General features: G+C 36.6%; 5 protein-coding genes across 6 annotated transcripts; 3 read left to right on the forward strand and 2 right to left on the reverse strand.

Annotated features, from left to right (window-relative positions):
• The first annotated feature begins 16,080 nt into the window (after positions 1-16,080).
• LOC110890398 lies at positions 16,081-17,266 on the forward strand. The gene is made up of 2 exons (XM_022137995.2): positions 16,081-16,803; positions 16,893-17,266. Exons 1-2 carry the CDS (start codon positions 16,186-16,188, stop codon positions 16,944-16,946), a joined length of 672 nt encoding a protein of 223 aa, XP_021993687.1. The 5' UTR covers positions 16,081-16,185; the 3' UTR covers positions 16,947-17,266.
• Positions 17,267-28,799: 11,533 nt separating this feature from the next.
• On the forward strand, positions 28,800-45,948 carry LOC110888545 (nudix hydrolase 15, mitochondrial). The gene is made up of 5 exons (XM_022136067.2): positions 28,800-29,271; positions 44,689-44,831; positions 45,149-45,268; positions 45,354-45,674; positions 45,752-45,948. Exons 1-4 carry the CDS (start codon positions 28,950-28,952, stop codon positions 45,576-45,578), a joined length of 810 nt encoding a protein of 269 aa, XP_021991759.2. The 5' UTR covers positions 28,800-28,949; the 3' UTR covers positions 45,579-45,674; positions 45,752-45,948.
• On the reverse strand, positions 37,660-39,613 carry LOC118483770. The gene is made up of 4 exons (XM_035979338.1): positions 39,609-39,613; positions 38,613-39,549; positions 38,240-38,530; positions 37,660-38,165 (listed from the first exon to the last, which is right to left on the reverse strand). Exons 1-4 carry the CDS (start codon positions 39,611-39,613, stop codon positions 37,752-37,754), a joined length of 1,647 nt encoding a protein of 548 aa, XP_035835231.1. The 3' UTR covers positions 37,660-37,751.
• LOC118483677 lies at positions 39,719-40,911 on the reverse strand. 2 transcript variants are annotated; one of them, XM_035979168.1, is made up of 4 exons: positions 40,611-40,911; positions 40,374-40,529; positions 40,110-40,241; positions 39,719-40,031 (listed from the first exon to the last, which is right to left on the reverse strand). In XM_035979168.1, exons 1-4 carry the CDS (start codon positions 40,801-40,803, stop codon positions 39,751-39,753), a joined length of 762 nt encoding a protein of 253 aa, XP_035835061.1. In that variant the 5' UTR covers positions 40,804-40,911; the 3' UTR covers positions 39,719-39,750. The 2 variants fall into 2 exon arrangements, with proteins under 2 accessions (XP_035835061.1, XP_035835060.1); XM_035979167.1 differs by having other exon boundaries at positions 39,719-40,241.
• Positions 45,949-60,127: 14,179 nt separating the features above from the next.
• Positions 60,128-61,450, forward strand: LOC110887178 (feruloyl CoA ortho-hydroxylase F6H1-3). The gene is made up of 2 exons (XM_022134984.2): positions 60,128-60,628; positions 60,773-61,450. Exons 1-2 carry the CDS (start codon positions 60,129-60,131, stop codon positions 61,344-61,346), a joined length of 1,074 nt encoding a protein of 357 aa, XP_021990676.1. The 5' UTR covers position 60,128; the 3' UTR covers positions 61,347-61,450.
• The last annotated feature ends 10,639 nt before the right edge of the window (positions 61,451-72,089 follow it).

Raw genomic sequence — 72,089 nt, forward strand, 5'->3', positions numbered from 1 at the left:
CCCGAATAGTTCACGAGGCAGACTTGGGTGATTCCTGTCCGATCCGGAGAACCAAGTATTGGCAAGTTCCCAATGTTTGACTCGTTATCAAAATAACTCGATAAAACGACAAATCATCAAAAACAACCAAGTGTAAGACGAAAGGAATGACCAGGACGGAAAGCCGTCCGATCGGATAACCATCCGATCGGATCGTCAACCGGACAGTTTGCCACCCGATCGGCTTGCATCATGGGAACCACACTTGATCACTTTTCGAAGTTTGAGTATTGAACGTTAACCGTTACCGCATGTTATACGTGACTTAATGAATGCTTGTTTGTTATGTTTACACATGGAATGCTATCTACCTGCCTTAACGACGATAGTATTATAGTTTGGACTCAGCACCCGCTCATGTGGGGGTTGTTAAGGACAATTACTTGCATGGATTACAGTGGTGATCATGTATTGCGAACTGCCTTAGGCAGTCAACCCGCAGTCATTGGTATCGATAGATCCGTGTCGATAATTAACATGCTTCGTTTTCCTCTGTGTACGTGCTGGTTATGCGTAAACTATTTCGAACTCTATATGCTATTATCTAACTTGTATGCTCACCTTTACACTATGTGTATTGACTTTTATTTTAACGTATGTGACAGGTAATTATGATGCTTATCTGCTAGGAAAGCGATGCTAGAATAAGCTTCTAGAGCCCAACAAATAGTTGTCTATAGATCTGAAAACAGGAGTCTCTAGAAGCAGATAAACAATTGGGCAATTTTGTAAAATCTGAGTTGTCGGAATATAACTATTTGCCTGGATTTTGTCTGTAATAATTTGTTTACCTTTTAAGGCATTGTATGGGACATGTTGATTTAAATTAATTGGTAATGATAATTGTTATGGAAACTTCTGGACAATCTGTTTCGCTCAGTGTCGCGCCCCGATGATTCCGCCATCGGTTGGGGTGTGACAGGGGCGGAATGGATGCATGATCTTACAAACTCTTCATACAAAATCTAATAAACAATCATTTTTAACATTGCCCTAAATGAGGTGAAATAAAATAATTTGACAAATACTAAAACTATTAACTTCAATCGATCATCAATGGCTACAACTATTAACTTCAATCGATCATCAATATGAAAATCAGAAGTATAACACATAGAACAAATACCCAAGAACCGAACATTTATATATGACTGATCAAACGTCAAACATACAATCATTGTATAACGATAGAACGTTCGATTGATGCATATAGATTACCTGTGTATTGACTTGGCAAAGACCTTGAAGAAACCTGTCTCTTCGTTCTCGCAATTTTGGCACGGAAGACTTAAATGTGTCGATTGAATGTTTGTTTAGGTCTATATTTCAAACACAGGTTCTAATGGGCTTCAACCCACAAGCCCATTGACGGCTTCTAATGAGATTCAACCCACAAGCCCATTCTGAAATTGGAATATTTACACTGAATAGGCCTTTTATTGAATTATACAATAACAATGGACCTTTACTGAATTTTACACTAACAATGTGTCAAAAAAAAAAAAATAAGGTTATATATAAGAAGTTATTAGAGAACATAAAATTAGGTCATGCTTTCATTTTAGACAAAATATTATCAATTACTTACCTTATTTTCTATATCAAACATGTACACTGAAACAATAAACATTTAACATTGTTTTATAAAGATATGTAAAACAATTCATAAAGATATGTAAAACAATTCTTTGTAACTAAACACAAAGAATTTAAATAATATATTAAATATGTTTTTTAGTATTTGATTCCGATCGCTATTAGAACAAACCCGTGTATTCACACGGGTGTACACCTAGTATTTTTTTATAAAAAGTAAGGAAGAGGTTTATAAGAATGAGAGAAAAATATATAAAAATGGGGTTGAGGTGGGGTTTATATGGGTAAAAATGGATTTAAAAATTTTGATTTTTTTTTATTACCGTTGTCTAACGGTCAATTCTCAAAACCTTCAATTTATTTGGCGTTTTCATTGCCATGCCCACACAAAAAAACATAAAAAAACTCCCCATTGGGCGGGTGGTCCGGCGTTTTGAACCAAAAAAAAAAAAAAAACGCCCAAACAACCCACTATGGGTGGTCTAATAGATTTTTTTATCTCAGCATAATCATTGTAGGAACACTTGATTTGTCCCACCATATTCATAGATAACCCTATGTCCCTATTCATTAGGCCGTTTAACACATTCTTTTCCTATTTCTCACCATATTATGGCCCAACTTCTTTGATATTGTAGCTGAAGTCTCACCATATTCATGAACAATGTACAACTTGTCGGCTATGCTAGTCTTATAGTTTACTTTTTTTTAAGGGCAAACTATCATACTCCTAAATACTTTTGTGCATGAACTTTTCAGGAATTGAACTCTCCACCTCTTAGATAGAGGGGAGACACCTTACCACCACACCATATCTTTGGGACTCTTCACATACCTTGTGATCACAATGCATTCGACCTAGCACAATCTTTAATGTCATGTTATTAACAAGTTTGACTACATAAACTACCACATTAACAAGAAACACAGCAAATTCATAAATTGTGTGCAATTGTCTTGAAAAATATCAAACCAGGAACACTTGCATATTTAAAAAAACGAAGTTGTAATGGATATCGCCTTTTGAAAATTCCATGTGCATAATTTGCCCAATTATACTTTGCAATGTCACTATCCTTACCATAAACGTTTTGCACACATTTTTTTTACATAATATTTATAACTATACTTTACTAGAATTAAAGGAACTTAAAAACTAATTTTTAACGCCTAATAGTTCCAACTCGAGCCGACCCGTTTGAATGCCAGTTTCTTTTGAATATATTTTCACCTCTTGAAGTACTTGAGTTTCAAGAAACACTATTTTTTTCAAAAGACAAACTAACCTACTCCTAAATACTTATATACCCACACTTTGCAAGATTTGAACCCTTCACCTCTAGATTAGATGAAAGACACCTTACCACCATACCATTTGTCGTCTTCCTATCTCTTCTCACCATTTTTCCTGCATATTTCTCTTATTAAATACACCTCTTTTTTAATAACAATATATTTCTAAAAGAAATCTTTCTATATCTTTTTATACTAATAAATAAAAATCTTTTTTTTGACACATGCCAATTTCTGGTGTCTCCTTATTTTTTTTCCTATTAAAAAATAGTTTAACTAGATATAATTTAAATAAGGATAACATTTTTTTTATCAAATATTGAATTAATAATCTCCTTATCTTAATAACAAATAAAAAAGCAAATTAAAATTTTAATAAGTAAATAGTACATCAAATTTATCATTTAAATACATATCTTGACGACCGTACGTGTTAATCGATTATATTATATTTATTTATCCCATGCAATATACGGGGTATTTTAAAAATATAACTACATCGTTTATTATATAAAATTAAATTTATACAACCTGTGTATAACACGGGGTTATAAAACTAAAACACTTTTATTGTAAATTATCTCTTATTAAAAAAAAAACTATGAAATCTAATTATATAAGTTTTGTTTTTAATCAAATAGTTAATGAGAATAAAAGTACATTAGACAGTAGTTGTATTTTCGAGACTTAATTTATATATATTATCATTATCAATTATCAATTTATAACATAACCGAACAACAGTGTTTTAACGGTAACGGCGTTTATTTATATATTATCAACATCAACAGCCTCATACCCAGTCAGTCTTTCCCCCTTTTCCCACTTCACCGATCACCCGAGCTACTTCCGGTGACCACTCCGCCTTCCGGCCAAACGATCAGGCAAGCACACCGCACTCAGAACCCCTCCTTGTACACACCTAACCCACAACCTCAACTCTAATTTCACCGATCTTCGTACACTCACGTCCAGCAATTTTAGAGAGAGAGAGAGACTGAAGTTAGAGAGAGAGAGACAGCAGGAGCAAGTGACGATTACGGCGGTGCCGCGGGCGGTCGCGGCAGGGGAGCTCCGGCAGAGGGCCAATGTACCGATACGTTCACCCCGTTCTCAAATCTGAAAGCTTGATTATCAAATTGTTTTTCTTTTAACGGGCTGAGGTAATGGTGGTGGGCTGACGAAGATGGCGACGGTGGAGTATCAACGGCAGCAGCCGACGGCTCCAGGACCGGCCAGCGGCTGTGTTGATGATTATTGTTTTTGCTGAGTCAAATACGAGCTAGCAGGGATCAACACGAGTACCACTTCGTTCGATTTGGGTAAGTTGTTGGTGCATATTAGTTTTGTGGGTGCAATACCACATATATAAATACACAATGTTGCTGTAAGTTCATGTTTATATAAGAAACAGTTAAAAAAATGGGTGCAGAATACTTCTTTTTGTTATTGCCATACACCTTTGTTTGTTTGTGCTTAAAGTGGAAATGATGTGTTCAATGGGTCATATCAGGTTAAAGGTCGAGCATGCTCGCAGGAGTTAAGTCAAATGAATATGGTGATTATGCCATCTGAGATGGCGGAACTGGGCGGCATCCTGGCATCAGGCTGATGTGGCAAGACAGATAGCAATTGAGGTGGAAAGCATGGCTGGTTCTGCTATCTGAGAAGATAGATTCGAGTGACGTGGCTCATGGCTTCACACGTATACCTTATTTGTTGACATGGGATGAACACGTGGGATCCGATATCTGAGAGAGTAGAACCGAGCCGTCTGCAAATTGAAGGTGCACAGTGCTGTGTGGACGTGCCTAGGAGAGCTGCAATGGTTTGAGATGGCTAGAACCCGTTTAACTTTTTTTTTCATATATTTGTTATACAAATAAGAATAAGTTGACACTCTCTATATCTCTATTTGCTAGACATTAGCCTCAACCATATCTAACTACTATATCTGTTGATGCATTGAGAATAACCTTTATTTATATCAATGTTTTAAACCTTGGATTTGAATTACACCGTTTTCAGCCATATTAATTGTGACTTGTCAGGTGACTACTCAAAACTTGTACCACGTATAGGGTTAATCTTGACGGTATTTTATTGGGTACAAGAAATGGAGCTTCATATTTGGATGAACGGGTCAAACGGGAGTTCGGGTTAATTTAATCACGTTTATTTTTATGTTTGAATAGGTGTCAAGGTAGTGGGTAATATCAACGATTGTGTTTACTAAATTGTACGAGATAGCGGCTACTAAATTGTAGATGTTGCGATAATACATTTAGATGCATATTGAAACGGGGAAATATCAAAGCAAATCAAGGTTGCAACGCTAAGTAATCCGGGCTGCAAAGTCTGGTAATGGTCAAAAAGGTTTCCTCGACCTGAGATTGCGTATCCAATGTGTCCTCCAAGTGTGACATCATTTGTTAATTTGAGTGTGTGCAGGTGAATCATACAGGCAAAGTTTATCGGTACTAGAACAATGCGAACTGAATCAGCATGATGGAAATTCCAAAGGATTGGTTCTTCTTGCAATTTTAACGATATGAGATTTGAGGTATGTACCGGGATTTCGGCATATGCATATAGGTTATATTTACAAACCCTTGGTTTTCATGTTCCTTTATCAACTGTTGTTTAAACAAAATTGATTTTAGCTTTTGTTCATATAGCTTTAATATAAAAAATCCAATATTTGCTTGATATGGTTTTGACTCTCTTATGGAGTATCATATAATAATTGAGTTTTTGGATAAAAAGAAAGGATTTTTAGATTTTTTTCATACTAAACACGTAGATTTTTAGCAGCAATACACTTTATTGATTAATCCAATTAAATTTACACAGTTATTATCATGTATGCATGTGTTGCTTAATATATACATCTATTTGTTGAGGTAGGTGCATTAATCCAAAAGATGAGTATCATATATCTATCTTTAATATTCAAGGTAACCAGCCAACTAGCCAAGTGAAAAGGGTTTCCAAGTCAAGCCGAATCCCCATCTCAAGTAGCAGGTTCCTTTAACCAGCCACATCTTCGGCCAATCTCAGCGGGTCGTACAAACCCCGCCCCGCAACGCGGGGGGTTAAACACTAGTTGTTATTAATTTTTATATATTTTGACTTTTTTTTAATTCATTAGTATTTGTAATTCATTTTTCCATCTATAAAATATTTATGTTGTAAAACAATGGTCTATTGAGATATCAACATGCAATACAAAGAACTCTATATATAGTGTTTTTACATTAATACAAAGGACATGAAGAGATGGTGGTTATATATGTGGAGAGTCACCACATTATGGTGCATTCCTAACACCCCCTCCTGACTATCCAGATGATGAAATATAATAGTCTACTATTCTTTTAATACGCTAGGTGATGCTGCCTTGTTAAAAACTTTGCTAGGAAAACCCAGTGGGATAAAACCATAGCTAAGGAAAAAAGAGTGCAGCGCGTATTTTCTCCCCCTGATACTTTTGGATCAGATATGTTGTCTCATTAAAAATCTTACTAATAAAACCCAATGGGAAAAACTTAGTGAAGGGAAAAAGAGTGCAACATTTGAGACTAGAACTGTAATCTTACCAATATATCTAGCAAGAACGTAATATCAGATATCGTCTTGTTTGCAAGATACGTCAATGCTCTGATCGCAATTAAGTATGGTACTTCTTGACTAAGTAGTTCAACATCCCTTTCTTGGGGTTGATAAGAATATTTTTTTCTATGTCAAGCGATCAGATAATCGTTCATGTACTCAACGAATGAGCTTTTTCTATATAACATCTTCTAGATGTAGTCAGATTGATGAACAAAAATAGTACATATATACTCGAACTACAGGTCGAGAATAACTACACTTTGTATAGGTCATTCAAAATTTTCCTCTTTAGTTTGAGAGTTCCCTCTCGATGATGTTTACATTATCACTGTAAGAGTGAAATCTTGTTAAATAGATGTAGCTCATTTTATCAAAATTATACCTCTGTTTTTAGAGTATAGTCGACTGTACCACATACGAGTAGTTTGCTTTAAGATTCATATATACAACACCTATGGGGTTATTGTTTCATAATGCTTTGAGCATTTTTAATCCTTCAGGGGGTTTTCATACATATGTCATTTGCAATTGTCTCGTACATGTATACGGTGATGACATCCATAAGTTGTTTTATCTGAAGTCATTCTGAGATTGTGAGGCCGCTTAAACATTTAAAGATTATCGCATCCACTACAGGGGTATACGTTTCCTCGTAATCAACTGCTGGGATTTGGGAAAAATCTTTATGTTAAAATGCGTGCCTTTACATCGCAAAAACTTATTATTTACGTTTCCTTTTATTTAAAGACACCCATTTATAACCTACTGGTTTGACGTCTATGGGTGTTCGAACTGCTAGTTCGAAAACGTTTAGTTTGTCGAGCAAATTTAGTTCAACCTTAAGTCATGTAGCCATTTTGGCTATTTGTGTGCGTACACTCTTGCACACTTTCTATATACGTAATCTTTTTTTTTTCATCGATTACATCTATTGCTATAGCATAATCAAATATATCATTTTACATGTGTTTCATTACGGTTCCATATTGTACTTATTTTGTACATAATTTATCGCGATCTCATATTTGTTTGGTACTAGAGTTTCTTTTAGAACTCCATTAGCCTCTTTTGGGGTTTTGACAACAACCTTCTTTAAGGTTTAGTATGCAACCACTTCTGGGGTTTTGTATGTAACCACTTATGGTGTTTTATGTGCCACATCTTTTGGGGTTACGCCAACTACGTTACTCTGCTCTTTTTGTGTTTTGTGGGTTTTATCTTTTTGGAACCGATTTATCTCTCACAATTTATTAATATGATAATCATCTTGTGAGTACTTCCATTCGAGAAGATAAGTTTAAGCTGGTATATGTGACTTTGTCACCTTATTTGTGTTAGTGAATGCATCTTGTATTTCATTTGTTATTATTTGCAAATACACGCTCTTTCTTTTGGACTTCAAATTTGCATTGACCACTTCAGGGGTCGATATATAATATGATGCATTTTTTATGTTACCAGTTTTTCATTTTCTTGTCTCCCCCTAAGACTGGGAATACGATGTACATATCTCATTTTATATGTTATGGTGGTGCTATTGGTACATAGGCTGCACAACAATATATATATATATATATATATATATATATATATATATATATATATAAATGGAAACTTGGTTCTCTTCAGGAGACCAGTTGTAATGGGGAGTATTTGTGATAAGCAGTTGGTTTTGAATTGATATAATCAATCGACGAATTCCGTCTCGACTACGTATGCCTCTCACTATATTTCACATTGTGCCCAACAATGGTCCCTACAATTGGGTTGTCAAAGAACCGTGTTAAACCATGTAAAAAAAAAAACAATGTTCCATAGTGTTGGGCATATGCTACATACGGGTAGCTAAAAACTCACATGTAACCATGTATGAATGCCACAATACACACAACTGTACATTTCAATGGTCCCATATAAGAGGGATTGTTTGTAGGAGTTTATTGTTTGGAAGGGCATAAAAATTTATTTGCCACAAAAAAAAAAAAAAAAAAAAAAGAAACTAACTAGACATATGATAAGGCATTTTGGGAGCAATGTTTTTAGATTACTTAGAGGTGCTAAGGTACCGGTTAGCATGTTTGATTGTTTAGCATATCATGATGCTATCTTGATGACCTATTTGGTCATGCCATGTGGTGAACGTATAAATATTCTAGTAACTTTTGGTTACTCACCATATTTGATTTAATGGAATATTGTGGATAATTAGTATCATTTCTAGTAACTTCTAATATAGTCTTCTTAGCCATATTTACTATATGATATATTTTAGATATTTAGTACATTTTCTTCTACACCATTCCAAGGTGATGGCTTTTCATTCGAACATAGTGGAAACTTAATAAATTTCTTCGGTATACATTAGAATATGATGCATTATGAATTACAAAATTCGATATCTGCGGGTAAACTATTGATGCTCTTCTGGAGCATTTAATATGCTATTAACACGTGAAATAGTATCAATAGCGTCTCTACCACATGAAATATTATAGTTTTAGTCTTTGTTTAGAGGGAAAACATGTACTATTCATAAGGTTTTCCATAACTAGGCTATATGTTAGCCAAAAACGCCAAGTGCGATGAACTAAAGTTTGGGTTGAACTTGAAAAATCATTATTAAAACAAACGGGACTTTGTATACATTTGGGAGAACTTCGGGTTCTCAACATTGATTTAGGATTCATGTGAAATTCAGTATAAATGAGCATCAACACTAACTCAAATGAATTATTATCTATCAATTTAAGTAACTAACATCAGAGTAGTTTAGTTATGAACAAGAGAACAAACATAAGAAAAAGATTTCCCTCATCATTTACCATGATCATGACCTTTATAACGATCATTATATCATCACGTTCACTTTTAGGGAATGGATTATAACCACACAACTTTCATAGTGCTATCATTACAATTGCTTTTGTTATGTACGTGATCTTGACCTTTCACTAATCTATCATTGCATTTACCTTAAGGAATGGCTTAGAGCCACACAACCATCATTCTTGTTGTTTCAAACCTTATATATATATATATATTACTACTTTATAAGCATATTTGAGGTTTGATAAATGGAAATTGTTTTATTTAACCAATATAAATAATCTTTTCATCACATAACCTCAACTAGCCCCATCAAAAAAGACACATAGCCTACTAAGTATGCAAGAGTCATGGGTGGTGAAAAGTCTAACATAATTAGAGACTTAATTTTGTCATAAAATCTCTAATCAATTGTCATAAAAGACATCAATACACCACATGAAAAGTACTTAATTTTGCCATAAAATTTATAATCAATTGTCATAAAAGACATCAATACACCACATGAAAAGTACTTAATTTTGCCATAAAATCTCTAAGACTAAAGGGTATGGTTTGGCCCATCCCCACGGGGATGAGCCTCCACGTAGGCGGCTCGTGGGGGATGGGCCAAATTGATAATTGAAGGGGATGGAGGATGGGGCCCCACCTTATTATTTTATAATTTCCTAAGCTTTAATTTAATAAGTTAATAAAAACTTTATAAAAATTAAAAAATACAACATAAAACAACATAAATAATTTCATTTCATAACATAAAAAAAAAATTACATTTCCTAAAAAAAAATTACATTTCCTAAAAAAAAAAAAATTACATTTCCTAAAAAATTACATTTCGGGTTGGGATTGTTCGGGTTGGGATTGTTCGGGTTGGGATCGTTTGGGTTGAATGGATTCATGATGGTAAAAAAAAATGAGAGTGTTTTTTTAAAAACATGGATGATAGAAGGAGAAGATTAGGAGAAATGGATGTGAAATGGTATAAAAATGGATGTGAAATGGATATATATTTAAAGTGGAAAATATTTTTTTTTATTTATTCTATCCGTTAAACAACGGATATATATTTCAAATGTGGGGCGGCAACTTCGGCGAGGGCTTGCTGGTTTAGCCGGGGTGGGATGGAGGGGGGCGGTGTGGGGGACCGGCGCCGGTCCTTGCCGGGCCTAGCCGGCCCCCATACCTTCCTGTCTAATCAATTGTCAAAAAAGACATTAATACACCACATGAAAAGTACTTAATTTTGCCATAAAATCTCTAATCAATTGTCATAAAAGACATCAATACACCTCATGAAAAGTACTTAAATTTGCCATAAAATCTCTAATCAATTGTCATAAAAGACATCAATACACCTAATGAAAAGTACTTAATTTTGCCATAAAAGAATGTTAACTGCCACTTTAAATGATTTCTTTGTAGCTTTTTATGGCTAATTTAAATGATTTCTTTATAGCTTTTTATGGCTAATTTAAATGATTTCTTTATAGCTCTTTATAGCTAATTTAAAAATTGAATTATAGTAATTAGTTACCATCCCATTTCTTCTTAACCCCCTTTCAATTTCTTTGGTGGTTTTAGAAAGAAATCGGCCAAACACAAAAGCATAATTCTAGATCATGTATATCAAATTATCAATTCCAACGAGATTTCAACCGGTGAAGTATATGGCCGATTAAATACATAGAAAATCAAGTTTCTTCGGCAAAAATTAATTAGATATATGCAAATTAACTTGTTTTCAAGTAAAGTTTATTAGGCTCATCATCTTAAATACAATTTCTTAGTTGAAATCAAAATGTCAAAATAATTCTTAATACAAAAAAATAATTTATGTGTATGTTGATGATCATATTTAGGCCTGTAAACGAACACGAACATAGGCATTTTCATGTTCGTTCATTTAACTTTAACCGAACACGAACATGAACATGAACATATAATCGAACACATTTTTTTGTTCGTGTTCGTTCATTAAGAAATCGGGTATGTTCGTGTTCGTTTATGTTTGTTCGTTTAAAGCCTAAATGAACAGTTCACGAACATAAACGAACACAAATGAACATAAACAAAAAAAATTAAATGAACATATTTGAATAACATAAACTAACATGATTGAACAAACATAAACGAACGTAATTGAACAAATATAAACAAACACAATTTAACATTAGTGAACTCAAACAAACAATTCTAATATATTAGTTTTTTATATCCGAAAACACATCTAAATTAAGGCTTGTAGATACTTAAATTAAGTAGTTTTTTTTATATAAATATTAAGTAAGTGATTAATTATGATCTAAGAAAAATTTTAAAATTTCATTTTTTATTACTAGAAAACTCAATTACTAATTAGTTATATTTATATAAGTAGTTAGAAAACCTAATATTTATATGAACATAACTATTTATGCATTTACTAAAATTTAAACAAATATAAACGGACGTAAATAAACGAACATAAATGAACGAACATAAACGAACGTTCATGAACATAAATGAACGGACACAAGGAGTGTTCATGTTCGTTTATTTAATTAAACGAACACATTTTTTTGTTCGTGTTCGTTCGTTTATTAATATAAACGAACTTCCCGCCGAACAAGTTCACGAACAGTTCATGAACTTTCGGTTCGTTTACAGGCCTAATCATATTGACCCGTTACTAGCAAATGTAAAATACTATATATAACATTTAAACTTTCATACATTTATAATGGATGAATAATAGATTATGACTAGTTAACCTAGGCAAGATTTTCATTGAGCCCATATAAGAACAGCCAAAAGAAAAAATATACGTAAAAAAATAATGAAGTCACGAGTCATGATGACTTAATGATGATATTGGGGGAAATCTGAAATACTACAAATCTAAAATGTAGTAAATGGCATGAAAGAGTCCGATTTTATAAAGTAGAAGTCACATTTTTTATTTGATGCAAATAAAGAACGTAAGCAATTGCATGAAAAAAAAATAATCTTTAAAAGCTGTAAACGTTGTTATTTATTTATTTTTTGAAAACAAATCAAATATAATTTATTTTTCAGTCATTTTCTCCTCAGTTACTTTCATGCCATCAAAATATTCACAAAACTAAATCCAAATTTTCTAGTTATGATTATATACAAAAACAATAAAATGAGGACAAAACATGGAGCCATGAAGTCCAAGGTGAAAGGCTGCAGGTCAATTGTTTCTACTCTTAATTTCACTTTTCATGGATACGATAATATTATTCAAAATGTCTAAAATAATAAAACAATTATTAAGTAGAAATATGAGCTTTGTGTATTGTTACCTGAATGGATGAAAGAAAAACCATGTAACGCCCGGCTCTTTTGTACTTTCCATTTATAGAAGGTTTTGTTCGTATTTCTATTTTTGGAAACTTTGTATTCTTGTAATCGTTCCCTTCTTTGTAATCATTGTCAAACCGAGACTTGGATCATTAATGAAGCTTATATTTTGTTACATTTATGTTATACGCATTCTATATATGCTCGTATGTTCGACTTCGTGAATCAATCACTGTTTAAACGTGATTCTTGGAAACTATGTGTGAAACTTGCAATTAATCTAAACTTATGCATTGAACGTATTTTGAACGAGAACGACACTTGATTTGATACTTATACGATTGATTATACTTAGTTTATACTCCTCATACTAAATCATAACCTAATCCATGCTTTTGTGACAAGAATGACCCTTAAAACACCTTAAAAGCATCAATTACACAACTTCAGGGGCCAAATTGTAAAAAAATGAAACTTACCCATAACCACAAATGGCTCACGGCCCGCGTGAACTTAGCCTGAAACCTCAGGCGGGCCGCGTGGAGATGCCAGATCGGGAAAAAACACAACAGCTGATTATCTACGCGAATTAGCACGAAATCCTAAGTTCTAACACTCCCCAATCACCATTAAGCCACCTCTAAACACCTCCAATCATACTCAAACTCTTCCACTATAAATATACACCTTCTCCAAGCATTTCTACACTTTCAACACTCACAAATCACTCCAAATTCACTCTCAAATCAGTTGTAAATCTGCATTTTCGGACAGATTCATACTCTTGCACAAAAGTGAGTATAACTTGCTCATTTCTTAACGAAATCACTCGATTCTTCTTCCTACTTGCTTGGATAATCATGGGGTTTGATTCCTTGACTTCTCCTTGGAGAAATCAGACCTGGAATTGCTCCGAAATTGTCCACAAACTTTCTGTTTTGTTTCAAGTTCTTCAAAAGTTTGTTTAAACTCATCCAACTTGTGTCTAACACATCTCAAGCCTATGTCCTAATGCTTACAACCTCTCTTATGGTTGGTTAAGCTTAAAAACAAGGTTGAGACACTATAAATCAGAGGTTAAAACCTCAAATACTTTCTGTTTTATTAGGGTATTTCACCCACAAGTCATGTTCAAGCTTGGTTCTTGATGAGAAGTGATTATGGAACAACTTGGGTTGTTCCAACATAAAATCCTCACATGATTTGATGATTTCCCTTTAGTTAGGTTGTTTGTATTATTGTACTAATCCTAGTTCGTGACCCTCCTTGGTTGTCTTTACATCAAGTGAAGTGGTGAACATTCAAGGGGTCCCTAAATGGAAGCATGTTCTTCCTACCCCATACATGACATTCATGAATGACCCGAGGTGCCTAAACGAAGATCTAAATCTTCTACCTCCTACTTGAAATATTGAACTTAATAATATGTAATACTTAAATATATGTACACACACATTCGAACCTTTAATATTAAACTTGTGTTTATATGTTGAGGTAGTAGAATGACATCTAAGACTTAACACTCCAAGTATGATTCTAATGGGCTTACTACCCATGAAATACAATATAACCCTAGTGGTTACGTAGTGTCATATAAGAGTATAAGTCAAGGATGATTATTTTGATATCCTACTTTATGCTATGTTAAACTCCAAATTATAATCTTCCGTTATACGCCAAACTCACACACCTACGTTTCCTCGTGTAGAAGGACAAGGTGCTCCAAACTAATTCATCCACCAAACTTGCTCTCGGAACTTCAAGTCAAGACTTGTAAACCGTGAGTATACTCGAACCCATTTTACTTTTAAACACCTTGGGTGCAACATGTATTCTATATTAAACGCCCGTGACACTTGAAACTTATTTGAAACATGCTCTATCCTTTTAAACATGAAACATGAAACTTGTGAAACTTGAGACTATTTTGTGCTATGTGAACGTTTAATCCTTGTGTGTAGTTCCGCCTTAACAATGGTAGCGCTATAGGGGTAATGCACCTCCCCGTTAGTCTTTGGGGTATTGTTAGGAGGAGACATATTAACCTCCCATGAAACTTTGGGTTAGGTACTTTAACGCATTGGAAACTTGGGCTATCACTTGGACTGCGTAAACTAGCATAGTTGAAACTATTTTAATATGTTCATGTTGGATACGAGTTTTTATTCTATATGCTATGTAAACAAACTTGTATACTCGCTCTTTGCTTTTGCATTGAAACTCTATTTTAATACATGTTGCAGGTCGATTATTGAAGTATGGATGATTGATGAAACAAGTTAGGGTGGCTAGATACACACCTAAATTTATCTATCTTTTGTTGTTATGATTTTTGTTGAAACAATGTTGTTATCTCCTTTTTAATTTGTATGACATTTAGTATTGCAATGAAATTCGAATTAAATTAAATATTGTCACATAGTGTTATGACGTCTCTAGCAATCTATACACACTTCGTCTCATCCCGATGTTTCCGCCATCGGTTGGGGTGTGACAAACCAAATCATGGATATGAAGATTCAAATCATGGATATGAAGATCTTGCAGCAATTCGTGCTGATAACGTGTTGTATAACAATGGTCTATTAGCAATCCATATACAACCAACTATACTAAACATGAGAGAACAATACTATAGAGAATAAGTGAATAGGAATTCTTTTTCATTGAGATATCAACATGCAATACAAAGAACTCTATATATAGTGTTCTTACATTAATACGAAGGACATGAAGAGATGGTGGTTACATATGTAGAGAGTCACCACATTATGGTGCATTCATAACAATTTAAACATTTTTTAGACGACTACTTTCTTGTATTAAGCTATCGCACTCTTCAAATTGGAGAGCCCCGCTGCCCCGTTTCGGTCAGACTATGTTGTCTTAATCAGGCCCACGCTGGCTTCAGAGTTTGGCTTGGGCATTCCCCGGGAAACCATACCGCCGACTGCCACTTGACAGTCGTTGTGCCACCACAAGAGCAGAACTATCTGGCGTAATACACGGTGAGACGAAAACTCGAGTGGGCTCAGGATAGAGCCTGACACCTTTGCATGGAGGCTAGGCTCTGTCCATCGTTGCCTAATCCACCAAAGTAACATAAGTGAGGATTTAACTTAGATCTCAATTAAAGAACCCAAATCTCTCTATCACTATCACTATCACTATCACTAATACTATGCCACAAATGTTGGATTCAAACCTAGTTTACTTAATTATTCACTCCCACTTTAAACTAATAATTTAAAGTACTCATTAAAATACATAAAGGAGTCAAGTTGTAATCATCTAAATTATAATTATCACTTTTCAAACACCCCACATTACATCTTATCTTTTCATGTCATGCGGGCTTTTTAACATTGTACCAACTCAGTTTCCGACAATCATTTCGACAAATTAACAAACACCCATGATGCATGTTCACTTCAACATGCATGTTTCCATCATCACACACACATACTATGTGAAACCAAACCCATTTAACAACCACTTCAACCCATACCACACATGCAATGTTCCAACAAAAACATGCATTTGCCTATGAGAATGAGGAAGAATGCCAACAAAGAACATCCAGTTGACCTCACAGGGCGTCGGGTCCTTCGATCACTAGGCGGAAAAGACAAGCACAGCAAGATCTGCACGTCGAAAGGGTCAAGAGACCGACGCATTCGGCTATCAGCCAACACTGCGATTCAGTTCTACGACGTGCAGGACCGGTTGGGCTTTGATCGACCCAGTAACGCCATTGATTGGCTCATGAAGGAAGCGAAAGCCGCCATTGATGTGTTGAATGGTGATCAGTATCATCATTTTCATGACTTGCTCGTTCCGGATACAACGAACTCTATTTTCAACGTCTCAGCGGCATTTCATCGAACACCTGGTGTCCCGGTCCAGCAGAACTTGAACCAGGATCAAATTTATGGGTTTAATAAGTCCCAATTTGTGGGTAATCCGATTCATTGGAACCCTGATTATAATGAATCAGAAGGGTTTGAATTTGTTAACAGGGAACCCCTTCAGTCCAGTTTTCACACTCAAGTTGCTGATGATGTTAACAATAATGAAAGTTATGGGTTATTGGGTGTTTCTTTTGACCCAGAAATTCAAGTTCAAGAAGCGGTAATGATTAATTAACTGTTTGATAGATTGTTATAAACTTGTTTATCAAGATTAAGGTGGTTTATTTTTTTATTATTATTTTTTTTCAGGAGGTTGAATTGAAAGAAGATGACCGGAGATATGATCAAGGTTATATGTTCTAAGGATTAGTAGGTTTTTAAAACTAATTGTTGTTGATGGCGTTGATGGAAGAAGTTATTTAGATGCTAATAAATTAATATTATATATTTGAGTATGTTTACATATTAGTTTGTATCAAGTTTGGTATTTTTGTGTTTACAATGGTTTGGGTAAAACCCCACATCGTTTAGTGGTGACGGTTTTAGTTCGTGATGGACATTGGTGTAAGATTTAGGAGTAAATTTAGTGTGTGTGAGTTTGTTGTTCTAAAAAATGTATGTACGGTTGACGTTGGTTTGAGGTTTGAAATTATTTGAGTCCATCGTTTGGGTTCGAAATCTAATTTTGTTTCAATGGATGGTTAGATGGTTCGTAACTAGATTCTCTAAAACGGTCTACATACTCTCCTCACTGCCTGACCGAGTAACTGGGGATAATTGTCGTGCACGAAGAAGAAAAAAATCATGATTGAGCCAAGCTCCCACGAGTGGATAAATGAAACAATTGTATAATCAAGCTTATCATGTAGGTAATTAATACTAAACAAAATGTAATCAAATAAGTCTGATCATATAAATTTATATACTATTAATTTGAAACATTTGTATGCATATTTGGTTTAAGTTAAGCTTAAGTGGTTGTACCTTAATCAAATATTTGTTGTAAGTTGTGTTTAAGTGTTTGGCTGTAAGTTGTGCTTAAGTGGTTGTACCTTAATCAAATATTGATTGTAAGTTGTGCTTAAGTGTTTGGTTGTAAGTTGTGCTTAAGTGGTTGTACCTTAATCAAATATTGGTTGTAAGTTGTGCTTAAGTGGTTGTACCTTAATCAAATAATGGTTTTATTACCTTACCAAATTCAATCTGTTTTGTATGCATGTATGGTTGTAAATTGTGCTTAAGTGGTTGTACCCTAATCAAATAATGGTTTCATTATCTTATCATATTCAATCGGTTTGATCCATTCAAAGTTGTGCTGTTTTATTTGTAAATTATTATTATTTATATAAATCTAATTAATTTAGCCAAAATCTTGTATAAATATAATTTGCAACATATTGATGCAATTGTTGTTGTAATATGATTTATATAGTGGTAATGATATATATTATATATAGATTACGATGAACCTGTCAAACAGAAAAAAATAGACGCGGGTTCATCGTTACGCGTGAGTCCTAGATCAACTTAGTTATTTTATTCTATGTTTTACGTTTCGGTTTAATTTCTTTGCATTAACACCGCAACTTCAGTGTCGGTGGTTGCTGGCAGTAGCATGACATTAGTGCTCGCCCCCGGCGCAACGCGGGGGTGCTTAATACTAATTAATACCAATTGAGCACAAAACAATTGTCCCCTTTAACACAAAAAAAAAAAAAAAAACCCAATATATAAACATGCTACATTTTTTTGAACGTCAAACTAACACACTCCTAAATAATTCTATTAACCACTTATACATGCACCTTGTAAAATTTGAACCTTCCACTACTTGAATAGAGAATAAACACCTTACTACCAAACCACTAAGTCATGAGTTATAAACAAGGTACATAATTAGCTACCTATGTACCAGATTTGAGATGTTGTGTGCCATAAATTACAAAATAGAGACTTTGTTGTCTAATCACACTGACTCGAATGATTTCACCATATATTTAGGCCCATTCTATACACACCCCCCCTCCTTTCTGATTACATCCCCCCTTGTGAGAGGAAAACTGTCGGTCCCACGCAGGTCCCACCTATAAGTATGTGAGAGGAGGGGGGTGAAAAAAGTAAATAGGGGGGTGTAGAAAGTAGCACCCTATATTTAATGATGCACTTCTTGAACCACACATATGAGGCTTGCTTAGATATGAAAAATAAGTGAAGTCACGTACAATTACTTTATATCACAATCATAGGTCGCATATAATTTTAATTCTATCACACAAAAAGGAACATGCAATAATAATGAGTGTAATTATGATAAGGACTATTGCTAACAAAATAATTCGAAAGATAAGTCTAAGCGATCAACATAATCATTATAAATGTTAACATTACATTTATTTTAATACTCATTGCAAGTTTTCTCAAAATACTAATCCAAACTTAGATATATAATGTATACTAGATTAGAACCCCGTGTATTACACGGGTCGAATAAATGTAATTTTATATATCAAATAATAAAAAATATATCTGTGAAAATCTCATTTATTACACGAGTTGAATAAATGTAATTTTATATACAAAACAATAAAACAATATATATTTAGAAATCTCGTTTATTACATGGGTTGAATAAATGTAAATTTATATATTAAATAATAAAAAAGTTATATCTTTAAAAACCCCGTGTATTGTACGGGTTGAGTAAATTTAGTTTTATATACTAAATAATGAAAAACGTTACATTTTTAAGAGCCTCATATGTTATACGGGTTAAGCACATGTAATTTTATATACTAGACAATAAAAAGTTATATCTTTATAAACCCTATGTATCATATCGATTGAATAAATTTAATTTCATATATTACGTAATAAAAAAGTTATATTTTTAAAAACCTGTGTATTACACGAGTTGCATAAATGTAATTTTGTATAGTAAAAAATAAAAATGTTATATCTTTAAAAAAACCTTGTTTATTATACGGGTTGAATAAATCTAATAAAAATTTGTATCTTAAAAAAAACTAACAGATATACCCGACATACAATGGATGGGGTGATTGCGGTGATGGTTCTTATAAATGTCACGTAAATATAGTGATTACCGTAATTGAGTTTAGAGTTGAACACGGAAATAAAAGTATAAAACCAATAAATATGGATTAATATTTTTGTTTAACGTACATCTTTTGTTAATTTTAGGGTAAATAATTTTGAAATCTGATAAATATTTTAAAATATTATATTATCTCTCATACGAATTGTTTAAATTTATATTAATTTAATTTTATAGTTATTTTTAATTGATTTGAACGTGATGCCTCATAGATATATGTGATCCTTTTGTTTCAGCTAAAAACCACTATTAAGATGGGTTCCCTAAAAGATTAAGATGGGTTCCCTAAAAGCTATATTGAGTTTATTAATCATAAAATAAAATATATTTTATTTAACATAAATAGTCTATCTATACTATATAATAAAAGAAACCATTTTTAGGACACTTGTCATCATATTAGACCATCTCTTATAGATAATTATAATTATAATTTAATCTTTTCTAATTAATTATAGATAACTCCTACTAAATATTATTTATTTAATATCTTATATTATAGATAATCCTGCTATTAAATATTATTAGTTTAATATCTTATGGATAATTATTAGAGTTAATTGCCAAAATCGTCCCTGAGGTTTGGGCGTGTTTGTCATTTTCGTCCAAAATGACTTTTTTGTACCAAATAGCCCCCCACGTTTGTAACTTTTTGCCATTTTCATCCAAATGCCTAACTGGGTTAGAAACAATCGTTTGATAAGGTTTTTGGTTTTTTTTTTTTTTTTTTTTTTTTTGAAATTTCACAAGTACATGACCTAAAATGTAATTTCTTTTTAAACCTAAAACCATCACCCTCTGCTTTCTCCATCTGCAATCTTCAAAACAAACCATCAACTACCACTCATACCGTTACCTCCACCGTGTAATGCTCATAAATAGATATAAATTAAGATGTATCGACCAGTACCCATCACATATGCCCTTCAACGAAACCTTTTATGTATCGACCTATATGTAATGAAATAAATTAAACTGAACATATTAGCTGAACTCATAGTACAGTTGGGTAGATCATAAACAAAAAAAAAAGCTAAATGGGTTTAAACTGTCATCACACTGCAGCTAAATGAAGTGGTTACCGGTCTTAGCCTTTCACGTTTTTGGGATACACGCATACCTCAGACAAAAAATAAACAAGGAAATTCGAAGTAACTAACAGAAACCATGAATCAAATGGAAATTCCAATAAAGTTACCCAGGACATGATTATATTCGGTTTCATAAATTTGTAAAATTAGCACATGATGATATTCTGTTTACAAAATATAAGGGAGACGGATAAGAGGAAACAGAGGAAGTAAACATGAAACTAAGAACACTTGGAAGGTGATGTTCACATGTTTCTTATCAATAAGCAAAAAGGATAAATATGTTAAAAAAATGCATATGACTGTAATACTCCAGAGCATATAAGTATAATTCGTCAAAACGGAAGTTAAAGATACCATAATAGGCCTATATATAATTCTACAATTTGTTTTACATGTAAATCTTTACTTTTATAAAGTTAGAGTTTAAAAAGAAATTACATTTTAGGTCCTGTACTTGTGAAATTTCAAAAAAATAAAAAAAAACTTATCAAACGGTTGTTTCTAACCCAGTTAGGCATTTGGATGAAAATGACAAAAAAGTTACAAACGTGGGGGGGCTATTTGATACAAAAGAATCATTTTGGACGAAAATGACAAACATGCCCAAACCTCATGGACGATTTTGGCAATTAACTCTAATTATTATTTAGTTTAATCTCCTTCTCATTTATAATCTTATTTATTTGAATTAACTATATTTGAACGTTTTGTTTAGTTTAGTATCAAATAGATATTACGAAACTTTTTTTTTATTTAGTACAGATATAAAATTAGATTTATTATATATATAACTTTTTATTATTAGATATATAAAATTAGATTTATTCAATTCGTACAATACACGTGGTTTTTTAAGGATATATATTTTTTATTATTTAGTACAGAAAATTACATTTATTCAAACCGTGTAATGCGTATATTTTTAAATACGTAATTTTTTTTATTATTTGGTATATAAAATTACATTTATTCAACTCGTGTTATAAATGAGGTTTTTTAAAGATGTATTAAAACACTATAAATAAGCAACCTTTTTATGCATGTATGTCTTGTACCTAATGCTTTGGGAGATTTTCAAAAAAAATTTGATATTTTTACTTTTCACCCAAAAGTATTTGCTAAATTACTTTTAACCCAAAACTATTTGTTTTTTTACTTTTAACCCAAAACTTTTTATTTTTTACTATCTATCCTCACAACTTTTTTTACTTTCAACTTTAGTCCTTTATAGTTTTCATTTTTCGCTTTATGTTTTGTTTTAAATTTTGGGGGTTAACACATCGCAACGTTCGTGTGTGGTGTAACGTTTTTATGTTTCGTTCTAAACTTTGCGAATTAACACGACGCAACGTGCGTGTGGGGTTCAACGTTTTTACATCGTCTATTATTTCCCCGTTTGACAAGTTCGACATAAAGTGCGGGTCCTAGATCGACTTAGTTATTAATTTCCATGTTTAGCGTTTCGGTCTAATTTCTTCACATAAACACGCCGTAACTTCAGTGTTGCTGGTCGCTGCGGTAATGTGGCATTGATGCTATTTGGAACAGTTTTACGCCCCTGGGGGTTTTTCAAAGACAAAATGGTTATGCATATGGTTGTTGTAACCTTGGCTTTGGGGGTTTTTCAAAAAAAAAAAATTGATCGTTTACTTTTCACCAAAAAGTATTTCATAAATTACTTTTAACCCAAAACTATTTGTTTTTTTTACTTTTAACCCAAAACTTTTTATCTTTTTCAATCTATCCTCATAACTCGCTTTTTGTACTTTCAACTTTGGTCATTTATAGTTTTCGTTTTCTGCAATTTTTTCGCTTTATGCTTCGTTCTAAATTTTGTGACTTAACACATCGTAACATGCGTCTTTGGTTTAACGTTTTTACGTTTCCTTCTAAATTTTGCGAGTTAACACGACGCAACGTGCGTGTGTGGGAGAACGTTTTTACATCGTCTATTTTGTTCCCATTTGACATGTTCAACATAACGTGCGGGTCCTAAATCGACTTAGTTATAACTAATGAATTGCCGCCGCATTGCGGTGGGTTGTAATTCTAGTTATTTTATTATTTGGTAAACAATTGTACATTTATTCAACCCATGTAATACATGTGGTTTTAAAGATATAACTTTTTTATTTGGTATATACAATTACATTTATTCAACCCGTACAATATGCTTCTTATAGATATAACTTTTTATTATTTAATATATAAAATTATATTTATTCAACCCGTATAATAAATGAGGTTTTTGAAAGATATATTCTTTTATTATTTAGTATATAAAATTTATTTATTCAACCCGTGTAATACACGGAGTTATAACCTAGTATTATTTATATAAAATTATATTTATAAAAAATAAATGGTTTTAATGAATGACATGCGTCCTCTTATTGATTTCTTTTATTATACAGATATGGATATAGATTTAGTAGTATAATGATTCGTGACATTCCTTCGATTCTAAAATCTTGTGATGTAATGTAAATTTTAGAATAACATGTTATAAGTAGTTTACTATATGTAAGTTATTACTAAATATTATAAACCTTTTACAACGTCACATATATTTATGTTAAATTCACCAAATTTATCTTTTACTTTATTAATAAAACTAGGACCATGCTTTGTGGCGGAGCTGTTAAACCGAACAAAAAGTAAACGTGTAAAAACATTGAATCACGGACGTGCGTTACGACGTGTTAACTCATAAAATTAGATAAAAATAAAACATAGAAAAGAATAACTAAATCGGCTTAGGACTCGTGAGTTATAACAGGGTCGTTAAACCACAAAAAATAGACGTAAAAACGTTGAATCACATATGCACGTTGCAACATGTTTTACTCACAAAATTTAGACTGAAACGTAAAATGACAAATATGTAAAAGATGAAAATTAAAGAGGTTAAGAAGTAAAAACTAAAGAGGTTGGTGTGTATACAAAATGAAAGTTGATACGTCAAACATCTAAGAAAAATAAATATAAAAATCACTCGCGAACCATCTTTGAAGGATGGATAATAATTAGTATCTTATAATCAGAGGCGTCTTTGAGAATTCACATACCCTGGTCGAGCTTGAAAAAATGTGCCCTTCCGTTATGTTTTGTTATTATTTAAAAAAATCAAATTAGTATTGGGTTCAATAAACCTAATTCCAAGTGGGCTAAATTCTAAACCATAAAAAATGATTTGTAAATGAGCCTATATTGGAAGTGGTATGTGTTTACTATTTAAAAAAATAATAACAACCTATCAACTTCTACAACATCTCAAGAATAGTCAATCTCAAGAGTCTTCATAACTCTTTATAATTATTTCATTTACTATCATTTATGTTGTTATTAATTCTTCATTATTTCGTTGTCCTTATATATGTACCCATTGTAATTTGTTGAGGTATAGTGAGAGTTATCATTTCCTACATGGTATAGAGCCAAGACCGATCCACCCTCCCTCCATCATTCTTCATCATCGGTGCTATGGCTGCCTCTTCTTCCGAATCCACCCCCTCCCTCACTCTCTTGCTAATCTCATCCCCATCAAACTCTCATCCTCCAACTACATACTTTGGAAATCCCAAATGGAGCCTCTTCTTTCCCTTCAAGGTCTCATATCACATGTTGATCGCTCAGTTGATTCCCCGATTCCCACTGTTACCACTAATGATAAAACATCCCCTAATCCTGAGTATGTTTCATGGCTTGCTGCTGATCAACACACCATTGTGCTCATCAATGCCACGCTATCGGAGGAAGCGATGACCGTAGTGGTCGGCCAGGCCACCGCTCGTCAAAGGTGGCAGTCTCTTGAAGCTGCCTATGGTAACAGTTCTATTGAACGGGTCCAGAACCTCCGTGATCAGCTTCGCACTCTTCTAAAAGGGTCTAAAACTGTGACTGACTTTGGTCGTCAATTCAAGGGTTTGTCGGACCAACTGGCGGCGATCGGATATCCGGTTAACTGGGATGACCAGACTCACTGGTTCCTTTGTGGTCTAGGACCCTCTTTTGAGTCTTTTCTGCCATCATCAAATCGGTTCAGCCCCCGCCATCTCTTCAAGATCTTATTTCCAAAGCCGAAAGCCATGAAATGTTTTTTCGATCGTTACATGCAAACAATTAGCCTCCATTTGCTTTCACAGCCCAAGCCGATCGCACCTCCACTCCTGTGCGTGGTCGTCGTTCTTCTCGTTTCGCTGGATCCGGTAACCGTGGTGGTCGCAATGGTGGTCGTGGTTATAACAGACGACTGCCCCATTGCCAACTGTGCCGTCAATCGGATCATTATGCTTCTGCATGCCCCTCGTTGTCCACTTTTGCTAATCGCCACAATTTGGTTGATGAGAGCATTGCTAATGCTTTCTTATCGAAATGTGTTCTTAATGAATCTCGTCCCGATTTGTTTGCTGATTCGGGAGCAACGGACCACATGACTCCCAATGATCAAAATGTCGTCAATACCACACCATCTTCAGGTAATCAATCAGTTATGTTTGGGAACGGTCACTCGCTATCGTTTGCCTGAACAGGTTCCTCTACTCTCTCTAATTCATTAAAGTTAAATAATGTTCTTGTTGTGCCACATCTTACGCGCAATCTTCTCTCAATTAGCAAACTTACTATGGATAATCCTGTTGATGTCCTATTTTCTTATCCTTCTTTCTTTATTCAGGATCGCAAAACAAGACAGGTTCTGGCTCGCGGTCAATGTGAAGGTGGTCTTTATGTTTTGAAGCCCACTCCTCATGCTTGCTTTTTTACGTCGTCGTTTTCCATCGCATCTTTTGAACTTTGGCACTCCCATTTGGGACATGCCCATTTTGATGTTATTCATAATCTAAATAAATGTGGTTCTTTGTCCGTTTCTGCTTTATTACCTAAACCTCAATTATGTCAAGCATGTCAAATAGCCAAATCTAAAAGGTTACCGTTTGAGTCAAATAATAATAGGGCTACTAAGCCTCTTGATCTTATCCATTGTGACCTTTGGGGTCCATCCCGGTTTACTCAAATGATAACTTTAGATATTATGTCATATTTGTGGACGATTACTCTCGTTTTTGATGGTTCTATCCTCTTCGTCTAAAATCGAATTTCTATCATACATTAGACATTTTTTTAAAACTCGTACAAAACCAATTTTCATCAAAGGTTAAAGTGTTTCAAAGTGACGGTGGCACAGAATTTGTTAACCATAAAGTTCGGTATCTATTTGAACAAAATGGCACCCTACATCGTCTCTCATGTCCGTATATACCGCAAAAAATGGACGTGTCGAGCGCAAACATCGACATGTGGTTGAAACAGGTTTGGCCATGATGTTCAATGCTCAACTTCCCACGTCTTTTTGGGTTGATGCCTTTTCATTCGCTGTTTACATTATTAATCGTTTACCCACTCAAACTTTAGAAGGTGCATCTCCATATGAGCTTTTATTTCACAAAACACCAAATTACAACACTCTTCGTGCCTATGGGTGTCGTGTGTTCCCGTATCTTCGGGATTATGCCGACCACAAATTAGCACCTAGGAGCCTTCCATGTGTGTTCATTGGATACAATCCGATACACAAAGGGTACTGTTGCCTTGATCCTAGTACCAATCGCGTATATATCTCTCGTTATGCGCGTTTTGATTAATCCATTTTCCCGTTTCAAGGTAGTTCGGCCACACCAAACCTTTCACAGCTTGATCTTGTTGCATTTCAGGATGATGCTCCTACTCCCACTCCATTGGCCACTCCCACCATGCCTTCGGCTACCTCTCCACTAGTTGATCAACATCAACTCTCTGTTGATGTGATATCTCACACTTCTACCCCACCAATCTCCACACCACTTTCGGTGCACCCGTTTCCGTCGCCACCTCCTTCCCCGACTCCATTGTCTTTATCTGAAGACACATCTTTGTCCCCTGCGTCCCCTTCTTCTGCGTCTCCTTCGTCTGTCGTCAGTCCGCCCTCGACGGTCTCGTCGGTTCCTACACCGCCACCCTTACCATCTCATCCGATGATTACTCGGGCCAAAGCCGGCATCTTTAAACCTCGCCATTTTGCTGACTTCTCACATTTGGTTAATCAGCCACTCCATCATGCCTTGCATGCAGCTAGTGACCCTAAAACTCATAAATCTGCGATTAAAGACCCTAAATGGCTGGATGCTATGAACAAAGAGCTCGATGCGCTTCATAAAAATCAAACCTGGTCCCTCGTTCCTCGTCCTACTAATCGCCACATAGTTGGCTCCAAGTGGCTCTTTCGGACAAAATATCTCTCTGATGGCTCTATTGATCGTCATAAAGCCCGCCTCGTTGCTCAAGGTTTTTCTTAATACCCGGGACTTAACTACTCTCACACTTTTAGTCCAGTTGTCAAAGCGTCTACAATTCGTATTATTATGACCATTGCTGTCTTGAATAATTGGAAGTTACACCAACTTGATGTTAATAACGCTTTTCTACATGGGAACTTAAGTGAATCTATTTATATGGAACAACCACCGGGATTTCTTGACCCGCAATTTCCAGATCATGTTTGTAAACTGAACAAAGCTCTTTATGGGTTAAAACAAGCTCCACGGGCCTGGTTTCGTAGACTAAGTGACTTTCTTGTTCGTAGTGGGTTTACCTGCTCTCAGGCTGACCCGTCTTTGTTTATTTTTAACAAAGGCTCATGTGCTATGTATGTTCTTGTATATGTTGATGATGTTATTGTGACAGGTAATCAAGGACACAAACTACATGAATTTATTAAAGCTCTCAACACTGAGTTTGCACTTAAAGATTTGGGTGAACTTAGTTACTTTCTTGGCCTTGAGGTTGTTCACATGCATCAAGGTTTGTTTATACATATACGCTACTGAAGTGCTTGAACGAGCTCGTATGATGGATGCAAAACCGACGGCTACACCTCTCTCATCCACGGTCTCGTTTACCTCAACGGGTGACCCGTACCACGATCCGACTTTTTATCGATCTATAGTTGGTGCTCTACAATACTTAACTATCACTCGTCCTGATCTTTCATATGCCGTGAATCAAGTGAGTCAATTTTTACATGCTCCAACAACACAACATTTTCAAGAAGTCAAACGCATCCTTAGATATGTTAAAGGCACGATATCATATGGGCTCAATTTTACCAAACCAACCAATGTTAACATACTTGGGTTCTCTGATGCGGATTGGGCCAAGTGTCTAGAAACAAGGAGGTCCACCTATGGTTATTCTATCTTTTTTGGAGGCAATCTTGTGTCTTGGAGTTCAAAGAAACAACCAACTGTGTCCCGCTCAAGTTGTGAATCTGAGTATCGGGCCATGGCTAATACGACGGCAGAAATTATTGGTATTACTCATCTTCTAAGTGAACTTGGTGTCCTACTTACAAAGTGCCCAACGCTTCTATGTGATAACCAGAGTGCACTCTTTATAACTCAGAATCCAGTTGCTCATAAGCGGGCTAAACACTTGGAACTTGACTATCACTTCATTAGAGAGCTTGTTGCTTCGGGTAAGTTACTCACCAAGTCCATCCAAGCTTCAGGTGGCAGACATTTTTACAAAAAGCTTGCCAAAACCGCAATTCGAAAGTTTCCGTTCATTGATTCGGATTAGTCTACCACCGTCTCGCTTGAGGGGGGATAACAACCTATCAACTTCTACAACATCTCAAGAGTCGTCATCTCAAGAGTCTTCATAACTCTTTATAATTATTTCATTTACTATCATTTATGTTGTTATTAATTCTTCATTATTTCATTGTCCTTATATATGTATCCATTGTAATTTGTTGAGGTATAGTGAGAGTTATCATTTCCTACAAATAACATATACGTATAGGATTTTTTTTTTAAAATCGAATACCCCTCGAAATTATAGGCCTTGTGCGGAGGTCCTTCCCTCACACCATTAAAGCCTCCCATGCTTATAATGTACATAACTTACAAATTACATAATCCTTTTTATGTTTATAAAAAAACATTTGTCACATACGAAATGGCTTGAAGGAAAACCAATAAAAAAATCTAAAGAGTTTTAACCAAAACCAAAAGTCCAAATAACACACTAATTTCAATAATTGAATCGGATCAAGCAAAACCCGAATGCGATATTCCCAATGTCAAACAGAATCAGTTATTCTCTGATACCAAACCACACATGCTCTTCCTGCTGCGTAAACTCTCAATTCCACTATCATCATTACCATCATTAACCTCTGTTTCTCTCTCTAGAACCACCACCATCATGACCACCAATCCGATCTCATCAAGACTAGCAATATTAGCTCAGCAGCTCCGCCTCTACAAACCACCGGATTCCGACACCGACAAAGTCGATCAACCGCCGGAAAAGTTACAAAACCCTAACCCTAACAACAGGGCTGCTGTTTTAATCTGCCTTTTTCATGGAGACAATTATGGCGATGATAGTCTCCGCGTGATTCTTACTAAAAGGTCTTCTGACCTTTCTGCTCATTCAGGTATTGTTTTTTTATTGTGTCGGATCAAATACAAATAGATTTTAACGTACGTAGAGTAATTTTTATATGAACCATAGTAGTTTTATTTAGGGATGTCAATCGTGTGTCGGGTTGATGGGTTGATGGGTTGACGGATTACGGGTTGGCAGGTTGGTGTGTTAAAATGTTCAATCCGAACCTGGCCCATATTATTATTCGGGTCAAAGATTTCAACCCTAACCCGACCCATATAAATTCAGCTCAACCCAAACCCGACCCGTTTAACCCATATTTTTAAATGAGTCATATAAGTTGACAATTTATAAACAAGTTGTTGGGTTTTAAGCGGGTTATCGATAACATGTTTAATGACGAGTACGGGTGTGACAAATAAATAATTCAAAATTAACATTATTATAACTAACCATATTTTTTATACAGGCCAACCCAAACCCGACCCGTTTTTATTTTTTTTAATATGGGTCAACCTGACCTGACCCGTTTTTTTTAAACGGGCCATGTTAGTCGACCCAAATGTGTTTTTTTCGTGTCAGGTCCGGGTTGGCTTGACGGGTCGTGTCAAGAATTACCGCCCCTAGTTTTATTACTATAATTGTAGCGTGTTGAACTATAGTAATTATTAAGCTAAGAGTAATTTTATTACTCTAGTTGTAGTGTTTTGAACCATAGTGATTATTATTCCGCTAGTGTAATTTTATACTCTAATTGTAACGTTTTGAACATAGTAATTGTTATTACGCTAGACTAATTATTAAACTAGAGTAATTAGTAATTATTAAAATAGAGTAATTTTATTACTCTAATTGTAGCATTTTGAACCAGAGTAATTATTACTCCAGTTCAAATGAAAGTTCAGAGGCGTCTCTGAGAATTCCCGTACCCTGTTCGAGCTCGAAAAAATGTGTCCTTCCGTAATGTTTTATTATTATTTTAATAAAAATCAAATTAGCATTGGGTTCAGTAAAACTAATGCCAAGTGGGGTAAATTCTAAACCATAAAAATGATTTGTAAATGGGCCTATATTGGAATTGATATGTGTTTACTATTTAAAAAATAACATATGTTTAAATAACATATGTATATCGATTTTTTTTTAAATCGCGTGCCCCTCGAAATCTCGGGCCTTGTGCGGAGGTCCTCCCCGCACACCATCAGGCCGGAGGGTGTGGAGGACGCCACCCCTGCCACCTCACCTCCAATAGCGCCTGGAGGGCGCCACCACCCACACCGGCGACTTTAAGGAGGGGCGCCATTGAAGGGGCTTCGGCATGGTAACGAGCCAAATTTGGCAAGATCGAGGGGTGATTGGTTGCAGGTGGGGGTGCTATAGTTTGAAGGGGGACTTTATCCCACACCTTGCAAGTTAAGGGAAGGCGTGATAAAGCCCCCTGACTGACGTGGATCTGACGTGGCGCTGACGTGCCGTGATAAAGCCCCACCTCATAGCCTCATAGCCGCCACTGTGAAAGTTAGTCTAGTTATTGGTATGTTTAGCATTTAAATCTATTTGTACCTGAAGGGGTATGGTCCCAAAAAGTCGCGCAAACCTCATAACAGGTTGCACGTGAGACCATACTCCTTAGCATAACAACTTGATAATAACAGCCTCGCGCAGCTTACGTCACATTATGACTTAGCCCCGCGCGAGGAAGAGCACATAATAAACTCAGATAGCAACACTTAGTATAAAGACAATGGTATAAGTGAGCACACTAACCCCGCGCGGGTTAGTTGCCACCAAACAAAATCCTCTCCATAGGAAGACGCGCTGTTACCTACAGAGGTACACAGGGTACAAGTGGCAGTAAAAAGAGCCAATGAGCGTCCAGCAGGCTCTGTTCAATCGTGCGCCACGATCTTCTGACGATAAGTACACAAGGACGCCTACATGGCACCAATCAAGAGACGGGGACAACTGTCCCACGATCTCCACTTGTCTGCTGATGACAGAAGGGACAACAAGGCCGACAACAATGACACGTGGCTCCAATCAAGGTGCGCCAGCACCGACGAGCATCTAGAAGCCACTAAGCAGTCGAGGCCAGCGAGGCAAAGAGCATATTCGTTGTTGTCCGTTTCTGGCCCAAGGCCCATCAGCCCACAACCTCTTACACCTCTCCGGCTATAAATAGAGACCTTCATTCCTCAGGTTATTCATTCTATTCTCTTGGCTCTCACTCTTTACTACTTAATTACTCTCAAAGCAATCGCTTATTCTCACGCCGGAGCCCGGTTAAGAGGGAAACCCCCACATTCCCCTCTTAACGAGTAACGGTGTTCTGTTTTGCAGGTTGAGTAACCAGTCGGAGCTCAAATACCTAAAAGAAGATTAACCTCTATGAAAGGAACATAAACCCACCTAATTAATACCTTAATTAGATCACTGTTTCTTCATTGGCGCCCACCGATTTTTTCTTGTAACCACCCTCATCTTCTTTATTTGAGCCTTTGACATCTTTTCATCCTTCGACTATGACCGGTCAAGGAATCTTTCCAGAGTTCGGCTTCGGAGCCAACTCCAACACGGCCTTGGGTGAAGGAGTCCAAAACCTCCAAGCCCAAATCGAAGAAATAGGTGAAGTTGAGATCACCAACACGGGGGGTCAGCGCGGGAGCGTTACCCGTATCACACAAATGGCTACCCCAGGTAACAACGGCGAAGGACCGTCCAACCCGGTGCCACCTCAAAATGTATCTGCATTACTTGGCTTACCAGAGGGCGAAACCCCAGCCTCGTGGTATGCCAAGAACATCGCCACTATCAATGCAGCATACCAATCGCTCATCGCGCAGCAAGCAGTGTTGACGGCAGAACCGTCCTTGGTCACTCCTCCTAGTCAGGGGGTGCGCCAAATGCCACCACCAGCCAATCTTCAAGGCAGAACCAACAGGCCTCCCCCTACAAGACGTGTAAGCGTACAAGACACGCGCGATACAAGAGGGGAAACGGATAGTCACTATGAATATCCGTCGAACCTTCAACGAGGCCCTGTTCACAGCCGGCTCACGCCGCGCAACATGAACAATGAATGGGAAGAAACCGACCCATATGATCCTACATGGGAAGGTGATGAAGAGTCGTCAGTCTTCAATCGTTTACCAAAAAACCACGAGTACTATAAGCCAAGACAACACATTGGCTATACAGAAGAGGCTGAAAGAGATTTCCGCCTGGCTTACAGGCCAGCGGAAGCTGCGGAACACTCCAAGTTTATCCCGAAAATCGCACTCGCACCACTCTCACGAGAGAAGCTACCCCCAACCGTCGGGAAATTCAATGGGTTGACTGACCCAGACGACCACGTCAGAACATTCACGAGTGTGGGCTGCATGGGAGGTTGGAACATGCCCATGTGGTGCCACCTGTTCATTCAAACGCTGACCGGAGCGGCTCGCGCCTGGTTTGACAGCCTTCCGCCCGGAAAAATTAAGTCATGGACAGACTTCAAGACACAATTCTTAAGCTATTTTAGCCAACAACGTCGCTATCAGCGTGATACGGCGGAAGTAGAAGACATATGGCGAAGGGATGGCGAAGGTCTGGAGGACTTCATCACGCGTTTCAACAAAGAATGTTTAGAGATTGGCGGCGTCAGTGAGCAACTCATGCGCTGCCACTTCAAGAAGGCTATACGCTGTGATAGCCTCATTAGAACCATCACAGGCAAAGATGGGATGCCAAAAGAGTGGGATAAACTGATGGAAGCAGCAAAGATCGTCGCGCAAACCGAGGAGTCCCTTGCTGGTGGAAAGGGTTATTACTCCGAAGATCGATTTTCAAGAGCAAACGAGAGGCCGCGCGACAACAACAACAACAAGCGCAACAAGTACAAGAGTCATGACTGGAAGTCTGAGAGACCCAGAGGCCGCGACGACAGGCCACGTTACAGAGAAGATGCGCGAGATACGATTGACCGAATCGGTTACAAGAAAGCAGTCAGAGACGACAACCGCGACAAACACTGGACTCCGCTCACAAAAACTCCAAAAGAGGTGTTGATGACGGAGAATGTCGATTTCAAGGCACCAAGGCCGATGACAAACAAGAAAGGGCAAGACCCTAACTTATACTGTGATTTTCACAAAGATTCGGGGCATTTGACCGATGACTGCTACAGTTTGCGCCAGGAAATCGAAAGAGCGCTCAAAAGCGGCAAGCTAAGCCATTTAGTGAAGAATGTGCGCAAGGACACCCGTCAACTCCAGCGTCATGATGAAGGCAGCCACAAAAAGGTGAGACGGCTAGAGACTCACATGGTCAACGGACCAAGATACACCGCGAGAGAAAAAGGCAAACGGCCCTACGAGCCTTCTTGGCAAGAACAGCAAGTCATATTCCCAGTAGTGCGCGGCGGTCCTCGCGCTACACGACCCGTCGTCATTACTGGCATAATTGGTCACTATGAAACTGAATACATCTTCATCGACCCAGGAAGCACAGCCGACATCATCTACGAACAATGTTTCAACCAACTCGATGAAGAAGACAAAGCGAGACTCGAGCCAGTCGATTATCCTTTGTCCGGCTTTTGCAATGAAATGGTCTTCCCTCTCGGGCAAATCAGTTTCCCTGTCACGCTCTCTGACGGGAAACACTCAAGAACAACAAATGTGAACTTTATGGTAATGCCAGTGAAATCAAGGCATGATGTGCTTCTTGGAAGGGAAACACAAGGCGAACTAAACATGGTGACTTCAACACCTCATTCTGCCATAGGGTTTCCTACCAAGACAGGCGTCGCAATCATATACGCCAAGAAAGAAGTGATGTCAACTGAAGAGATGCGCCCGACAAAAGCGGCGAAGGTCTCTACGACCGAGCCAGAAAAATGGGTCTTAAACCGCAAGTACCCTGAGCAGACAGTGACAATTGGCCACGCCATTTCGTCAGACATCAGAAAACATTTGAAGCAACTGCTGTTCCGCAACATGGATATATTTGCCTGGACGCCGGCAGACATGACCGGTGTCCCGCGCAACATCACCGAGCATTGCTTAAACACTTACCCATCTGTCGAGCCAAAGGTCCAAAGAAGGCGCAGCCTAGGGGCAGACAAGACAAAGGCAATGAACGAGCAAGTATGCGAGCTGCTTAAAGCCGGGATCTTGCGGGAAGTAAGATATCAGAGTTGGGTGGCGAACCCTGTGATGGTCGAAAAATCAAATGGCGGATGGCGCATGTGCGTAGATTACACTGATCTCAACAAGGCGTGCCCAAAGGATTGTTATTCCTTGCCTGAAATCGATAAAAAAATCGATTCCCTCGCGCCATACCGATGGAAGTGCTTTCTGGATTGCTATAAAGGATACCATCAAGTGCAGATGAAGCTAGAAGATGAAGACAAGACAGCCTTCAGGACTGATCTTGGAATATTCTGCTACACCAAAATGCCTTTTGGTTTAAAGAATGCAGGCGCGACCTATCAACGCTTGATGGACAAAACCTTCGCAGGTGACATCGGAAAGCACATTGAGGTTTACATCGATGATCTAGTGGTGAAAAGTCCCGAAGAGGACCAAATGTTAAAAGACATCGAAAAAACGTTCAACTCATTGCGCAGCGTAAATATGAAACTAAATCCAGCCAAGTGTTCCTTTGGCATGGAAGAAGGAAAGTTTCTGGGCTTCATTGTCACAAACGGCGGTTTCAAGGTGAACCCAGAGAAGGTACAAGCTATAGAACGAATGCCCTCGCCAAGAAACATCAAGGAAATGCAACGACTAGCCGGCCGGCTGGCCGCGCTAAATCGATTTCTTTCCAATCACGCCGCAAAGTCGTATCCCTTCATTAGCACGTTGCGCAATTGTGTGAAGAAGCAAGAGTTCAAATGGACCCCGGAAGCCGAAACAGCTTTTCAACAAATGAAAGCGTGTCTGATCGAACTCCCTACGCTGACGGCACCGTTTGAAAAAGAGCCCCTTGTGCTGTACTTGTCCTCCTCGGATAAGGCAGTAGGGTCAGTATTGTTGGTAGACAGGAACGGCGTGCAAACCCCGATCTATTACGTCAGCAGGATACTCACAGACCCAGAAACAAGATATTCCACAATGGAAAAGCTGGTTCTTGCGCTACTACACGCCTCCCGAAGATTGCGCCGATACTTCACAGGCCATGTGATAACTGTGCTTACCAATTTCCATATTGGCACTATACTTCAGAAGCCTGAGACATCAGGCAGATTGGCAAAATGGGCCATTGAACTGGGCGGCCATAACATCTTGTATAGGCCGCGCCCAGCCATTAAGGGGCAGGTCCTCGCCGACTTCATCACAGAAGTGCCGGCCGATAAAATCAAGGAGTGCGAGATGATAGAGACTCCCAAGGAAAACACAACAGAGGAGATCTGGATGCTTTACACTGACGGGGCATCAAATGAAGATGGCGCGGGAGCAGGTTTACGTCTAGTGAGCCCAGAAAAGCACGAGTTTACTTACGCCATTAAGCTCGACTTCAAAAACACCAACAATGAAGCTGAGTATGAGGCTTTTCTGGCAGGCTTACGCCTCGCCATCAAGATGGGAGCAAAAAACTTGCGCGCACATGTGGATTCACTCCTGATAGCCAGTCAAGTAAATGGCATATACGACGCGAAGGGTGAAGTCATGGCTTTATATCTGGAACAAGCGAAAGAATTGCTCCAACAATTCAAAACCCACGAAGTCATACATATCAATCGCTCAGAGAACAAGCCCGCAGATGCCCTGAGCAAGCTCGCCTCGACCTCCTTTCAACATCTAGCCAAGGATGTAAGGATAGAGGTACTCAAGAACCCATCGGTTTTACTGCGCCAAGTTAACGTAATCGAAACAGGGCAGACATCATGGATGACCCCTATCATCCAATACTTGCGAGAGGGGGTGCTTCCTGAGAACAAAGCGGAAGCAAGAAAGATCCAAAACAAAGCCCTACAGTACGAAATGAACAACGGTATCTTGTACCGAAAATCCTTCTTGGGACCACTACTGCGCTGTGTGGACCCCCAGGACGCGAATTATTTGATAAGGGAAATCCACGAAGGGATTTGCGGCATCCACTCCGGACCAAGGATGGTCGTCGCGAAGATCATGAGCGCCGGTTACTACTGGCCGGGTATGCATGTTGACGCAATGAAGGAGATCCGCAAGTGTGACTCTTGCCAGAGGCACGCTCCAAAAACATTGCGGCCTAAAAATGATCTTATCCCCGTGTCCACCGCATGGCCCTTTCAGCAATGGGGAATTGACATGGTAGGACCCTTCCCGGATGCTCCCGGCGCCGTAAAGTTCATCATAGTAGCTGTCGACTACTTCACGAAGTGGGTAGAAGCCAAAGCCCTTGCATCCACCACAGCCATGATTGTGCGCAAGTTCATATGGGAGCACATCATATGCAGATTCGGCCTCCCGCTCAAGATCGTGACAGACAACGGCACCAACTTCGCGTCAGACGATCTTAAGAACTGGATGAAGGAGATGAACATTGAACACACTTTCACCTCCGTTGCGCACCCACAAGGCAACGGACAAGTGGAAAGTGTGAACAAATGCATCGTCGAAGGGATAAAGGCCAGATTAGGAACAAGGCGGCGCGGATGGGTCGATGAGCTCCCAAGCATTTTATGGGCTCATCGGACCATGCCAAAGACAAGTACCGGCGAGACCCCTTTCAGCCTAGTCTATGGCTCAGAGGCGGTAATCCCGGCAGAGATTGGCTTGCCCTCGCCGCGAATGACCACGGTCAACACGGTTGACAATGAAGCAGAAAGGCGTCTAGACTTAGACTTGTTAGAAGAGCGGCGTGAAATCGCAAGAATCAGAGAGGCCAAATACAAAACCCAGCTGGAAAGGTACTACAACACAAGGGTTCGCATTTGTACCTTCAATCCAGGGGAGTACGTCTTTCGCGACAACGAAGCGTCAAATGCGGAACGCCCAGGGAAATTGGCACCTAAATGGGAAGGCCCATATCTGATTCATGAGGTCCTAGGCAAAGGGGCCTACAAATTGCGCACCTTAGATGGCCACATCTTACCAAGAACTTGGAATGCGCAACAATTGCGCAAATGCTATATGTAACCTTTTCGGCCTTGCGCCATTTTTCAATTTCGCCACGCCGGCTACGAGCCATTGGCAAATATGTATGAAGGCCTAAGAGCCAACTTCTGATTTGAATGAAAACATACGACATGTTCTATTACATTGTTTTTTCGTTACAAATGCATGTTAAACTTCTGATTAGCGCGAAAACACTCCAGCACTTTGAGATGGTTCAAAACCACCTCCAAGGTCCTCCGCAAACAAAGCGCGAGACCGGGTGGCCACCTTAGATAACGCTTCCATTTATTCGAGCTAATTTAACCTAAGTTTTTACAGCAATGCAATAATTACAACAGAAAAAACGAAGGCATTTCATTGTCATTAAAACTGCGCAAAAGCGCATCACTTACAATCAAGTCAGAAACAAAGGCACAAACGCCTATCAACAAACTAACAACCTACTCTATTTGTCTTCTTTCTTCTCACCATCATCATCTTCGTTCCCCTCACCATCGTCGCCATCGTCATCACCTCCGCCATCATCACCAGCTGCTTCCTCATCAGATGATTCAACAGTAATCGGTGGATCAAGGATCGCCTTGAGGCGCTGACACCAATCATCCTTTTTTAAGGCACTAACAACCAAGTCCATGATGGGCAAGGAGAGGTTGTCATATGAGTTCTCAGCACTGGCCAGCGCAGCATCAGCTTGTTCCGTCACTGAGCAATGACTTGTATCGAATTCTTGCCCCAGCATTCGCTCAACGTGATCAGCACACTCCAGGTAACCTCCTCGATGACCAACTGCACGCGCCGCATCCGTAAGAGCAGCAACAGCGCGATCTAGCTCGCCGGCGTTCAGGATGGAGTTGGCAACCTTCATCAAAAGAGGAGCATTAAGAATAAACTCTTCAACATGTTAAAGAAAAAGGTAAGGCAAAAGGGACTTACCAGCACTATTCCCCGAGTGCGCATCCATTCTGCTTCAGAAACAAGCGTGTCCACAATGCCTTGGGCCTCAGAATAATTTGTCTGAGCCACGTTAAGCGCCGCAGTGCTGACAGCACGCGCCTCCTCAGCATCGGTGGCCTTGACCTTCTCAGCCTCAAGGTCAATCTCCAAAGACTCGCATCTGTCGATTTGCTCATTCAAGCGACGCTTGAGTTCCGCTATCTCAACGTCCTTGGCATGGAGATCCTTGTCCTTGTTAGACAATTGCACCTTGGCTTCAGTCAGCTCAACCTAAAAATTGACAAACACCTTGAGAATTGACTTAGAGAAATCTCGTAAACAAAAAGGAAGAGCGGGAATCAGTAGAACTAACCTCCATCTGCTGCTTGGCAGTTTTTTCACCCTGCGCTTCCTCCACCTTTGAGGTCAAGTCCGCAACTGTAGCCTCAAGACCAACGATCTTCTGGCGTAGAGCATAAGTACGCTCGTTGTCTTGAGCGCATATACGCTTGAACTCGGCCTTCTCCTTGGCCAGTTGCTCTTCCACATTATGAAGTTTCTTTTGCAGGCCCTCGCGACCCCACTCTTCAGCTTTCCTATCAGCCTCAAACTTGGCTTTCTCCTCATCAAATGTGGCCTTAGCCTTCTCAAATTCACCAACACGTTTTAGCACACGTTCTCGGTAAGCCTCCCAGTCGGCGCGCTCTCTGACCATTGTTCGCCATTCACGAACTATCTGATGGTTAGCAGATCGAGCGTTGGCCTCGGCAAGAATGTAAGTGCGATACAACATTTCATGCGGCTTCGCCTTTTGACGGTTAACTTCGCCAGGAGTGAATTGGTTCAAATACCAATCGCGAGAAGGACCAAATTCAACAAACGTATCCTTCTGCCTTAAGCTCCAAGGGGCTTGATGAGGAGCATCACCACGTTCCTCTTCAGTATAAGTTTTATAATATATGTCCCCGACGGTATCCTTCGCACCTATCACATTGGGGTTATAGCCCCCAGCTCCTCCAGAGCTTGCACCACTAGAAACATAGCGCCCTAACCCCTTAGAGGTAACAATCGGCGCAGCAGGGGGAGGTTTTGGGACACCAGACTGCCCTTGAACAGAAGACTGATCGGCAGCTCTTTCTTTCCTCGCCTCTTCCGCCTTCCTCTGCCTATCCGCCTCCTCCCTCAGCTTTCTCTCCTCTTCCGTTTTCCTCTTCCTCTCCGCCTCCAGCTTTCTCTCCTCCTCCTCCTTCCTCTTTTTCTCTTCCTCTTCTTTGCGCTTTCGCTCTTCAGCCTTCTTCTGCGCAGCAATCCTACTCTCTTCTTTCTTCCGATCCTCTTCTGCCTTTCGCTGCGCTTCAGCAGTTTTCGCAGCATCACGCGCAGCAGAATCGGAAGGTTCAGTGGCAACCTTAGGTTTTTTCGTGCTGGGTTCAACAAACTTAACCCCCTTTTCAGGGGTTTTCTTCTTGATCTCTACAAGAATAAAGCAAACGCACTTGAGCAAAAAGAGGTTAAATTATAAAGAAGGGAGATAAGAGCATACCAGGAGAAAACTGGTATAACGAGCGCAACTTGCTCTTCTTCCCAACAACGGGAATAACAACTGAAACAGGCGCAGAGGCCATACCAGTTGTCGCCTCGCTTCTACCCCTCTTTCTTCCAATCAACGGGGCAGTCTCTTCTTCCTCTTCTTCTTCATCCTCAGGTTGAGATGGAGTTGCGTCAGCATCCGGGTTACGAGAACCCGCGCTCCCAGAGCCCTTTGACCCACCAGCGCCAGTCTTTCCCATAGCTGCATATGATAAACCTTCATAAGAGTCACTGATTATCACGTAATCGTCTAAGTCACGTTGCCGGAGGCGAAGCGTACCTTTGACAGCAGCAGTAGTTGCGCGACTGGCGCCAAGACCCTTGCTGGTCACTTCAACATCCGCCTTCTTTTTCTTCTTCGAAGGTTTCTTCTTCTTCTCCTCTGGGTCAACCCCCAGATCGCGCAACACACCTGCAAAGATTTTAGGCAACGAACTTAACTCGCCATTCGAAGACCCTACTGACTCCTCGCTGGAAAGATAGAAAGTCTCTTTCCCAGCAGAAGTAAAAGAGCGCAATGGACGAGGTTTAGGATATTGCGCACCTTCAGTTGCATCCGGCGGCGAGGCGAAGGCGTCAGCAGGAGGAAACATGAAGTTCCCTTTTATCTGGTCATACCAGCCTTCCTCATCATCGCGCAGAGGGCGAACGCCCATGGAGCCACCAAAGGCTGGGAAGGCAGCCTGATAGAGTTGCGTCTCTACACAACAAAAACAAAGTATAAGAAACCAGTTAAGTGAATGTACTCGGAAACAAAACAAAAAGGGGGAAAGTATCTAACCTTGATCCCCGATCTTCAAGACCGGGAGTTCCCTGCTACTAGGTGACCACTGGTCACTCATCTTGGCAGCAACCAGAACATTCTCCCCAAATACCCGGTTAGGGGTTGCGGTAAGCTGCTGATACCACTGAGCAGACTTCGGTATAGGAAGGTCCTCCTTTGGTATAACCTCGGTCCATTCCCTAAACGGCATAGCTATTGGCAAGACTTCCTCCCGGATGAAGAAGAACTTGGGTTTCCAGTCGTGGAAACTCTTGGGAGGATTCAACAAAATCTTCTTAGCCGTACCACGGCTAGCAAAAGAAAAGAATCCCATGGTTCTTTGCAGTTGATAGAAGACACGAAACTTATTCACCGTCGGCTCAATGCCGTGAGATTGACACAAGAACTCAAAGTGCCTCACCCTCACCATCCCAGGTGGGCTTAACTGTGAGATATGAAACTTGTAGTAGGACAATATGCTACCAAAGAAGTTAGTCGCCGGCAGCCGGAAGTTTCCTTGAAGGAAGAAGTCTTCGAACAAAGTAATGTAACCGGGTGGGGCATCAGCCGCGGTCTGACCCTGAGCAGGGTACCGGGCATCCCACTCCGGTGGAAACCTAAAACTTCGAACGATCTGTTCGAATAAACCTAAGTCCCATCTCAGGACCGGGACTGGCCCCTCCTCACTAACAGGAGCTTCTTGATGTTCTTCACTCATATTTCAAGAAAAAGCTGGAAAAAACTTGAAGAAAGTTTGAAGATTTGAAGAAAGTTTGAAGAAGATGAAGAACAATATGAAGACTCAAAGAGAAAAAGGGAGAAGAAACGAAGAGAAAGTGAATCTCTCACCTTTCTCTTCGGATATATATACCCATCGCATTTAATGCGATGGGTAACCGTGCCGCACTCGCCGCTGGGGCAACCAACGAGAGGTTGCCACGTCAAGCGGAAAAGCAGGGACGACGGTTACCACGCGCGCGTGGCATCCACTCTCCTGACATGAAGTGCAACCGCCGCAGGCGGCATGATGACATCCGTGCCAGGGGTCAACTCAAGCGTCGCTCTCAGCGACTTATCTCACCAACCTGTCAGAGGTTCAAATTTCGAAGTTTCCCGCCATAAAACGTGCAAGTAACTTCATGCAGAAGTCACAAGAGTCGCGCCAGATATACGTAAACTACTAACACCTCGCGCGATTAAAAGGACAACTTCCCCTTCTCTTATTCTTATCAAGTCCAGAGCTCCAACCACTTGCGTTGCGCATGGTGCAGCACTGGACTGGGGGGACTTGAAGGGGTATGGTCCCAAAAAGTCGCGCAAACCTCATAACAGGTTGCACGTGAGACCATACTCCTTAGCATAACAACTTGATAATAACAGCCTCGCGCAGCTTACGTCACATTATGACTTAGCCCCGCGCGAGGAAGAGCACATAATAAACTCAGATAGCAACACTTAGTATAAAGACAATGGTATAAGTGAGCACACTAACCCCGCGCGGGTTAGTTGCCACCAAACAAAATCCTCTCCATAGGAAGACGCGCTGTTACCTACAGAGGTACACAGGGTACAAGTGGCAGTAAAAAGAGCCAATGAGCGTCCAGCAGGCTCTGTTCAATCGTGCGCCACGATCTTCTGACGATAAGTACACAAGGACGCCTACATGGCACCAATCAAGAGACGGGGACAACTGTCCCACGATCTCCACTTGTCTGCTGATGACAGAAGGGACAACAAGGCCGACAACAATGACACGTGGCTCCAATCAAGGTGCGCCAGCACCGACGAGCATCTAGAAGCCACTAAGCAGTCGAGGCCAGCGAGGCAAAGAGCATATTCGTTGTTGTCCGTTTCTGGCCCAAGGCCCATCAGCCCACAACCTCTTACACCTCTCCGGCTATAAATAGAGACCTTCATTCCTCAGGTTATTCATTCTATTCTCTTGGCTCTCACTCTTTACTACTTAATTACTCTCAAAGCAATCGCTTATTCTCACGCCGGAGCCCGGTTAAGAGGGAAACCCCCACATTCCCCTCTTAACGAGTAACGGTGTTCTGTTTTGCAGGTTGAGTAACCAGTCGGAGCTCAAATACCTAAAAGAAGATTAACCTCTATGAAAGGAACATAAACCCACCTAATTAATACCTTAATTAGATCACTGTTTCTTCAGTACCGGATCCCACCCCTATATAAAGGCTTTTGCAGATTTATTTTTTTTTTTAATTTTGACTTGCTTTTGCCTTTTGACTCTGGACATTTGTTTAATTTTTGTAGCATGTTTTTTGCTTTGTGGTTTTGCAGAGTTAGGTGCCTTTTAACATGTGTCTGTTACTTTGTGTGATTTTAGCATGTTGGAAAAGTTGTATTCTGTGTATGTGTGCATTGAGTGTGTGTTTTGCTGTTTTGAACATTTTTTTATAATATTATTGACTGTTTATTTATTGCAGAATCTTACATTTAGGACCGGCTTTTTTATGTTATTTTGTTGTTTAAGGTTATTCAGGTATTTGTTTGCTTGTTTGTTTATTAGGGTCTTTTGCAGATTTAAATTTTTTTTTTTAATTTTGACTTGCTTTTGCCTTTTGACTCTGTACAATTGTTTAGTTTTGTAGCATGTGCAGAGTTAGGTTGCCTTTTTAACATGTGTTCTGCAGGATTTAGCATGTTGAAAAAGTTGTATTCTGTGTGTGTTAATTGAGTGTGTGTGTGTGTTTTGAAGTTATGAATATTCTTTTTTATACTTTTGACTGTGTTTTTTTTATTGCAGAATTTCACATTTTGAATTGTCTTTCTGATTTATTTGTGTTAGATTCAAACAACTTGTTTTGTGTTTTATGTTTCTGGTTTACCAATTCATTAACTAAGAATTGGTAAAGCAGAAACGCACAACATACAAACAAGAAAGCAGGTTTTTAGATCATAAATCGATCTTGAAAACTTTCATTAACTCGAAAGAAACAGCATTACAATGATAACTATCGGAATTTAAACATTAAAGATTCCTAACCAACTTGTTTGAATCTTTATCCTAATCCTTCCGACTTGTGGATTAATCTAATTCAACTGACTTGGTAATAAAGTCGGCCCAACCAAAACCACCTTGTTTGAGTCGGTAATTAAGCCCAACAATTTTATAGTCATGTTGGAGTTATGAGTGATCTTAGTTGCTTAACCAACTCGATTATTTTGAGTTTTTGCAATTTAAGGTTTCATAATCAGATAATTTGAAATAATCAGTTTTCTTATGACTCCTAGTTGCTTAACCAACTCGATTATTTTGAGTTTTTGACCATAAATAGTGATATGAAAACATTGGGCAGCTGACTTGTATTTTAATAGGAGAACGAAAAACGAGCTAAAAAGAAACTTTACAGAAAACCTTGGTTTTAAAAGATGTGACTGAGACGAGCTGGAAGGCGCCCGCACGTCATGTAGTTTTGGGTCAAAATTGGTCAAATTAGCTTCTGTAAGGGGCTGATATGTAAAAACAACTAATAAGATGAAACCATGAAAAGTTTAATTGATAAAAATGGTTATATGTAGAACAGATGGGAGAGACGCAACTTGTGGTTGTACATAGAGCAACGCTTTGTGCCTTGGCTTTTGGGACTTAAAAGCCTCACGCTTTCTTAAACCAAGATTAAAACGGTCATAACATTTCATATGTAGATGGAAAGCCAAAAACACGAATACATGATATACTTGTGGCAAGCAGCATACAGTTTCCCTAAATGCAGTTGTAGCTCTAGTCTTAGGCCCATCTGTTGTACTTTGATCTTTTTTTGGGCTAGTGTTAGCCTTGGGTCGATGTCCCGGGTTCACTAGTGCCATTTTTTTTTGTATTTCTTCATTCTTTTTCAATAAAAGTTTACCAGGATTTTCCCCTTTCCAAAAAAAATATATTAGTTGTAGCAGTTTGGACTCATGGTCGTAACTCCTAAAACAAAAATGAACATTCTATATCAGTAATGCAGTACGAGCGATCTAAATGTGTAATTTTTTAAGAAGGAAATTAGGTTTGATGTTCAAATAATGTTTTTTTTTCTGTAACTAATGGGAATGACAAATGGTGTATTTGAACGACCTTGATATACAGGTGAAGTTTCATTGCCCGGAGGAAAAGTAGAGGAAGATGACGTGGATGATGCTGACACAGCAACAAGGGAAGCAAAGGAAGAGATAGGGCTCGAGCCTTCACTTGTAAATGTCGTGGCCGTTCTTGAACCATTCTTGTCTAAGGTGCATCCGATGTCTCTTTTATAATGCATATCTTAACCTTTGCTAAATAAATATAATTTTTTTTTTGAAAATTAAACTTCATTAAAACAACCTCCGACCCAAACGGGCAAAAGGCCAAACAAACAACAGCACCCCCGACCCAAACGGGCAAAGGGCAAGGAAATTACAACATATACAGCGGGTAGATTAACGGTCACTTTCACAGTTTCACTACCCTTAAATGAGGACGAAAAAAATGAAAATCATGGCTCAATATATAGTTTATCTATCTCATGCATTACCATGCGGGTTTGACTTACATTTATGATGTTATGCAGCACCTTCTCAAAGTAGTGCCAGTTATCGGCATACTTTCTGATAGAAATGCATTCAATCCAACTCCCAACGCCGGTGAAGTGGATGAAATCTTTGATGCTCCATTAGAAATGTTTCTCAAGGTATTTGCCTAGCTCACACTCGAGGAGTTGACTTTTCTGGTCAACCATATATTAAAATTGGTTCAAATAACATTTACTGGTTCAGGATGAAAATCATAAATCAGAAGAAATAGACTGGTTGGGAAATAGGATTCTTCTTCATTACTTCGACTACGAAACAGGTGGTAAAAAGTATATGATCTGGGGTCTTACTGCTGGAATTTTGATTCGAGCTGCATCAATTGTGTACCAAAGACCACCCACTTTTCTTGAACAGACTCCCAAGGTGAAGCTTCCTGGAGTCGTAAGCACGTACACTAAATCGCCTTAGAACTTCAACCGCAATCTTCAACTGTTATAGATATAAAAATCTGATTACATTTTCTCGATATGGCCATAATGGCATTCCATCTGGCAGCATACTCCGGTCAGTTTTTTTTTTTTTGCATGGTTTTCTGTTATTGTTTATGCTTTGACACCATGTACTTTCACATAATCTTGCAGAACTTACGGTTGCTGCAAGACGGGAATGCTCGTTTTTACATGTTGGGATCTCCAGTAACGATTTCGATGTTTGTTATTAAGTAATGTGTTGTGACCATAGATCTTTAGACAGATTCATGTTTCTAGTAAACTACATATGTTACCAATGGAATTAATATTGTTTCTTGTTTATAATATATATTTAGTTTAATTCAAAAGATTATCTGTGCTATCATCAATCATGTTTCTTCCTCTCTTCTATTTCTCACCCAGAATAAACAATGTGTGTTTAACAGAAAAACTATATGGTTTTTTGGTATGGTATCGGTACGGGACGGTACCGGTACGGTATCGGTATCTGGTACCACATGCTCATCCCTACACAAATGTGTATTGATCACACGAGTATGCAAAAGATAGATCGATTTAAGTTGTTTATCTGATTAAATGTTTCTTTGTATGTTCCTGTTATATACATTTAGTGTTGTTAGTGTGTTGAGTATCTAGCTTCTAAAGAAATTAAGTTTCAACATCTACTGGTGAAAAAAGTTATAAATGGTTGATATTAGAATGAAAAATATGTATTGCTGATTGTTGAATAAGAATGTGAGAACGTTGACATCACAACAAGGAGAGCCTGTGACAAATTAAAATAAGTGCAACATGTTGGCCAATACTTGAATTTGAATTGATGTTTTCCTGGAGAAAGAAAGTTTGAATGTGACACAATGGATCAACTCAAGTGAAAAATTGATAAGAAACAAACATTACTATGTCTCAATGCTTTTCACAAGTAATTAATCATATACTAATCAACTCCATTGATGCATAAGTTGCCAGTTGTCGTCTGCTTGAAACCAGAACGTTCCATTGCGTTTAGAAAAAAAGGCCCCATCCTGAGAAATCTGCCAATAACATCTATTCATGTTAAACAAATTCCGGCCACACATCTTGTATACATCTTTGTCAAAAACATTGAATGACATGCTCTTCAGTTTAAGTGTCTTTTTGAAGCCATCCGAACAAACAATCATACCTATTTTCCCCGAACAAATCCTTACGGAATTTCCATGTGAACATATCTCTGGGTTGAAGTACAGGTGGTGCATTAGGGGCATTACACTGATAAATTATAGTATCAACATCTACATCTGTAATGTAGATTCTATATGGTTCAAGCCATTTGCTCGAAGGTGGAGTTTTGACTTCCGAAGAAGTATCAAAAAACTGTTAACCAAGGAAGAAAAATGTAACATAATATAAAGAAGAAAACTCCATGTGGCTAAGAATTTCATGGTTTTAGAAAATGATGCTTGGATACTTTCATGTCCAAACTTACACAAGTATATATATAGGGGGTTGTGGGAATCATTACACCCCAAATTAATGAGTTTGTTAGGAAATTACGATTTACAAAGCACAATTAAAGCACAAATTTTTACAGGATCAAGGTAAAAAATTAATTTCATGAATTATGTGCTAAAAAACTAAAAATAATATTTAAAAAGAGGGGGATTGAGAAATAGCAATCATCTTCCACCACCTACGCCCAAACAATTAAATAATACAATTAAAAGCTTTAGACTTGTGACTTTCATATTGATATCACAAAATCTAACCTGAACACAACTAACAAACCTGTTTTTGCATCAGCGGTTTGATGTAGAAAATGTTCCGAGATTAATCTTTTTGTTGAACCAAGATAATAGAATGAGAGATATATGGAGAAAAGTTAGGATATGGATGAAATAAAATACCTATAATACCCTTACCATATTTATTTAATCTCCTCAAAATTGTAGTTAATTACTAAAAAAACCATTTTTAATTTGAGCCATTGATCACATAATTAAATGGTGGAGATGAGTTCTGTAAGTTCTGAAATTATATATAGTTCTGAAATGATCCTCATCTATCTATACTATATATAAAAGCATATTCGAAGGGCAGAAATGGTCAATTGCCATTGTACAAGCATTTTAAGCACAAATGTGTTGAAAGTCCTTTTAACACCTTTTCAACACAAGCAGGCGGGATAAAAATTAGCTTTCAAATTTCAAACCCATTTCTCCCTCTCTCAAATTCCCAAGAACCTAGATCTAGATTTTCTCTTTATGTATGTCTTTCTGTATTCACCCTGAAATCAATGAAGAAGAGCACCGTTCCATTTGCTGATCTAGGGTTCAACCACCATCTTCAACCCTCATCTTCCTTCGTTCTCCTTCTCTCTCTCTCTCGCAAACAGGGAAGAGGACTCAAACCGTATACACAAATCTCAGAACAAGTTAACCAGGTACTTCTCCTTTGTTGGTTCTTTTCTTCCCTGTTTCTGTTCCGGTTCTTGCTTTCGTCAGCTCAAGGTCATTTTTTGACATTTTCGGTTGGTTTGGTGTAGATGAAGATGGAGTGAGGAAGATGAAGCTGACAATACTTTGCAGATCTGAGTTTTCTAGCTACATTCAGTAGTTTTACATTCAGATCTGAGTCTTTTACATTCAAATCTGATGGGTTTGCGTTCAGATCTGACTGCTTCTACCGTTTCACGTTTCATCTGACTGCTTCTACAGTCTGCTTTGTGGTAGAAGGTTTATCTGGATCTGAATCGATTTAATTTTCTTTTTTTTATTTGTAGAAGTTGTTGTTACTGTTTTGTTGTGGTTCGATGATGTTAGAAGGAGGTTTTCGGGTCTTTTTTTGCTTTGTAGAGGTAGGTTTATCCGGATAGATTTTAGGGTGTGCTGAAATTATTTTGATTTGTATGTATCTGCCGTTTGTTGCTGGTGAGTTTGATATGTGGCATGTGGATTAAACAACTGAAGGAAAATTCTGACTAGAATCCAATTTAATGTTTTTCCCTTAAAGTGACATTGTAATAGAGAAATAAAAGGCAATGCAACTAACTAATCAAACAAACCCAGGCCTACACACTGTCGATCAAGCTTATAGCTGGAGTGAGGTATGGCCGTTCTTCTCAATGTCTGTTTATTTGCCAAAAGAAAGATTATTGTGTTAGGGCCTAGGGGGTGTTTGGATGTGTTAGCCCTTGTATTATGTTGGTTGCTATTTAATTAATATGTTAGCCCTTGTATTATGTTGGTTGTGGAATCTTTTTTGTGTTGAAACTTTGTGCTGGCTAACTATATAGGTTCAACTGTTCATGCTGAGATGTAAAGAAGCTACATGCAGAGTAGTTCAGGCCTGTGGAATAGGTGACTTTTGAACCCTTTGAGCGAGATTATTCCAAAAATTACATCTAAAAGATCATATGTATTATTTATTTCTATTGGGATCAATCATTAATCAGTTTTAAAGTGTTTGGTAAAACAAATAATGACTTCTTAGAACTGTTACTGAAGAAAATTGAGTATAGGCCATAGGGTAAGTGTAAAAGTTCCAGATTAATCCGGGCTTAGTCATATGGTTATATAGTTAATTGCTTTGATTCTAATTTTTTAAAGTCACCATAGTCGTTTTGTAATCACACATCCAAACCGAGATTCTAAATTAATGGGAACCGACAGCTGACCCTAAGTAGTATATTGGGCTCGGTTTCGGTTCTTTTTGGGTTTGGTTTTCGGGTAATTTCGGACCGACCCGATATTTGCTCACCCTATATTCATGTAAGTGGGATACCAGCTTTAAGGTCTGAATTTTCGGCTGATGATTGTTGTATGTACAGGAACTGGAAGGTCCTTCAATTGAGGCCTATTTAAGGCTCTTAAAATGTGAATGAGATGAACAACATCTCGCTAGCCTCCTTCTCGCCACCAAATTCGACAAAAAGGATTATTCCGACTCCATTGTTAGAGATCAACTAAAGGAAAACGAATACAATGGTGTAAATTATTATTCTAACATAACATAAAACGAAAAGTTTGATAAACTAGAAGGGTTGCATGCTTGCTACCTTGTGACCTATTAGCCTACTTACCTATTTGTTTTATATGCCATAATACTTACACTTAGAATAGTTCTACCTTATTCATTTGAGAGATGTATTTCAACTTTTCTGGGTGAATTTGGTTTTTTTCAATGTCAATATCCTGGGTAGACACATCTCTTATACTTGTAGCTTTTTTCAGAAAAGAGAAAAGGCAGAAGATAGGCACCTATCAAAGAGTTGAGTTTTTTTTTTTTTTTTTTTTTTTTTTTTTTTTTTTTTTGTAAATTCTGACACCATGTGCAAATATGGGGCTATGATTTGTAGTTTAGAGTGAATCAAGTCTGCAAATTAACTACAAAGATTGGTGGTAACTGAGACGAGTTCCCGGCTGTAGATAGTGGTTGCGATAGGTCCGACAAACTGTGTCCGGCAACGTCCTTTTGATTTGTTTAGGTCACGTGCTTCAGTTCTCGAATCCGATGTTTGTCTTTGTTCTAAACTTGCAGATCTAGGGTTTTACTTTAATGTTTGGATTTCTTTTAACTACAGTTCATGAACCAAATGGGACAAATGAAGTTAGTTTGACCGACCCCTACATGCATTGTCTCTCTTCCTGTTGGCTATATAAAACCCATTTAGTGGCCTAGAAGTAGAGAACAAGTGAGTTATTAAAGATGTATGTGCTTTTTTGCTAAGGAAACTTTTCTTTGTTTTTGTTCTCAGATTTGGTAAAATAATGGCCCGCACGTCAAGGTTGGTGCAGTAAAAGGACATCAAAATTTGGTCAAATACGGGGCGTACATGTTCTGGTGGTGGTACTCATTTCAAGAATGGAGCCCTTCATTATATAGATTTCATCCAATGAAGGCGAAGTGCTGGGAGTTGGTGGTGATCGACAATGACAAACTGAATGAGATTGGTGCAAAAATCTACAGAATACCAACATTTAATGAATGCTGGGAGAACAGACAACAAAACGAGCCATTTGTTAATTTGAACTTGCTATCCAGATCACTCTGCTGAGGTATTTAAAAAAAGTTACTAAACTTCTGTTTTTTGTAGTTACTTTGACCAGCCAATAACTAGGAACTTTTAGTCTTTGAAATGTAGGCTGGCAATCATGGTAGAAGGAATGGATTTGTTGTAATGGGTGCTTTGAGCCATACACTTCGAGTATCTACCGTCGTAGAGTTTTGAAGCAAGTGATTCTATGGTTTAATGATATTCAATTGTAAAGAGTATTTGCTGTATATGACCAGTAATTTTCTTCTGCAGTGGTGAATTTGTTGCAGTGAACAAGCATTTGCTGTTTAGAACGAAGAACTGATGTTCAGTTAAGTAGCGAGGATAAATAATTAACTAATAGATATAGTTTGTCAACTTATGTGCAGGACTACAGGCTCTTTAGCGTAATGGAGGCGGCAGTGGTGACGACCGGTGGCGGTAGCAGCTTGGGTGTGGTTTTCATAGTATTGGGGGCTCGTTATATCCCTGGAGAAGCGTCATAATTAGCTTTGAATTTGTAGATTTTACTCCAAAATGACGGTAGTGATGGTTTTTTCGAACAGTGCACCTTGTGCATCGTTGTAAGCCTGTGTAGCGATACAAAGTTACATTTTAAATATTGAACTTGGGGAGGCGCTTTTGTGTGTTCATCCTAAAAACACTGTTAATCACACGCATGAGAAATGCTTGTCTATTGATTTTAACTAGCAGTTGTTGAGATGTCAATGTCATCCTCAAAATTTTACATGTTGATCTGAATTCTTATCCATGTGAAGTCTTTGTGATCAAGAAATGTGGGCACCAACCATACTTACCTTATTATATTATGTGAAGAAACAACTAAGTTCCAACTCCAATATTACTGAATACAATGCAAAACCAATTAAAATTTAAATGTCTATTGTGAAGAAACTGTAATAATTTATTGTTAAAGTTAATTATCCCACTAGGACTTTTAAGCAAAGTCTTCCTAGCACTTACTTTCTTATAAAATAAATCCCACATCGGTGGACGGTGGTTACATAAAAAACCTTGAGAACATTGCTATATAAAGAGACATGTAGTGGAATAAAACAATTACTGAGCTGGTTCCAATTTTGTTTTAAGCCCGTTAGCTTATAATTGTAAACTTTGCCAAAGTCACCATCTTTAGTTATTATTATTATTTTTTTCTAAAAGCCAACATATAGCCCTTTCTTAAAAGCCATTCCTTTTTAGAATTTTCAATCGGAAACAAAGCCCTAAAAGAAAACTTAGTTGAAACCGACACTAAACTCACCCATGCTAATTATCTAACCATCAGTTCTGGTTAAGTAAACTTAGTATAGTTAACCCTCAATAACGAACAGACATTGCACACCCTTACTTGGTGTTTTGTGTAATTTTGACACGTGCCCCCACCCCCCAAAACCATCACCGCTGCTGCCTGTTAAACGAGTATCGCATTGCAAGTTGTCGTTGCCGCAGCATCATCGATTGTTTTCAGCCATTCATCTCGGAATGTGTGCTGTTTTAATGCTGTTTGATTCTTCGACGCAGAATCCGACAGGATGATGTTATTTGTTATTATTATCTTGTAGACGAGCAACCCAAAGCGTTGGTCTCTTGTCCTATACGTTTCTACGTAGAACCGGACAAGATGATGTTATAATTATTGTTAGCAAATTTATATTGTTTATTTTTTCATCGACTAATGTTTATCATTGTAATTTTGTTAGCAAATTTATAATGTTCAGCATATTGCATTTCGTATTTGTATCGATTAATGAATTATGGTTAAAGCATTATGTACATATGATTGATTGGATGGAAAGATTGATAAACTAACATCTAAAAAAATTAACAAAAGTATATTACCAAAGAATCGATAAACTAATAGAAAAACGAGTGGCAACATATCACGAATAAAGAAAACTAACTTAAGTACTATACAATATATCACGAGACGACTGATAAACTAACGGTAAACGAGTATCATATTGTAAATCGCCACCCCCGCCGCATCGCGCGGGTAAATGACTAATATATATATATATATATATAGGGGAAAGATAAATCGAAAACCCATGTGAGTTGAGAAAACCCAAATAAACCCTATGTAACATTTTTATTTTTTTCTAAAAAAAATAGGAAATGTAATATAAATGTACACGGACCTATTTATGAAAAAAAATGAAAAAAACGCTTACTATTTTTTTTTAAAAAAAATGTTGAAAATTTATATGTTACATTTTTTTTGGACATACATATTATGTAACCTGAAATTTTGTAACATTTTTTTAAAAAAAACTACTTGGTATTTTTTTGTGTTTCTTTTTTTAAAATGTTCAAATATATGTATATTACATTTCCTATTTTTTTTAGAAATGTATCTTGAGTTTACATGGTTTTTTTACAAAGGTTTTCTGAGTTTTCTCAACTCAAGTGGGTTTTCGATTTATCCTTCCCCTATATATATATATGTATATATATATATATAGGGAAAAGATCAAATAGGAAGTTAATTTTCGCTAGGAAGGATAGGAAGCCATAGGATTATGACATGTGGCAAATTTTAAAATAAAGAGAAAGGGTATTTTAGTCAATCCAACTCCTTCTTCTTCCTTTTTCAAAACCCAGTAAATTCAAAAACCCACCATTTTCAAAACCCACCATCTTCAACTAGTTCTTCACTTTCTATCTCAATAATCACTACATTATAGTGCGATTTCCATCACCAATCAATGATTCAGAACCCGATCAACGTGTCCTTCAGCTTTTTTTGAAGAAAACCCAGTTTAATTTCATAAAAAAATCTCGTTTTTTCCGGTGATTTTGGAGATAATCACTCGATTTGTTCGATTCGAGCGTTGATAAGTGTTTCTATCATTCAAATTTTGTCAATTGATGAAGAAATCGGCTTCGATCCATGTAAGAAATTCTTTAATTTCATTTTCATGATCTGGGTTTTTGATTTAGTCATTGCGTTTTACGATCTTTGCGGGGGTCCGGGGGCGGCAGCCCCCGGTAGCGGGGTCCCAGGGGCGGCAGCCCCTGGCGGGGTCCAAGGGGCAGAGCCCCTGGCTAGGGTTGAGGGCCAGAAAAATTTTTTTTCGATTAAATTGCTGTACTAAAAACGTATCAGAAAAATTAATTTTCCATAAATTGGCTCATTTAGGTAAAACACATTTTTTAGGTGTTTTCAGTCCACTGCGTTTTAGAATGAGTCATTTTTAAGTGTTTTCTGGCCATTGCGTTTTACATATAAGACATTTCTTTGTGTTTTTGGTGCATTGCGTTTTAGGTAAAACACTTTTTTATGTGTTTTCAGTCCATTGCGTTTTAGAAAACAGACATTTTAAGTGTATTCTGGCCATTGCGTTTTACAAATAAGTCATTTCTTTGTGTTTTTGGTGCATTGCGTTTTAGGTAAAACACATTTTTATGTGTTTTCTGGCCATTGCGTTTTACAAATAAGACATTTCTGTGTGTTTTCTGGCCATTGCGTTTTACAAATAAGTCATTTCTTTGTGTTTTTGGTGCATTGCGTTTTAGGTAAAACACATTTTTATGTGTTTTCTGGCCATTGCGTTTTACAAATAAGACATTTCTGTGTGTTTTCTGGCCATTGCGTTTTACAAATAAGTCATTTCTTTGTGTTTTTGGTGCATTGCGTTTTAAAAAAAAATGTCATTTTTTAGGTTTTTTTTTCATTGCGTTTTACGTAACTGGTGGTTTTTCTATTGCGTTTTACGCAACTGGGTTTTAATTTTTTTTTTTAAAATATAGCAATAGTATACTCATTTTAAAGATAAAAAAACGCTCGTTTTTTTGTGCAATTTTTATAAAAAAATAATGTCGTATGAAAGAGTTATTAACGTTTAGAAAATGGGGGGAATTGGAGGAGAGAGAAACTATTGGCTTGGATTGACTAGAATGCCCTTGAACAAACTCACGCGCCTCTTTTCTTCTTTTCAATTTCCCTGATTTAATCTTAGTCCTTGATTAACTTAATGGATGGTCAAGATCACTTCCTATCCTTCCTAGCCAAATAAACTTCCTATTGTATCTCCACCATATATATATATATATAAAGAGAGAGAGAGAGAGAGAGAGAGAGAGAGAGAGAGACAGAGGCCAGTTAATGTACAATACGGCTTAACGTACATCACGTACGACAGATAATTACGCACGTTCATTTGAAAATCACGCATGTTATAAACTATAAAACCAAAATCACGCATGTTGGAAAACATTAATCACGCATGATAAAAACATTAATCGCGCACGTTGTTATACGTGATGTACGTTAAGCCGTATTGTATTTTACACTTTTTCCTATATATATATTGAATGGCTAATGTTACTCTGGTTACTCTTCCAAATTCCTATATTTACAAATAAATCACCTTTGTTTGGGATTGAACCCAAGACCTCCTATTAAAAGGCAAGAGCCTCTACCAAATGAGTTAGCCCAATCGGCATTTAATCTATATCTATACTATATAATAAAGTAAACCTATGGTGAACACGTGTCATTCATTTGAGCTATCTATTTTTATGTTTTCTTGCCTCTTACTCCTACTTAATTATCTCCAACTTAATTATAAATACCTATTTATTTATAATTAAAGATAATTATTTTTACATATATTATTCCTACACACTTTTGTGTATTCTTTTAGCTAAGAAACATATAAATGATCATGCATCTTTTTATTTATGCGTATGAAATTCGATTAGATATTAGTTGGTAATTTGGTATATAACATATTCATATAATAAATATAAATGGATCGTTTTGCCATATAGTAGAATCAATATATATTATTTAGTATAACGGGTTATTTATTAATAGTAGTTTCAATGATTATTGCTATATAATTATTTTATTTTATTCGTTTATCTCTTATTTATTGATTTAATCACGTGTAACACATAAGTTTCTAACCTATTAATAAATAAAAGAACAAAATAAAATGTTATAACTTGTGTAATACACAAGTTTCTAACTTAATAATAAACTATAAAAATAGAGTAAAATGTTATAAAAAGTATATAGTACATCAAAGTTCATTTTTTCAAAAACACATATTAGCGATTGTGTATGTTAAACGATTACAATATATGTATTCAAACCATGTAATACACGTATATGTTCAATACGTGTAATGCACGGGTTTGTAAAGATATATTTTTTTTATTATTTAGTATATAAAGTTATATTTATTCAGCCTGTATAATACGCGGAGTTCTAACTTGGTGTTTATATATAATAGAATTTAAACAATGTTTTAATGAATAAGCATTTAATGTTTATATACTAGATGTTTACAAAGACGGTTTAAAAAAATATCTGATTACGGGGACAAATTTATTTAATTAATTTAATGTTTATATATTAACTAGATTATAACCCCGTGTATTACACGGGTTGAATAAATAAATTTTATATACTGAATAGATTGGTAGAGATCAGAAGCAAAGGAAGATTTTGGATAGATGGCAGATCTCGTTGAAGAACATGGATATTGATCCGGGCTAGGGCGGATACTTTTGTTATTTTACTTTTGTGTCGGGGTTGTGTTTGTTTGATTGTTATTTGTTGTTTGACTTGTGCGTGGTGACGGGTTTTGTTTTTGGTTCTGTTCCCTAGTCTTGGTATGCCAAGTCTAGTAGTGTATGTCGACGCCTTAGCACACTCTGTTTTATTTGTTGGTTGATATATAAAATTCACCGGGGTAACCCTTTACCAAAAAAAAATTATATACTAAATAATAAAACAATATATCTTTAAAAACCTCATTTGTTGCACGGGTTGAATAAATATAATTTTATATATTAAATAATAAAAGGTTAAGAACCATATTGTACGGGTTGAATAAATGCAATTTTATATAACAAATAAAAAAGTTATATCTTTAAAACCACGTGTATTACACGGGTTGAATAAATGTAATTTTATATACCAAATAATAAAAAATTACATCTTTAAAAATTTGCGTATTACACGGTTTGAATAAATGTAATTTTCTGTACTAAATAAAAAAATATATATCCTTAAAAACCCCGTGTATTTTACGAATTGAATAAATATAATTTTATATATCAAATAATAAAAAGTTATATCTTAAAAAACCTCATGTATTGCATGGGTCGAGTAAATGTAATTTTGTATAGTGAAAATAGAAATATTTAATACAAAGTTTGGTTTTCGTGATAAATATAGATTATTCTGTTGTTACAAAATTTGTTAACGAAGTCTCAATAAATTTAACCCTTTATTTAAAACTCCGTAAATGTATAAATGATAAATAATATTAGTTAATTTTATTCTAAGTTTCGTAAAATCTATTTGATACCAAACTAAACAAAACGTTTAAATATAATTAATTCAAATAAATAATATTATAAATGAGGAGATTAAACTAAATAATAATTATCAATAAGATAGTAAACTAATAATATTTAGTAGGAGGGTTATCTATAATATAAAATATTATAATAAATAATATTTATTAGGAGAGTTATCTATAATTAATTAGAAGAGATTAAACTAAAATAATAATTATCTATAAGAAATGGTCTAATATGATGACAAGTTCCTCAAAGTGGTTTCTTTTATTATATAGGTAGATTAGATTAGATTAGATTAGATACATGCAATTGATTGCTACTTAATTTAAATCTAAATAATTAAAAGAATGCTATAAGATTTATACTTAATTGTATTATTGAAAAAACTAATTAATCTTTTAAATAATTAAAAAGAATGCAATAAGATTGATACTTAATTGTATTATTAAAAAAAACTAATTAATCTTTTATTCATAAGCTCCCATCCCCATCATTATACAACATGATTGGCAAAATTAAATGTGTTAAATCAATTATTTTGGGTAGTCCTATGAATTACATGAGAGAATTTGAATTCAGTTAATCATATTTATAGGATTACACAAAAAATATATATGGTTCATGTACAATAACGACATGGGCCAATAGGTATTAGTTTTTTGTTTTTTATTTGTATACACAAAAAGTTTTGAAGTAATGAATTTGTTTTAAAGAAGTCATGTAGTTTGTAATTAATACATGGCTAAAGTTATGCTAGAAAGTTTTAAATTTTGGAATGATACAAAACACAATAGATCGCAAAATATAATACGGTACTATTGAAGAAAAAATCACAATGATTCGAAAAAAAAGACACCATAACGAAAATAAAAAAAGCACAATATTAAACAAAAATTCTAAATTCTGCTAGCTTAAAATCCAGAAGCGAAAACTTAAAATCTAAGATCGTATAGTTTGACGACACGGTTTCATTGTCGCTAGAATGAGTTCAATCGAAGTCTGCTTAATATCCATCCTACGACTTCTTAGTTTCAAAAGACTATGTATTTGAATATTTTCATCAAAATATTTAAAGAAATTTATGCTTTAAAACTTCTAAATAATATAACAACTAGTGGTCCCCCGCGCTACGCGGCGGGAACTCAATTGGTAACCGTTGAGTTCGTTTTGGTACCGACACTCGCAGCTAAAAGAAAAAATCAAAAAAATAAAGTCGTGATATGCCCAAAAGAACACGTGTTTTAAATCAATAGAAAACCATAGGAAAGAATACCGATTCCAATACTACCGACATTGTTCGGTTGAAATCGGTTCAGTTAGTCCCGTATCAACATTCGTACAGTTTACGATAAAAATGTTTTTTTTCTATATTTTTATTGGTACCCGTATAGTTTACAGTTTACGAATCGAAAACCATAAAAAGAATATCGGTTCCGATACCACTGATATTTGTACTGATGTTATCTGGTTGAAATTGGTTCGCTAAGTCCCATGTCAATATTCGTATTGTTTACCATACAAAAATGTTTTTTTTTATGTTTTTATTGACACATGTATAACTTACAATAGAAAAAACAAACTAAATCTCATTATCGGTTTCGGTTCCATTTGGTACGATAGTGTCACGGTATCTATTTTAAATATCATTGTCGGTTTCGGTCCAATTTGGTACAATAGCAGCACGGTATCCATTTTCCAAAAAATAAATAAATATAATATTAAAACTTTAGTTTACTAATCATCACCGCTTCAAATTAATATGTATATAATGGTTGAATTATATCTATAGTTAATTTTATAAAAGTACTAGGTTAGAACCCCGTGTATTACACGGGTTGAATAAATATAATTTTATATACTAAGTAATAATATAGTTACATCTTTTAAAAACTCGTGTATTGCACGATTTGAATAAACACATGTCTTACACGAATAATGTAATCCGTTAAAACATTTAGTCATCAAGATGTGTTTTCTAAAAAAAAGAACTTTGAGATACGATTTACTTATTGTAACATCTCACTTTATTTTTTATTAGGTTAGAGAGTTGTGTATTACATTTACATGGTTTATAACATTTTACTTTGTTTTTTTAATTTATTATTAGGTTAGAAACTTACATATTACTTGATGTTGGATAATCAGCAAAAAAAAGAAAAGAAATATTTTAGTAAAAAATATTAAATATACAAGAGATAAGCTGGATATTATGATTTAATATTATATTTTATTGGAGTGTAAAACGAGATAATGGGATCCTTTATTAGAAATAAGATTCTTTTTTTGAACGGCTAACTGCTTTCCACGTGTAAACCCCCCCTTTCGGAGCTATGTCCAAAGGCCGACTACTCGACCACCGCTAGAAATGTATAAAAAATATATATGTTCTACATGTATTGAATAAATCCTTTTAACGAAACAGTTGATTAAAATAAATAATTTTATTTTAATATGTGATTATCAGTTATCCTTGTCCTTATCATCAAAATATAAAAACAATTAAAACTATCAATTAAATAAAATCTTTATCTTTATAAATATTTAAAACGCTAATATATTTTTTTAGATTTTAATAATTAATATGTGATTATAATAATTAACATATTATTATCAGTTATCTTTGTCTTTATCATTAAAATCTCTTCTACAAATTTTAAATTTAATATTATCAATAAATGACTTTCCATAATAAATATTTAGAAAAATAATTAGGACTGCCTCATAGAACGTCATGTGTCCCTAACATGGTTTCTTTTATTATATGTATAAATTAAAAATTTTAAGTAGAATGACAGGTAAACAAACAAGATAATCCGTATTATTTTGGCTTATTTATTTGTTCCAATGTAAAACTATACCAATATATTGGAATCTTAAGTCTTAAGACCCTTTGATGCTCTTAAACGCAACAAGTCCATGGGTTAACATTTAAAACACACACATAGTAATATATGTATGGTGATTGGGATAAAACCCATTGCCTTGAAATCATACTTGATACGTATTCTTCCATTTGTTTTTACTTTTAATAACCATCCTTTGATAAAATTATTTGTTTTTTATTGTTTATAAAAGTATCTTTTATCCATCTATAAATATAACCTACTTTCTTATGTCATGTAGCAAGCTAACTTCAAATTTCTAATCTTTATAATCACAAAAAAGGTTTGTTCTATGGCACCTTCGATTTCGTTCATTGATACTGATAAACTCAAAACATTTGTGGTCGATGATGGTCATGGTGTGAAGGGTCTATCCGAACTCAAGATCAAACCATTACCTGAGTTATTCGTTCAACCAATCGAAAAACGGCTCGATATGAGCAAAGTGGTGCCCCACGAGTCAATCCCGGTTATTGATATGTCGGATCCGGAAGATCCTGAGGTGATGAAACTGATATGTGATGCAGCTGAAAATTGGGGATTCTTTCAGGTTGTTAACCATGGAGTTCCCATTCGGGTTCTTGATGACGTGAAGGATGCAGCGAAAAGATTCTTTTCTTTACCGGCTGACGAGAAAAAGAAGTATTTGTTTAAGAACAATCCTACGAAAAACGTTCGACTCGTTACAAGCTTTATTCCAGAAGTTGATAAAGTATATGAGTGGAAAGATTATCTTAGTTGTTTTTATGTTTCAGATGATGAAGCCTTTGCCTTTTGGCCATCCGTATGTAGGTAAATCTTACATTATATATTTACTTTGTTTGAATTGCATTTTTATAAATATATAACTACTGAAAATGGTTACTCCTCAACAAGCTATAAATTATACATATGATACATATAATATGTTATATCATTTTCTTGTCTGTGGTGTAGGGATCAACTTCTTGAATACATGAAAGAATCGGAACCACTAATCAAAACATTATTAAAAGTGCTAATCACAAGACTTGACCTATCAAAACTTGATGAAACTAACGAACCATTTCTCATGGGTTCGAAACGCATCAACCTAAACTACTACCCTATATGTCCCAACCCCGAGCTCACCGTCGGTGTTGGAAGCCACTCGGACGTGTCAACCCTAACCATCCTCCTCCAAGACGAAACGGGTGGTCTTTATGTTCGAAAACTCGATAGTGACAATTGGGTTCATGTCCCACCTATCAAGGGTTCTTTGACAATCAACATTGGGGACGCGCTTCAAATCATGAGCAACGGTCGATACAAGAGCATTGAACATCATGTGGTTGCTAACGGGCTAGAGAATCGAGTGTCAGTCCCAATATTTGTGAACCCGAGACCAAGTGATGTCATCGGGCCATTGCCGCAAGTGATCGCTAGAGGGGAGAAGGCTTTGTATAAGCATGTGTTGTATTCGGATTATGTGAAGCATTTTTACAGGAAACCACATAACGGTAAGGATACAATCGATTTCGCAAAGGTCTGATCATTTTTTTTATTATCATATACGTTATGAATATAGATATAGATGCAACCTTGTGTCACATCCTTTGTGAATTGTGATTATGTATTTTCCTTTTTTAACCCTTTATTTACACGGGTTAAATAAAGTTTATTAATAAAAAACTAATATTTTGTGTTTAACTATTGTTGTTTTTTAATTAACTTTATAAAACTAAAAAATAGAATACTAAGGAAAGAAATACACAATTACTAAGTTCTTTTATTTCATCTCTATAATACGAAGGAATAAAGTAAAAGAATTTAGTGATTGTGAAATAAAAGAACATTTAAGATATGGTGTGTTTTGGTATAAAGAGTAAACGAACTTCCTCTTAATGTTACCATATCCAACCCCTCTACCCCATTTATTGAAAAATCGTAACCCTAAAAAACGATCTTTATCACCATCAACCATGCATCGCCTGAACCGCCACCATAATAGAGATCAACACCAACCCCTCGCGTGAAAAACAAAAAACAATTTTCATCACCATCAATGATCTAGCGGGAAAACGAGATACTTACCATTATAAACGCACAACCTTCACTTTTCAGATATGTAACTGATTAAGAAGCTAATTTCTTATTGTAATTGATGGTGTTGGGCCAATCCAAGACCAATTTATTTGCTCAGTTGAATGAATTATTTGAACGATTTGCCATCTCCACATATAACATCATGACCTAAAGCACAACAAAACTTGTGCACTCAATCAACCACCATCACTTTAGTCGGGAATGAACACGGATTAGTGAGGGAGGAAGGTTCAGGCTATATCTACCATAAGTGAAGTCAGTAACGAGCACCGATCACTGACAATAAGCACCAATCGAGCACCAATGACTGGATTTTAATGAATAACATGGACAGAGGTAGTGGTAGGAGCCAAAAATGTTAGAAAAAAAATGATGTTAGGGTCTAATATGTCAAAAGGTTACTTTTTGTGCTGATAGGATTAAATTAAAATAACCACAAATGTAACGCTTCGCATTTTGTACTTTCCTTATTTAGCAAGTGTACTTCGTATTTCTATTTTTTGGAAACTTGTAATCATATTGTGTTCGTAATTCTTTTCTATACTTGTAATCCGAGACTTCGATCGTAATGGAAATTCACTTTTATACTTATACTTGTTATACTTATCTTATACACAATTCAACTTTGGATACACATTTGCATGCAAACGAGACTTATTACACGTTTGATTTAACATTTATACGTTGCACGACACTTACAAACACGTTTCATGCTCAAAACAAGCCAAAACGTGAAGTTTTAGCATAAAATGGTGAAGATATAAAAGTTCAGGGACTAAATTGCAATAAAACAAAAACTGGCCAAAAGAGGCGCGGCGCTACGAGACGACAAACTCAATTTACCGTGGAGGGGTGCCAAGCCCCTTAATCCGTAGTCAGTTGTTTCACCTTCAAGGATTGGCCAATTTCTTCCACCTTTCTCTTGTCAAGTCATCTTTAACCTCATTAAACACTAAACCCTACCTCCTCTCTATATAAACAAGCCTCCATCTCACTATTTTCACTTTCCCAACTCCTCGACACTCACGAAACTCTCTCAAATCAGTTGCAAATACAAGAAAAGGGCAAAAAACTCTAAGTCCTAAAGTGAGGTCAAACTCACATTTCTTCATGATTTCTACGTCTTTTCTTCCACTTCAAAGCTTGGAACACCTCTAGGAGTGTTTCCATAAGTTTGGTAAACTAAGGTGGAACATCACCATTTTGAGGTCCAAACTTTCTATTTTGGAAGTTATATGTTATAAGCTTTTATAAACTTAACTTTTTTACATGAATCTTGTGCTTAACATGTTCCGAAACCCATCTATGGTTATGAGACTTGTTTGAGATTGATTCTCATGAGTTTAGATGTGCAAACACCCTCTAAACTTTCTGTTTTGACAAGGTTTATACAACCTACAAGTGATGAAACCATCCAAGTCTACCATAGTTCATATGGCAAGACTTGTGTTTTGGTAAAGGTGTGAACCTTAAGTGATGAAACCATCCAAGTCTACCATAGTTCTAATGGGCTTTCCAAACTTGTTCCACCACCTCACTTGATGTTTTACCACATTATTCCAAGTAGTTTGTGACAACTGGCACCAAACCGGTAAGTTACGTACACTTTAATTAATATTTAATGATTGCAATTACGTGCTTTAGTGTCAACATTATCTGATTTCATACAATACAAGTGAATTCATGCACGTTTTATACTACCAAATATTGCTTTATGCATTAACGAGAGCGTTGCGTCAGAAATACTAGTAAACTCACCGGTAAGACACAATATGCCAACAACTCTGCAGAAAGCAGTCAGGCAATAAATTGGAGCCTAGGTGTAGGTCCAACAACAAGAATACATTAAAACCCAAGAGTACATACAAGAGTTTGTATATAGACATTTCGGAAGCTAAAATACGCACTAAAAAGCACCCGAAACGCACTATAAGTGCAGAATTTTAGTAAATTCAGCTCAAATCAGCTTTTAACCCCAAAAATATCGTATAGAAATTTCGTTTTATCATCCAAAATACTTCCCAAAGTGTCGGGAATCAAAAGGGTTACAAAAGAATACTTAAAGGACACTAAACGGATTAATTGAGCACTTTAACGGAACAACACCGAACCGAACAACCGGACTTTACCCGGAACACAAGAATATTGGTTGAACACATTGTTTTATTTTTCTAAGCTAGTTAGGGTCGTCGAACACCCTAACCCACTTTATAAATAATAACACACAAAAGACACTAAATAAAACACCTTGATTCTAACTAATTAGTAACTAAACCATTTGGAAACCAACCCTATACCCCCCTCCCCCCTTTTGAAACCGGTTATGGGAGTGGGGGACACCCCCATGATTTTATTCATTTGTTTATTGGACATGTATTGTACTAATGGAACATTAAACACAAAGGATATTAGAAGTTGGAGGATCTTTATTTAAACCACAAGACTACCATCATTCTTATTATCACAACTCAACACACACACACACACCTCTCCTCCTCTCCACACCCTTGGCTGAGAACCACCAAGCACCACCACCATCACCCACCCAAGATCACCCAATTCCAAGCTCTCCCCAAGGTGTTAGAAGGCGCATAGTGAAGCTAGGAGCTTTCGGAAGTTGAAGAACCTCGACCATTTGCTTTTATCCACTCGTTTTCTTCTCTTGAACATCCCTAGCTTTAAGCTAGTGGTAAGTTTCTTAGATCATCATCTTCTTCATGTTCTTGATGGTTAATAGTAAAAGAAAGATGAAATATTAAGAAACACTAAAAACATAAACAAGTCTTGGAACATAAACTAACCTTATGAGGGAGTAGTGTTAAAATGATGATGAAATCATGAAATACTTGTGTTGTTATGCTTGTTACTTGTTGTTTACTAGTAAAAATGATATGGTTCATCACATGGACTTGCTAGATCATGTTTAAAGACACGAACTAGCAAGATGTGAAAATTAGAGATGTGTTGGATGATGAAACATCCACACATAAGCCATGAACTTGAATAAATACATGTTTTCTAGAAAAATAAAGATCAAAATAAGCTATAATCTTGTAGATCTAAAGATCCATGAGTGGTTTTTCGAAAGAACCAAGTGAAAGTATGAGTTTTGTTAAAACTTGGATCTTACATAAACTTGACACATTTTAGTGGACAAACAAGTGTAGAAGCACTTGTGTAATAAGAAAATTTCACAAAAACATATTTTTAGAAAATATGACTAGAAGTTGTGAAAATACAAACTCTTTAAAAATGAAGCTTTTAAGAAACTAATCACATTTTTAAGGGTAACTAGGCTTACTAAATACCCTAGTAAGTTACTACACATTTTTATAAATTTTCAAGTTCATGAGATAGAAAAATTAGTGTATATTGTTGATGATTGTTGTTGATGTGTTGATGATCTAAAAGAAAATAAACACATGTTTTGAAAACATGAGAAACCTCCATTTTTAGGGAAAACTCTGTCAAAATTTTTATAAATTTTGACACTTAGAAAAATATATAAGTTTTGAAAAACTTATTCCTTAAAAATGTATACCAAGGTATTTACCAAGGTTTCCCTAATTTTTGAGTTAAGAAACGATGATTTCGCCAAGGTTAAAAATTGACATTAAGTATGTATATTTTGAGAAAAATATATATAGTATTTTATCACCAAACTTTGTGCTAAGTGTATGTAGTATGTATTATACGTACTAGTGTATTAGGGCTTGAAAATACACTAAATACTCTTGAGAAGTAAAAACACAAAAATACACATACAACATACTTAGACAAATACAAGAAAATATATTTGTGAAAATATATGAGTTGATAGAATAAATAACTTGGACAAGTTATGGACATAAAATGAAGTTTTAAACAAAGTACATAATTCGGGTGCAAAGTGTAAAATACAAGATACTTATATTAATTTTTGAGAAAATAATATAAGTAAGATACATAGTTAAAAATATAAAATATTTTTAACACAACAATATATATACAAAAGATAGTGACGTGTGCTTGTACGATACAATTCTAGTGACTAACGATAATAAAACACGTTTAGGTCACGACGCACTATAAGCAAATCCGGTGAAGTTTACGACGCAAGGAATGCAAAGTTGTGAGTTCATGCTCCCCCCTTTTCTTTTAACTGTTTTCAGTTTTGTAACGACGGGGGTGAAATACATGTTACAAATACTTCAATATTTACAAAATGGTATGATGTGTACTAAAACGAGAAGTACTCTTGGTGAAAACTAGTGCCAAGAATTGATACGAGAAATCGTGTCACGAATAGGGTACCATAAGCACCATTAATCGTGTACATACTTAGACCGCATAACAAAAGGTTAGATCTAATGGGTTTCAGGGCAGCCCCACTCTTGATGACAACTAGAACCAAGTAGTGTTTTTGTGTCTCAGTCGTGAATCGACTACAGAAAAATGCCTATGGTTTGGTGACTTCCTATGTCGTGTCACATATTAATGGCTTTGCAACCCATTAACACTTGATACATATAGAAATACTTAATTTATACATGAATACGTGATTTAAACAAAATACATACCATGTTTTTCATACAAAGTATACAAAAGTTCAATACAAAAACTGCATGAATTCACACCAACATTATGTTGACGTTTGTCCAAAACTCACACGTATTTCAGGTAACTAGAAGTGGATGTGCGTGCGGCTTTACTCATGCTTGTGGATGTCGCTTATGTTTATCTTTAAATAAAGTTGTAAACTTTTTAAGACAATGTTTTATGCTACCTCGCGATGTAAACGCTAACTTATGTTTTCAAATTATAAAATGTTTGGTATTTGAAGTTATTTTTACGAGCATGTAGTACGTTTACCTTTCGTATGCAATGGGAACCTTTCATGATCACACCTCGTGCTTCCGCCGCAGAAAGGGGTGTGACAGATTGGTATCAGAGCTGCGATAGTAGTGAAGTTAAGGATTCCTTCTCGAGTCTAGTCTACAATTGTCACACCCCAACCAATGGCGGAATTATCGGGGCATGGCACTGAGCGAAACAGATTGTCCAGAAGTTTCCACAACAACTATCATTACCATTCAGTTTAAATAATACGTCCCATACCGTATCCCAAACAGTAAAACAAATTATTACAGAATACAACTAGTCAAATACTCTGTTCCGACAACTCAGATTCAAATATAAATATAAAAATAAATATTGTTTGTTTGCTTCTAAAGACCCCTAGCTTGACCACTACAGACAACTATTTGTTGGGGGGCTCTAGAGCTTTATTTTAGCCTCGCTTCCCTAGCAAGTAAACACCTTAAACACCTGTCACATACGTTAAAATAAAGTCAATACATATAATGTAAAGGTGAGCATACAAGTTTGATAATAGCATATAGAGTTCGAAATAGTTTACGCATAACCAGCACGTACACAGAGGGAAACGAAGCATGTTAATTATCGACATGGATCTATCGATACCAATGACTGCGGGTTGACTGTCTGAGACAGTTCACAATACAGGACTACCACCGTAATCCATGCAAGCAATTGTCCTTAACAACCCCCGTGTGAACGGGTGCTGAGTCCAAACTATAGTACTACGTCGTTAAGGCAGGTAGACAACATTCCACGTGTAAACATAATAACAAGTATTCATTTAGTCACGTAATACATGCAGAACGGTTAGCGTTTAAATAATTGAGTAGTGTGTTCGATTGTGATTTAGATAAGTAACGTATGTAACACCCAAAAGTGCTAAAGCAAAAAGGGTTCGAGTATACTCACAGCGATTGATGGATTGAAGGGAGCGCTTGAGAGTAGGGTTAGCCTGAATAGTTCGATAGCATAACGATGAGTAACGCGTAAAATGGAAGCAAGTATTGATGGGTCGAACAGCCTGGTCGATCGAACTGTAGGTTTGATCGGACGGGTTGTTCGTTTGGTTTAACAGTACGTTCGGACAGCCTGTTCGGTCGGCCGGTAGGCTCGATCGGGTGGACTGTTCAAGTGGATTGTTTCTTCCTTTGAGTAGGATGTGTTTGTGTATGATGTCTTGTCCTTTTGAAGTTTTCGTTGTAGTATTTGAGAACACTGAAGTGTCCTTACCTTTCAGGTCGATCGATCGAACGACCTGTTCGATCGGCCGGCTTAACCGATCGGTTAGGTACTTTAGAAATGAGTCCTCAGCAGGGTGTCATCTGATCGGACGGTATTTTCAATCGGATGGCACTCCAATACATCGAACGAGTTGAAAATCGATTAAGTGTTGAAGCATAGTATCTCATGATCCGAAGAGTAATGTTATCAAACGGTTGTTCGATCGAACATTACTTCGTTCAATACTATACTTCATGAAATTGTCAAAGTGTGGGACCATGTGCTAGCCGATCGGCTGGCCCGGTCGATCGGCTGACATGTCCGATCGGTTGGGTTGTTCGTTCGAACAGCCTGTTCGATCGGTCAGCATCCTGACCTGGTCGGCCTGTTCGTCCAACACTTGGCTGTTCTGATTGTTTGACGTTATATCGAGGTATTTTGACAACGAGCTGAACCATGGAACCTTGTTGGGACTGAACCCTAACAGAGGAACAGATAATGTAAAGCCAAAACCGGATCTCATCAGTGGACCATCAATAAGCAGCAGTTTACCCTATGCTCTCCCCTTGACAGTGGTTTTCTAACAGCTGATGGATCTTAAATGCTGCTCAACTACAACAACTGATAAACCAAACTCTGATGATTATCCAACGACTGCTGAAGACAAACACTGAAGCTCTATCTACTGCTGTTTCCTAAGTACTGCTGAAGACTCAAGCACTGCTCTCTCAAAGACTGATCACCTTTGAAGAATGCACTAAAGTTTCAACATCTGTGCTCAGGCTACAACAGTGGAACGTGAAGCAGTAGTTTTCCTTAGCTTTACATTTTATTACTTATCAGATGTTACATGTCAGTAGTTTGTATAGAACAGTGTTTATAGTTTGTTAGGTCGTTAGATGTCACTATCATGGTGACGTCAGCTGAGGTAAATCAGTAGTTTGGTTTGCCTATAAATATGACAGTATTCTGTACTGTTATATTTGATCGTTTTGAGTGAGTTCTTCTCCTCAATTCAATCCTTTCATCTTGTGCAACCAACTCTGGTGTATCAGGCTGAGGGGGAGTTTAGATTGTAAGCTTGCTGTAATCATTTGCTTTCTATTGTAAATCTTTTGACTCAATGAAATAGCAATTGTTTATCAATCTATACTTTCCTTTGATTATGTTTACAAAGTTTGCTACTCATTTCCGCTGTACTCATTCGTTTTATGCAAACAAACACAATCATGATGACCCAAAGATCCCAACAATTGGTATCAGAGTCTGGACAGTCAAATCCGATCTAACAATCAATTTGACATAACAGTTCAGCTCAAAAGTTATTGATACTAAAGGATTGGTTGTATTCAGTTGAAAAACAGAGTAACGAGTGAATCATGGTCAAAATGGTTATTCAAAAACTCTATAAATCAACCAAGATGTCATATGACACACAAATCTCACACAACAAGTGTTTTCATGCATATATCACTCATAGTTTTCAGATCTGTAAAATATCTGATAAATTATGGGATCGCTCGATGTTTTCAAAATTGATTTCAATTGTTGTTTCGATATTTGTGATGTTTTCAATAAACACTAAAGTATGTACCTCTGTTCAGCAAAACTTGTGTTCATCCAAAACACTAGAATACTGCTGATATAGAAAAGGGGGAAATAAAACTTTAGGCAATATCTCTCATGTGCTCAAAGGCAAGTTGAGTACCTTTCAAAAGGACCAAATCAACTTTGTCCAAAACACATTGAGAAAATAAGGTGTCAAAACTATCCTAATCATAGGTAAATGTGAGATCTGTAATAAAATATGATCAAATATGATCAGATCTCTCAAAACATTGCTTCAAAGTAATTATGGACAAAGTATGTTCAAAATATAATCTCCTAGTGAGTATTTCTGAACATATGAATAAAAAGGGTAAAAAGGGAAAAGGAAAAAGGAACAAATCTCAAAGTGTAGCTATCTCAAAAACTTTTGAAATCAAAAGCAAAAGAGTATAAGCATAAAACACTCTTGAGGTTCAAATTAGATCATCAGTGGTCATTTTGCAACTGTGTGCATACATCAATACAGGAATTGTTCTCAACAATTGTTCTGGTAACAATAGCATCTTCAGTGATGGTGCTTAACAGGAATTTACAATCAATTGACAAGAAAATGACCTAAACAATGGTCAAAATAACTTGAGAATAATATGATCATGAATTTACTGGAAAATTGTCGGATCCTTTTGATTATTTTTAAAACTTCCTTTGATTTTTGTTAAGGTGTTTTTCTCTTAAATAAAAACCAGATGTATTTTTTTAAAAAAAATATATATATATTATGATCTTTTACTCATTTTTCTTTGTAAAAGTTCATCTCTGGTCTGGATGTAATTACCTTATTTTTGTGTGTAATTACTATCCCTAAAACTGATCAAAAGGAAATGACACACATATCAAGGTCATGTTAAGCTCAAGTTTGGTTTTCACAGATCAAAAATTGATTGCAAATTGATTTAGACTACTGAGATACTCTTGCTCTAGTTCAGGTAATTAGACACAAAATGAGCAGCTCAGGTAGAAATGTCTTCATTATTTGGGATGCTAAACCATTGTCTAAAATAATAGACATTTGGCAAATCCTTGAACAAAATTCCATGTAGATAACTGCTGACAATTTAATCTTGATAATTTACATCTAAAAATGTATTTTGTTAAGAATAGCATCTCAAATGCTCAACAGATGTTAGATAAGATACTGTGCCTTCACAAAGCAAAATCAAGTTCTACATCTGAACAAGCAGATGCTAACATTGTTTGTCAAAAGTTGAAACACTGTTGCACTATCAGTTGTTGAACCAGTTTTATCTTCTACCACTGGTGTTTCTAAAGTGCTGTTGTGCCTTAACATCTGCTCTCTAAAGTCTGTCCATTGCTAAAGTGTCAACCTCTGTTCTCCAAAACACTGATGTTTAAAATCTTTGTTTCATCCACTATTACATCCACTATTTCATTTTATTACCGTTGTAACTACTGATACTTGATTCATCAGTAGTTGTCAAAACAACTGTCCTCCATTATTTATCATTCCATCAGATGTTTGACACGTGGTCAGTTTTTAGCCTTCAGATCAAAATAACCGCTGCCACATCAGCAATCACTTTTTCCCTAAATAAAACCCTGATTAAATCCAAACAGGGTTTTACTGTCGAATTGAATTCCAAAAGTTCTCTTCTCATAGCAGTTTCCCTCTCATAACTCCAAAAACTTCTTCGATCTTCTTCATCCAAAATGACGAAACCAAAATCAAAATCAAAATCAAAACCATCATCTTCCTCCACAACAGCAGATGCCACTCAAATGGCCGCTGAAACACCGGAGATTCGCTACAAAGCTCCACACAACTATGTAGGTATACTCACAAAACCTACTGATAACCACACGTTCGACTCCATCCTTGACATCCTTTCTGCATCAAAGTACAAAACTTTGATAACAGCAGACGCTCCTATTTACCTTGATACCCAGAGAGAGTTCTGGAAAAATGCCACCCTTGAAAAACAAGGAGATATCATCGCCGCCATCAACTCCTCGATACAGGGTAAGAAGGTAAACATCTCACCAAAATCCATCTCTGAAACCTTTAAACTCGATGATTTAAATGGAAAAACTTCATTTACAAAAGACGAGTTGGTAAAGGATTTCATGAACAGGGGCTATGCAGAACAACCAAATAGGGATACCCTACAAAAGGGTTACTTCCCTTCTGCACCCAGATTTTTATTCCACACACTGCTCATGTGTGTTTCTAATAAAACAACGTCTTTCAATGAGATACCAACAAAAATCCAATGCCTGGGGTATGCAATTTTAAACGATAAAAACTATAACTACTCCCAGGAAATATTTGATGATTTGGTAAAGAACGTTGATAATAAAGCATTTCTGCTCTTTCCAAGATTTCTAAGCTATTATTTTGAACAAAAATTTGTTGAGAAAGATGCAGAATTGCCCAAACAAGGTGTCTCATTCAAAATAAACTGTTTAACAATTGAAACATTTTCAAGAATGATGGCACCAATAAAATTAAAAACAAAGGAGGCTGAGCAGGTTTTAGAAACTG

Source organism: Helianthus annuus, chromosome 11 (assembly GCF_002127325.2).
Source record: "Helianthus annuus cultivar XRQ/B chromosome 11, HanXRQr2.0-SUNRISE, whole genome shotgun sequence".
Classification (NCBI taxonomy): Eukaryota; Viridiplantae; Streptophyta; class Magnoliopsida; order Asterales; family Asteraceae; genus Helianthus; species Helianthus annuus.

Excerpts from the sequence above, each read along its gene's own strand:
- LOC110890398 (XM_022137995.2), top strand. The coding sequence starts at position 16,186 with ATGCAATGTTCCAACAAAAACATGCATTTGCCTATGAGAATGAGGAAG. Across the intron at positions 16,804-16,892 it reads AAATTCAAGTTCAAGAAGCG|GAGGTTGAATTGAAAGAAGA; the intron begins GTAATGATTAAT and ends ATTTTTTTTCAG.
- LOC110888545 (XM_022136067.2), top strand. The coding sequence starts at position 28,950 with ATGCTCTTCCTGCTGCGTAAACTCTCAATTCCACTATCATCATTACCA. Across the intron at positions 29,272-44,688 it reads TGACCTTTCTGCTCATTCAG|GTGAAGTTTCATTGCCCGGA; the intron begins GTATTGTTTTTT and ends CTTGATATACAG. Across the intron at positions 45,269-45,353 it reads CATTAGAAATGTTTCTCAAG|GATGAAAATCATAAATCAGA; the intron begins GTATTTGCCTAG and ends TTACTGGTTCAG.
- LOC118483770 (XM_035979338.1), bottom strand. Across the intron at positions 38,531-38,612 it reads CTGCCAAGCAGCAGATGGAG|GTTGAGCTGACTGAAGCCAA; the intron begins GTTAGTTCTACT and ends GTCAATTTTTAG. Across the intron at positions 38,166-38,239 it reads GCACTCGGGGAATAGTGCTG|GTTGCCAACTCCATCCTGAA; the intron begins GTAAGTCCCTTT and ends CTTTTGATGAAG.
- LOC118483677 (XM_035979167.1), bottom strand. The coding sequence starts at position 40,803 with ATGCCGTTTAGGGAATGGACCGAGGTTATACCAAAGGAGGACCTTCCT. Across the intron at positions 40,530-40,610 it reads CTTGAAGATCGGGGATCAAG|AGACGCAACTCTATCAGGCT; the intron begins GTTAGATACTTT and ends TTTGTTGTGTAG. Across the intron at positions 40,242-40,373 it reads GCCGCCGGATGCAACTGAAG|GTGTGTTGCGCGATCTGGGG; the intron begins GTGCGCAATATC and ends AAATCTTTGCAG.
- LOC110887178 (XM_022134984.2), top strand. The coding sequence starts at position 60,129 with ATGGCACCTTCGATTTCGTTCATTGATACTGATAAACTCAAAACATTT. Across the intron at positions 60,629-60,772 it reads TTTTGGCCATCCGTATGTAG|GGATCAACTTCTTGAATACA; the intron begins GTAAATCTTACA and ends TCTGTGGTGTAG.